This window comes from Phoca vitulina, unplaced genomic scaffold, assembly GCF_004348235.1.
Source record: "Phoca vitulina isolate PV1807 unplaced genomic scaffold, GSC_HSeal_1.0 scaffold143, whole genome shotgun sequence".
Lineage (NCBI taxonomy): Eukaryota > Metazoa > Chordata > Mammalia > Carnivora > Phocidae > Phoca > Phoca vitulina.
Window position 1 is genome coordinate 124781 of NW_022589846.1, and position 71399 is coordinate 196179.

A 71399-nucleotide genomic window follows, 5' to 3' on the forward strand; every position below is an offset into this window, starting at 1 on the left:
AGATTCTACTGATCACTGAACACATGCCCTGTGAACACTAGGGCCCCCTAACATTTCCAGGGCTAGGACCAAGTGTCCAAAGGAAAGCAGGAGGCCTGCTGCTGACCCACTCCTCCCTCCTCTTCCCAGCCTTGTGCTCCAGAGACTGCATCCTTCTGGAAGCCCGTTTAAGGCTTTGGGCTGGGAATTCTGGATTCTGGGAGTGGACTAGAGGGCAGTGGGGTAACTAACACTTCCCAGTTTTAGCACTGGACGCCCTGAGTCCCAAGGCAAACTATGACCCTAGAAAACCTTCTGCTCCATGTGGGTGAGAGCCCCCTGTGTTACTAGGATCCGTTTTATCTAGGTGCAAGACTTTTCTTAGGTTGTTAATTCTTCAGCCAATTTATGTTCAAGTAAATAAATATCCCATGTTGTGAGACACTTCCCATCAGTTCTCTTCTACTTGTCTCTTAATTCAACTGCAACTTCCCAGTGGTCTTATCCGCCTGTAGTCGGCCTAACATGGCTGCAGTACCCCTCACTTGTCTTAAAAGAAAAAAAGTTAAGAAAGAAGGTTTTTATTTTATTTTCAAATTTTTATTTAAATTTGACTTAGATAACATATAGTGAGAAAGAAGCTTTTAAAGTAGAGTCCCCCTCTCCTTTTTCTCATCAGATTTCTAGGTATTTGGTTCCATCCTTTGGTCTCCAGCTTAAGTGCTTGACAAGGGTCCGATGGCTGGAAGACTTACTCTACTTGGAACACTAATGTGATCCCTTTAACCATTTCATGATTTTGCTGAATAGGCAAAGGAAAATTTAACCTCAGCGTTCGAAAAGTCCTCTGTGTGCTGGGGACAAAAATAGGATTCAAAGAACTGGGAAGAGTTATAAAGATCCCGGCTGTAGGGTTGGGGATGTAGCTCAGTGGTAGAGCGCATGCTTCGCATGTATGAGGCCCCGGGTTCGATCCCCGGCATCTCCAGATCGTTTTATCTACACAATCAGAAACTATGTTTTTAAATCGTGGAATCATTAGACTTCGTATCCTCCTCTTCATCAACTTCCTGCGGTGTTCTTGTACCCACTGCATTTAGAATTGTGTATTTAGAGAGGGAAACAGAATAACTCCAAGATACTGGGGGATATCTTTATCTGAAACCAATAAAACTGGAAACGTGGATAAAAACACCCAAGGGAGAGATGGCCGAAGCAGAGCAGCCTGGAAATCAGCCCGGGATCCATTAATGACAGGCTGTTTGTAGTATCTGGCTGCCTTCAAAGGCAGAGATAATCTTGGCCTGAAAATACAGAGAGGGGATTAGGGGGTATTGCTAGCGCCTCGTTGCTGCGTCATGGCACGAAAAAAATAGGACAAGTGTTGGGAAAAGGACGAAGCCTAGCTCGGTGGGGGCAAAGTCAGCAGCTCGGTTACCCCATGCAGCTTGCGGAGCAAAAAGCAACAATAACAAGAATACCTTCTTATCAAGACTTTGGAAACGCCTCTCGCGCAGCTGGCCGGTTAGCTCAGTTGGTTAGAGCGTGGTGCTAATAACGCCAAGGTCGCGGGTTCGATCCCCGTACGGGCCACGTGCTTCGTTTTCCATCCCCTCGCCTTGAGTAATAGCCTCGGCTCTTCTCGGGTGGAAAAGGAGGATCAGCGTCTGAGGTCAGACAGCCCGCCGTGTCCCCACAGGCAACGTTTTGCCACGAGTCCGAACCCTCCGAGGAGAGCTCCGAGAACCCTCTTGGCAAGCCAGCGTGCTCGGCAAGTTTGCGCGGAGCAGCAGCAAAGCCGCAGGACCCCTTAGGGGTGATTAAATTCATTAGAAGGCGTGTCACTTGTTTGTGCGCTGTCCGAACACTGCCCCTCGAAATAGCCCGGAAACAGGTGTGAGAAGAGAAGGCAGGGCTCGTTTGCTGACTGCTCGGCGGAGGGTTCGGGCTCGGGTCCAGCAGCACGCGGGGCAGGGGAGGAATCCGTGCAGACGCCAGCATGTTCGCGGGGAAGGAAGGAACCACCCCTCGCCCGCGGTCCCGACGCCGCAGCGCCGCTGTTCCGGCCGTTTCCTGGGTCAGCCTCATTTTCCACCGAAGCCGGCTCCCGGCTCCCTAACTCTGTGTCCCCGTCTTCCTGGCACAGCTGATTTCCTTTATTCATTCCCGAACCCCCGCTTTCGGTCCCGTTGAGGGGCTCCCACGCGACCGCTCTGGGCGTGGAGAACCCCGGGATCCCGCCGACAGCCCGCCGGGGGTGGCCTGCCTGCGAGCGGCCGGCCTGGCTCGCGCTGCGGGGCTGGGGGGCCGCTCGGGCCTCGCCCCCGCGCGCCGACGCCGGGCAGGGGCGAGGAGCACCGGCTTCTGCCGTTTGGACAGCCGCCGCCGCTGTCTCGGCCTTTGCGGAGCAAGCGAGGCTTCCTACGCCCCTTACGAGGACTGGGTCACGAGAAAAGCCGGGGAAGGGCTGGGAGCCACGTTTTCCCGGTTTTAACAATAGAAAGGACGGAGGGAGAGTCAAAGTAAAGGTCGGTTGTAGTTACATGCACCTAAACATGAATGAAATACAAAAAAGAAATTTACTAAATATTTAATATATTCAGAGAGATAGGCAGTACGTGTGGCTCGTTGGTCTAGGGGTATGATTCTCGCTTAGGGTGCGAGAGGTCCCGGGTTCAAATCCCGGACGAGCCCGCCTTTTGGCGCCCTCCCATCACTTAATTTTTACTAACAGCGTTAAACTCACAACACAAACGCATACAGCTTCCACCCCATTCACCTGCTACACCTTCATGTGGGAATGCGTAGGCTGCACATGCGCTCGATCCCAGTAAGTAACATGGTAACTAACTCCTACTTACAAGAAGCAAGCACTTTTCAATATTACCTTTTATTCCGCGTTCCATCAACTCTAAAGTGATTCTTGCAAAGGTTGGAGTTTCTCGTTCTTCTAGACATTCCAACTCCACGGTTGTGATCGTGTGAAACTATAGGAAGACGCTGGTCACGTCTCAATTCAATGTCATCCACCATTCATGCATCACTTTTTTATGGAAAAATAAAACAGTGAACTGTAGATTTGGAGTTTTGGCAACCCATGTACAAGAGATTTCGGCTTTCCACGTTAGCATAGCGTTGACTATTCCCCCATCTTTCAGGAAATTGGGGTTCTGCTTCCTTACTGGGAAGGGGCGCTTTCTCTCGCCTCCTGCAGATACTCTTGGTACACTCATTAAGCACATATTTGTTTAGCATCTGTTATGAACTTCTGCAGTCAGTGGTAGACAAAACATAAAAAAAATCATTGGATCCTGTATTTCAGGGGTTGTCAAATATTTTATATGAAAATGAATTTGCACCTCCCCTCCCTTTTCTGTGTGTGTAAGCTTTGATGGTGGAGAAGTACAAAAAAATTCAGATGATGCTTATATGTTTTGCCTTTCATGTCATCCTCCTTATAAGACAAAAAAAAAAAAAGAAAAAAAAATTAGACAAAATCTAGAATCCCGCGTTCCTAGCGGGTTCAAGAAGAATTTGTATGTCCTCATAATAAATTGGGGGAAGCCTTTTCCTAACTGCCCGGCTAGCTCAGTCGGTAGAGCATGAGACTCTTAATCTCAGGGTCGTGGGTTCGAGCCCCACGTTGGGCGATGCTTTTTTTTTTTTTTAACTTTCTCTTGCAGTGTTTTTTCTTAACTGAATTTCTGCACACTAAGAAACGACGTCCCAAACCGCCGTCAAACAAGAGGAATTTTGGAGATCAACACTTTTAAGGTATGGAATTTCGGAATCACGGTGAGTGGCTACAGCTCACCGGCTCCGCTGAGCTACTCCGACCTGCTCTCTTAAAATTGCACAGTATAGGCTGGTCGCCCCCTGGCGGGAAGGCATTTTTATGGCCTATTAGAAATTTTAATACAAGTCTGTGGTAGGCCACGGGCTCTGTATATTTAAACTCCTCGGATGATTTGAAGCACTACTCCCACGAAAAAGGGTTTAGGATAGGGGGAGAAGGATGCAGAGATGTTGGAAAAGGTAAAGTCGGAAGGTGGAGAAAACAATTCAAACACAGGGAGCAGTTTCATGGGCAGCAAATGTCCACCAGAGCTTTGAGAATGGCGACTCCACTTTCTGGCCCAAGCAAGTGTCACTTCTTTTCTTTCTTTTTTTTTCTTAATTTTTTTGGGGGTTTCAGAGGTAGAATTTAGTGATTCATCAGTTGCGTGTAACACCCAGTGCTCATTACATCACCCAGTTACCCCATCCTTCCCACCCCCTCTCCCCTCCAGCAACCCTGTTTGTTTCCTAGAGTTAAGAGTCTCTTACGGTTTGTCTCCCTCTCTGATTTCGTCGTATTCTATTGGGAGATGAATTTTCTATTACCACTACCTCACACACCTGTTCGGTTCCTGTTCACCCACACCTAGACAGCAAAACGTGCCTCCTAAGAGATGATGCTGTTTCCAACCTTTCTTCCCTTCATATATGACAAATGGAAGAACCAAACAACCCACAACACATTGCAATTGCCTACAAAATAAAATCTAAAGATTTAGGCTTATTTTTCAAAATCCAAACTGCATTTCTGCCTCCAACTCGTCTGAACTCTCCACCCTCTCGAAAAAACCTGCCCTGTCCAGCCACCGGTGTTCGTTCACTTCGTGCCTACCGTGTACCCTTTTACTCCTACAAATCGGTGCCGGTGTGGACGAGGGCGGCTCAGCTCTGCGCATACGCAGTACTATCCCAGAGAGGCGTGGATTTTGCTATTACTGAGTGGCTTGAAAATCATTCCCATGGTCAAATCGACCAAGACTTTTTTGTGAGATTTCCCTGTCCCTCTGCGAAAATTCCACCATGTATGTCTTCTTTTATCATTCCTTTGAAGCTTTCTGGGTTCACTAGCATTCATTGACAAAAAAACCCATGGCACAATAGAGAAAGCACACACATACATACCTCTTCATTGATTCTACAAGCACAATTAGCCAGATGAGGTCCTCTCTCTTCGCTAACACTGTCCTAATGTTCTCTTCAGGCCTCAGGACAATCCAATGGAAATGCTCTAACTTGAGAACCCAAATCTGGTTCTACAGGTGAATCATCTGGCGAGTTTCAGAAATTTGATTCCTGGGCCCCATCTCAGCCCTCATGAAGCTGAATCTCTGATGGTTTAGAAACCAGTGCTTTTGAGGTGGTTCTTCCTATTCTAACATGATGGATATGGCAAGTTGGCTGCCTCATCAGGCTAGAATTCCATGGGGAGCGAATATCTTACAGGAGACACAATCTAGATGCGTAGCTTTTGGGTTCACAAACTTGACGTTATGGGTTTTTCTGCCTCTCTCTCTCCCTCCCTCTTCCCAGTTCAGATAAACTCTGGAGGGATGAGGTCCTGATGACCCAAATGAAACATACTCAGCCATTTATTCATCCCACACATGTATTGATCACTCCTATGTGTCAGTCATTGTATTGGGTGTTTGGGATTTATCAGTGAACGAACAAAGATCCCTGCCCGTTTCATTCTTTGGAGGGAGGCAGACAACAACAAATAAACATACAAGTCAACTAAACTTGACGTTAGAATGTGGTCAGAGTGCTGGGAACAGGGGAGGCATGTTGCAGTAGCAAACAGGGTTGTCGGGTTAGGCGTCCTAAAGGCAACATCTGAGCACAGAGGAGCCACGAGGTTATTTTCACAAGTTTCTAAATAGAGGAATCAGGCAGAGCTGAAGGCAACTGCATGTCTGCAGTAGTGAGGCTAGGACAGAATGTTCGACGAGAAAGGAGTAGGGGGTGGAGGAAAAAACATGACATGGGAGGCCTCACAGGCTTTGTAAGGACTTTGAACTGGGTGAGACAGGAAGTCTCTGAAGTTTCTGTGCAGAAGAGTAACAGGATCTAATCTACCTTTTATTTTTTATTTTTTTTTTTTTTTTAAAGAGTTTATTTATTTATTTGACAGAGAGAGATAGCGAGAGCAGGAACACAAGCAGGGGGAGTGGGAGAGGGAGAAGCAGGCTTCCCGCCGAGCAGGGAGCCCGATGCAGGGCTTGATCCCAGGATCCCAGGATCCCAGGACCCTAGGATCATGAACTGAGCGGAAGGCAGACGCTTAACGACTGAGCCACCCAGGCGCCCCTAATCTACCTTTTAAAGGGTAACTCTGGCTGTTGAGTTGAGAAAAGATCTTAAGGGGACAGTGGCAGAAACAAGGACACCTGTTAGGAGGCTCCTGGTGACCAAAAGTGTCAAGTCAGACCAGAGTGGTCACAGGGCAGGAGTGGGGAGGTGACCGGATTTCTGGGTATACCTGGAAGGCTGTCCCAGGGCCTGCCTGGTGGCCGTGAAGGACAGTCAAGAATCACTTGAAGTCAGTGCCAGCTTTATAAACTTGGACCAAGAAGCAAACTTAGGTGGCCCAGTGTGTGTGTGTTTTATAATTGCCCTCAAATTTGGGAAGATAATATTCATATGAAAGGTTGGCTAGTGTATAATCAGAGCAAAAGGAATTAGATGCTAACATTATTTATGTTGTTGTGAACACCTGATATTTCTTGCTGTCTGCCCCCCCCTTCCCCCGGCTGCCTCGAACCCTGGAATGTCCACGCCACATGGAGATGCCCACTTCTGGGCACGATGGCGTCACCACAAATTACCACTCTCCATCCTCTCCCAACCAAACATTCCTTTTTTCTTTACCCAGGAGCCTGAATATTGTCATTAGTAGATCACTTGCTCCGTGTGAGGTTATATTTAGTTCTGAAACTCTCCTGTATTTTCCCTGTTTAGAGCAGTCACACCTGTAAGTCAGGCACAGGGAATCACATGGTTTAAACTAGGTGGACTCCCTAGTGTTTGGAGTTATTGTCATTATATACACAATGAAACCAAGAATCACGAGTCAGTATAAAATGCATGAACAAGAAGTAACTTTCCTAGAAGGGTACACTGAACCTTGACTATTTTCCAAGTCTCCTTTAACAAGGCAATGAATCTTTCAAATCAACTGATGAACACAGTTATAGTAAGTGCCTTTCTCGTGTTGGATACTTAAAATGAAAACACACACACAACATGATCCGTGCCTTCAAGAAGGCTGTCTTCCACCTAGTGGGTGAATGTATCTGATTCAATGAGAATTAAATCCTCAGCTGTGTTTTAACTGTCTGGCCCTAGGAAATGAAGGGACTTGGTGTGACTGATTTAAAAATAGGTGATGGTGACAGGATTGGATAGTTAAGAAATCACCAGCGTTTACCAAGTAAAATCAAAGGAACAAAGACCTGATTCATACAGATACTCTACCTACTAGACAGAATGACCATTGAGGATTTCCAGACCACATGTTGTGGATATTAAGAAGCCCCAAGTCTTATTGTAAAGCCTGAAGTCCCTTTCCTCACCCTATAGCCTCTGCTTGATGTTTGGATTTCCGGGGTGCCTAGGCATTCCGGGAACAAAAGACAGTATCATTTTCTGAACAGGAGATAAAGAGGAAAATGTAACGAATGACCTCAGCCATTTTCAGAGATCTTCTGCGCACATGACTGGATTCCAGGGTAGAGCCTCTGGGAAAGAGGCCGCAACTGTCCTGTAACAAAGAACAAGGAAATCAATCCATTCGTGTTGCAGTGTAAAGATTAAATTAACATTCTTTCTTCCGAGCCCGTCACACACCAGTCTCATTAAGGATAAAGCACCGCCCCCATTGCTTAACGCTTCTGTGAATAATCCTAGGATCTGAGTGGAAGAAATAGTATCCAAAAAAGTTCACTATGTCTGGGAAGGTCCCTCCATAGGTACCCTTCTAGGAACATGTGTTCTCATTTGAAATATATCAGCATTCAATGCGGAAATAACAGATTCAAAGGAGGCTTCAGAAAGGGAAAACAGTAAAATAAAAGGAGGTCAGAAAAGGGATACCTCTCCCTAATACCTACAAGAATCCAAGTAGGAGACAAGAAATTGCCTTCCACAGATCTTGGCTAATGACTCAGTAGGTGTTAAAAAAAAGGGGGGGGGGCGCCTGGGTGGCTCAGTCGTTAAGCGTCTGCCTTCGGCTCAGGTCATGATCCCAGGGTCCTGGGATCGAGTCCCACATCGGGCTCCCTGCTCGGCGGGAGGCCTGCTTCTCCCTCTCCCACTCCCCCTGCTTGTGTTCCTGCTCTCACTGTGTCTCTCTCTGTCAAATAAATAAATTTAAAAAAAAAAAAGGGGGGGGTACCTGTTCCAGCTAACAAGCTTGGCCAGGGTCACGGGGCTGCCTTGTGAGGTGGGACCAGGAGTCGGGATAGGCCTGAGGGGAGCCATGTTGTAATAAGGCTTCTTGAGGGAGAAGTCCCGCATTATTTGCGGGGGGGACTGTATGAAAAGCGACGTAGCCAAGAGGACTGGGGACAATCGGATAATGAGTTCTCACATTCAGCTTTCAGTTACCTTTCACCAAACTTGTCTGCAACTCAAAGTCCTCTACCAGTTCTCTACGTTGTACCTTTTTTCCAGAGCAGGCAGCCAGACTCCCCGATTCTCCTTGTGTGTGTAGTTGCTGTGTTCAGCACCAACAGGTGAAGGTATCACGCAGATTGTCTGATGTCAGGATAGACCGTGACTATGTTTCATAGCAATAAACTCTTGGACAACTGACCTCTTTGAGAATATTCCTACCTCATAAAGTGTCACAAGAGCTACCTATGACCATTCTTTTATTCACTAAAATTTCTTTATGAAGCACTAATAACAGCAATGACCACTTATAAAGACCTCATCACACTGAAGGCACTATGCTCTATGCTCGAGAGCCAACTATAAACACATCGGCACAGAGGGTCCCTGACCTCAGTCGGTAAAGGGTATGTGATGCCTAGTACTATCAGGTACTTGGACAGGTGAAATTCTTTTTCCAGATGGTAATCTAATGTCTGGCAAAGTTTTATAGACTTTTCCTTTACTTTTCTTACATTTTCTTACATTCCTAACTCTCAGCTTTTCCCTTCTTCAATCTTATATTTCCAAGTATAGAATACTGCTTCCGGAAATCAGGGAGGAAGAAGTTACAAAAAACAAAAAAAAAACAAAAAAAACCTCAAGGGAAAAAAATGTTAAATTTTACTTTGAGAAACTCCTGGAAATACTTACATCTGTTGGTATTTTAAACATCTTATGACAGTCTTCATGTGAGATATTTGCAGCCAACCTATAGAGCACACCAGAGGCGAAACGACCTACCTTAAGGCAGGGCCTGTGTGGTAAATAGGATTAGTTTAGTTTTGCGTTGGCCAGTCATCTTCGCTACCTGTGTCTCAGCACATCTGTGCGTAATCAACTGGAGTCTAGCGTTCAAAGAATTCTAGGACTTTTTCTAAAAAAAAAAAAGTTTACATTAATAGAACATACTTTTATTTATACTTTTATTAAGTTATTCCATTAACTTAAATGCCACACATTCTGAGTCAAACCTTCAAAGCTACAACCATTAACTCCATGACCTACTCAAACTCATTCTTTGAGCTTTTAAATTTTGAGTTTCTGGGGACAGAGACTGTCTTAGTTATTGCTGTGTGTTCCAGGCACTTAGCACACACAGTACCTGGATAGTCAGTGCCCGATACATGTTTGTGAATATAAAGGTCACTGTTGGGGCGCCTGGGTGGCTTAGTCGTTGAGCGTCTGCCTTCGGCTCGGGTCATGATCCTGGGGTCCTGGGATCGAGCCCCACATCGGGCTCTCTGTTCGGCGGGGAGCCTGCTTCTCCCTCTCCCACTCTCCCTGCTTGTGTTCCCTCTCTCACTGTCTCTCTCTGTCAAATAAATAAAATCTTTAAAAAAAAAAAAGGTCACTGTTGTGTATGTACCGTTGCTCTTCCTTAATGTTAGTCTCAAAACTCCAATAGCTGACTTTCCATTCAATTATGACTACTGAGCCCAGTGTAAAAAAAAATATCAAGTAACTTTAATACCTTGCTCACATATATATGCATGATCCTCAAATCAATGAAAAATGTCTCTACTTTTGTCAAAAGTGTTTTTTATCAATCTCCTCTTCAAAATTCCTGTCTAGAGAATTTCATTCCATCTAGGAGGGCTTCCTTAATTAATCTTACTCAAATCTGATCACTTATGTAGTCTAAGTTCTATGTACCTGTATTTTTTGTGACATTGTTTGGGAACTGTTGTTTTAAGGATTAAACTGTTGCCCTTATGCTTCATATGGTGTATTCTTGAACGTTCCACTCTGAATTACCGAAAGGTGGGGCCCAGATGAAAACCTGTCAAAGCCCCCTGTGAGGGTTCCCCTGCTTGAGCCGGTGGGGGTGGGACTGAGCAGTGCACCCCATACACTTTGCTTTACAAATGCTATTTAATTTCATATTCGCAATAATACCCCTAAGGATCTGTATTATCTTTATTATCATCATCCCCATTTTGCACAGGACCCAAGGAAGTTTGAGAAGTCACACAGCTAGTAAGAGACAGGATTCAGAAGTGGCCTAAGTGTTCTGAACATTAATAATGAAGTAGCAGAAAGAGAAATTAAGAAAATAATTCCATTTACAATTTCACCAAAAAGAATAACATACCTAGAAATAAACTTAGTCAAGGAAGTAAAAGACCCGCACTCTGAAAACTATTAAACACTGATGAAAGAAATTGAAGATGACACAAACAAATGGAAAGATATTCCGTGCTCATCAACTGGAAGAATTAATATTGTTAAAATGTCCATACTACTCAAAGTAATCTACAGATTTAACGCAATCCCTCAAACACCAACAGCATTTTTCACAGAACTAGGACAAAATACACTAAAATGTGTAGAGAACGACAAAAGACCCCAAATAGCCAAAGCCATCTTGAGAAAGAACAAAGCTAGAGGTATCACAACCCCATATATTTCACATTTCAAGATACATCACATATTATAACACATATACTTCAAGATATACTACAGAGCAGTAGTGATCAAAACAATATGATACTGGCACAAAAACAGACACATAGACCAATGGAACAGAGCAAAGAACCCAGAAATAAACCCACATATATATGGCCAATTAATCTATCAGTAAATGGTGCTGGGAGAACTGGACAGCAACATGCAGAAGAATGAAACTGGACCATCTTCTTATACCATACACAGAAATAAACTTAAAATGGATTAAGGACCTAAATGTGAGATAGGAAACCATAAAACTCCTAGAAGAAAATACAGATAGTAATTTCTCTGACATGGGACTGAGCAACATTTTTCTAGATACATCTCCTGAGGCAAAGGAAACAAAAGCAAAATAAACAACTGGGAATACACCAAATCAAAAAGCATTTGCACAGTGAAGGAAACCATCAACAAAATGAAAAGGCAGCCTACTGAATGGGAGAAGATATTTACAAATGCTATATCTGATAAGGGGTTAGTATCCAAAATATATGAAGAACTTACACAACTCAACACCCAAAAAACAAATAATCTGATTAAAAATGGGCAGAGGACCCAAATCGATATTTTTCCAAAGAAGACATACAAATGGCCAACAAACACATGAAAAAATGCCCAACATTACTCATCAGGAAAATGCAAATCAAAAGCACAATGAGATACCACCTCATACCAGTCAGAACAGCTAGAATAAAAACGACAAGAAATAACAAGTGTTGGTGAGGATGTGGAGAAAAAGGGACCTTCATGCATTGTTGGTGGGAATGCAAACTGGTACAACCACTGTGGAAAACAGTGTGGAGTTTCCTCAGAAAATTAAAAATAGAAATACCATGTGACCCAGTAATTTCACTACTGGGTATTAACCGAAAGAAAATGAAAACACTAATCTGAAAAGATATCCACCCCTACACTTATAGCAGCATTATTTACAATAGCCAATACAGGGAAGCAACCCAGTCCATCAACAGAGGAGTGGATATAGATGTGATATATAGGTACACATACACGTGGCCCCGCCCCCCGGCCCCGTGACACCGCCCCCCCGCCCCGTGACACCGCCCTCCCGCCACGTGACTCCGCGCGCCCCGCCCCCCGCTTCCTGGCCGCGGTGTCCTCCCGCCCGCGGGGGAGCAGAGTCCCGCTCACGAGCCCCGGAGCTCCGGCCGAGGGGCGCCCCGGAGCGCTTTCGTTTTCTGGGGGAGTCTGCGAGCCCTCCCACCCGGGGCTCCGGACTCCCGCGGCCCAGGCCCTCCGCTCGCTGCGTGACGCGAGCCGGGCAGAGAGCCGGCGAGCTGGGCTCGAATTCCTCCCCCACCTGCGCCTAAGAATACTTAGGAAGGAGAAGGAGAAAGGGACCCCAACACTTTTCCTGCTGCTTGCCGTTTTCACACTGAGTTATATGTTATTTTGAAAATATACAGAAAAAAATATAATTTAACATAAATATAGTTATATATAAATTATACAATTTTGTCTGATATATATATTTGATAATATATCTGATATAGGTATATATCAGAATTCACCTACCAGAATACAGGTTGTACACGCACCTCAATCCCTCCGATCTCCTGCCTGTACCCTCCCCCTCCCCCTCAAAGCTCCCTTAAGTTCTGTCTTTTTAACCTCTGAATCTCCTCCAATGTGGAGCGGAACAAAATGAGGACAACTTTTTTTTTTTTTTTTACATTTGTATAAGTGTCATACATTTAACTTTTTGAAAGGTGTACTTTGACAAAATGGAGAATATTAACTACATCTACAAAATAACTTATTTAGTCAATCGGGCTTGGGGAGGAGACGAAATTTTATATTTAATTCATTCAACCGACTCCTCTTCAAATAGATGTTTCATAAAGACTTGAGGAGGTTAATGGCCAAATTAAGTGATGAGCAACTTGCTTTTAGTTCCTTCTCAGAAAAGAGAAATTTTTCTTTGTGCCACAGAGGGTCTCAGTGTTCTACTTGCGCCAGGAGGATCGTTTGCCCTGTGTGTATGGCACCATTATAGGACAAGGTAATGATGTTTAATGGAACGTGAAGAATAAAACATGTCGGCTGCCACTTCGGATCGATTTCATTAACAAAGAGCGTAATAGACCTTTTGAGATTCAGACAGTCCTGTCTGAACTAGAAAACTAGACTAAAACCTCACATTTTGCAAAATTAACTAGTATTTGAATGGCATCACATTCTACCTTGTGTTAAGATAATTTAAAAACATTGTTTTAGCTCCCTATCGATAGGTTTTTGCTAAGTGTGATGATTAGTTTATGATTAGTTATGATTAATTTATGATTAGTGTGATGATTAGTTTATCTACAAAGACTAATGTCAATTAAATAAAATTTTAGTATGGTTTTGGAGAGTTTAACCCTATACTCCTTTCTTCCTCCTCCTTCTGTTAATTATCCTGTTAGAATTGCAGATTGAAGTACTTCAAATCCTATTTATAAGTTGAGTCAAAATTGGGTAAATTCGTTCCTCATAATAAAAGATGCTCTTGCTAAGTTCTTATCCGTTCCTATGTTTCCTTATTTTATTTTCCTTTTTGCAAACCAGTGGATGCTCCCGTTTTCTTCTCCGTCCAGGGCAGTGGACCTTTGAATGTCAGTTCCGACGGGGTGCTGGATTATTAAAAAAAAAAAAAAAAAAAAAAAGTGGACGCGGCTGGGACAGACCTATGAGCAACGCGGCCGAATCAAACAACTTAGCGCCCACACACGCCCAACCTCGCGCAGAGATGGCATCCTCTGCGAGGACGCCAAGCAGTGTGGTTCCTTCGATAGCTCAGTTGGTAGAGCGGAGGACTGTAGTGGAAGCTGCTCAGGCATCCTTAGGTCGCTGGTTCGAATCCGGCTCGAAGGAGTTCGCGTTTTGCGTCGTTTTCCTTTTATCCCCACCCCGGAAAGGCGTATCTCAGCTACCTGTATCCTCGATGTGCATCTGCTAAGACTATTCCCGATGTACAACGAATCCAATTTTTAAAATTATTAATTTCTGTAACTGACTAATACGCACGATCAGACTTCCACCCCATACTTTACATACAGTACAGCTGGCGGCCGCCGAGAAATACGGAGCTCTGACGAGGCGGAGCAGAGGCGGCCCCACTGGGCGAGGGGTCTGCAGACGTGTCTCCGCTCCCCACCCCGGATCCTGAATCCCGGGAGGAAGGACGCTACCTGCGTAGGAAGGACACGACCTGCAGGGAATTGGTGGGACAGGCGCGCCCCCTGGTGGACTTAGAGTCCCGAGTCTCTGGAGAGGTGTTTTTCCAGGTGAAGAATGCTGAACCGTCTCAGGGCCGGATGAAATTCAGGGCCACTACTCCCCCTTCCCGGTTTAATTCTGTTAACAGTGGCTTTCAAACCTGGCTGAGAAAAACTGGTGGATATAGAATCACCTGGGCAGATTTTACAAAGCGCCTTTGCTTGGGCCAGTTTGGAGGTGGGGACCTAGGCATTGGTAGTTTGAAAAGCTTCCAGGTGACATTTGCTGTGCTGCAAGGTTTGAGAACCACTGATAAAAGAGAAACAAACATTTTAGAATTAAAAATAATAGACAAGGGGGGGAGGGGGGGTAGGATTTTCTACCCATTTTGGGAATTAGCTCAAAAGATAGAGATTTCTCTTAACAATAGAAAGCATTTGCTAATTTGGGTCCAATCTCATTAGGATATACGAATCCCACTTCTACCCTGTCTCAAAAATGTGATAACAAGCACCTCTGGAAGAGTCGTCAACTACAAAAATGTTAGATCAAAGTAAAAAGAGTTGTGTGAGAATTTTGTCCCTGTCAATTTTTTGATATTTTCCTTCCTATGCCTCAGCACTTTTATTCTTTAATGATTCTCAGACTTTGGTCTATCTCAGAACACAGAAGCCCAGGCTTCTGGAATTGGGGTAGTGGTTTGAGAACCACTCCCTAAAACGTATTGGAAACTACCCCTATTAAGGGCTGAAGGTTGGTCTAACCTGGGAGCTCCTGATTAACTTCTTGCTTTTTGAAAGCAAATTGGGGCAAAAGAGTAAAGAAGAAAAATGGTCCAATTTTATTTTCAAAGATAACATCTGGGCTTTGGATGCAAAGTTTATTAAATAGTCCTGGGCTGAGCTTCTCCCCAAGGCATCACAGAGGTTCTCCGCCCTCCCGTAATTGGCCCATATTCTGCCATAGTCCAGTTTCAGTATCAGCCTTATCACCACCATCTCCAAAGACGCAGCCAGACGACCCCACAAGAGGAAGAGTGCATGTATTAAAAAAACAAATCTCAAACATACCTACACATTATGTGACTCTTCACCATCTCATTAAGAAATGGGAATCATTCGTTCCAGTTTTAAGAACTTGAGGTTGCCCTTCATAGGTTGGACATGTGAGAAATAGATTCCGAGAGTAAACATGTAATATTAATGCATAAATAAGTGGAGTGTAGATTTGTAAATCCACCTGGCAGGGACCGGTATTCAAATGTGCAAAACGTTTGAGAAATCCTAAAGAACTCAGCCATGCCTATCCTGGCACTGTCTGAAGAACAACCGAGAGCGTGGCTTTTGAAGGGAAGGCCTTCCCCGTCAGGAACTGGGCCCTGCTCTCAGCCGGTAATGTTTCACTTAGCTCGGTACTCAGAGCAGGAATGAAGGCCAAGGGTAAGAGGACGTAAAACTGGAGAATGCGGGCATCGATCCCGCTACCTCTCGCATGCTAAGCGAGCGCTCTACCATTTGAGCTAATTCCCCGCCCTGCCGCGCGGCCGCGCCTCTCTTAGTCACTTCGGTGTCCGGCGGTGATTCGGGACGCGTTGCCACCTGTTGTGGTCGGCGTTGACCCCGTGAACGAGCTGCGGGGCCGCAGAGCGCTGGGGATCGCGTCCCTCAGCGCCACCTACCACCTGTCCTACAGTTCTGGATCCCGTCGGCACAAGAGCTCAGAGGGCAGGCGGAGTCCGGGCCAGGGCGGCCTCAGAAACACTCGTCTTAGACACCGGGCAGGAGTTCAACCCCGGAACCCTCTCCGGGGAAACGGGCAACCGGAGGAGACTGCAGGTGCACCCCGGGCAGTGAGGCTCGGCTTTGGCCTTCGCAATAGTTCCCGACAATCCCTGCACCCCTAAATTTTCCACCAGTTGACTCTGCTGGCTCCAGAAACAGATTCTCCAGAGTCCCTACAGATTACCCCTCTTAAGGGGTCCGCCGTCAGGCTTTTTAAAAAAAAATCACCGCCTGTGGACACATGGCCACGAGGGGGCGCGCGTCCCAGTTAATTTCTCCTTCCGGTCTGGCTTCTGCAGTCCCGAGTTTGTTCAAGGGTGTACTAGCTATTTTTTACTTTTCTAAGGTAAACATTACTAGGATGCTGAGATAATTATGACTGCAGGCTTACATCCAGAGTCTTTGCAAAAATGCAAAGGTAGTAGTGGTGTCTTTTTCTTCTGGACCTATTGGGTACTAGGTACCCGGTACTGTGCTAGGTGCTGGGTCGGAGCCGGAAGGCCATCACGTGCAGGAAAGCCGTATGAAGTAACCAACACCTTCAACTGTTTCTTTGCCTAATATCCCGTCCTTGGAGACTTCCTCTCTTTGGTTTCTTGTTATTTTTTACTCTCAATGACACTGAAGCAAGTGATCACAATTCAAAGGCAGGAGAAACATCTCATTTAAGAAAGTGACTCTGTCTCTTTGCAGAGCAGGCCTTTCCAGGATCCTTAAAATACCCTTAACGTTTGCTCTTCTTGTTTGCTTTTTCATTGCAACCAGGGCTGGTAAAAACAGATGAATACCTTTCTGAGGGAAGAACCCTTCCACCTACTTGCCTCCCCACAACTTAGACAAGAGAGTTCACGACTCCGGTATTCCAAGTGGATGTAGAAACCACCATTCATTTCAAAACTTGGCTCCAGGCCAGCCGTACCCTGATTCTCTCTGTCATCTGGGTGTTTCCCCTACTCTTCCCAGGACAGAATTTGCCCAGCTGCAGAAGTTAGCTTGGCCTCCACTCATTTTTTTCCCCTCCCTATTTATTTTCCATGATTCTCCTAGGAGTGTAGGTGTGGAATTTTAGTGACAGAACGGAGCCCAATTCCACAGCTCAGATCCACGGATTGGGCATTGGCATGACTGACTGAACTGGGAGTGACTGGTTTGTTTGGGGGCTTTCAACCATGACCTGGGAGTGCTGGTTTCCAGTAACACTGGATTGGGGATTACATTTTCCAACACTCAGTTTCCGCAGAGACTAAATGAAAATCAAGACGACTATTTTAAAATTCACATGGAAGTTTTACCAGTTGTTAAACTATTGGCTCAACTCTAAGCTCTCTGCTCTGGACTGAATTGTGTCTCCCCGCACCCCCCCCCCCCCAATCCTTATGTTTCAGCTCTAACCCCCAATGTGACTGTATTTGGAATAGGAACGTAATTAAGGTTAATAAGGTCGTAAGGGTGGTAATCCTGATATCTAGGATTAGTGTCTTGATGAGTGGAGACACCAGAGAGCTCACTCTCTGTGTGAAGACACAGGACGCGACCAACTGCAAGCCAAGAAGAGAGCTCTCACCAGGAACCGAATGGCCATCGCCTTGGTCATGGACTTCCAGCCTCCAGCACTATGAGAAAAATTAATTTCTGGTGTTTAAGCCACCCAGTCTGTGGTACTTTGTCACAGCAACCTGAGCAGACTAAGACAACAATCCGTTTTAAATCTGCCGTGTGATAAAGGAGATAATACTCTGTAAACCACATTACTGATGTCCTGCTTGCGCCCATGTTTGCCAGAAGGTAAGTTAGGAGAAGAATGCAAGGCTGGAGGAGGAGGAAAGGTGGGCTTACTCATTCCCGTTTCCCTTCTGGGGACTTCCTGTTCCTCTAAGTGTTGCCCCAGTAATGAATCCAGCACCAGCCTGAAATTTCACCACTTGTTGGCAACTTTGCTATTTTCCACTTGGTATTCAAGACATGGAAAGGACACCTGATAATGTCAAGAGAAACTGTCCACTTCTTAGGATCCTTTTTCTCTAGCTGCAAATTCTCTATTAGGTTAGGAACATTAAAAGAAAAGTTACTAGGCGCTATTCTCTTAGTTTCTCATGGAAAGGGATTTAATTACTGAGTTCAAGAACAACTATGTGATTTCAACATTTCTAATAGGAAGCATTGGTGATTGCCATTTGAAGAAAAATTTGGAATGTTTTCAATAATATAGTTTTGTAGAAATTTTATTTTAATAAGCACAGATATTTTATAGAGAAATTCACTTTTTTCCTTAAATGTATTGGAGGAGAGTTTGCTCCAGATAGTGTAGCATGTTATCCATCTGTGTCTATTTTTTGTAGTAGGTTCAAGGAAACTGATCAATCTCTGTTGAAACTCCATGTTGGATGATTTGCTTTGGAAAAGGAATATTTATATTTCCATTTAAGAATTTTAAGGATTTGTGTTTCATTTTAATTGCTCTACTATAATTAGGCAACATAATATGAACCAGCCAAATCAATTATACAACTAAAAAAAATTTACACACACACATGCACACACAGAACACTTCACATTTTTCATCATTAGAATTATGGATATACACGATTTCCCATTTGACTTTCAGAATGGAGTACTGTAATTTACCAAAATGCAGGGGGCATTGCTCTGCTCACAACCCAGAGATCTTCTTCAACCTAGCTGTCTGTATTTAGGGCAACTATAACATTTATTGAGCAAACTTTGACGTTTTTGAAAGAAGGAGGAGGAAGTAACCAGAGAGGAGGGAAGGAAATTGGGCGTAATCCAAGGCATTACTTTCAGCTGTATTATTCCTAGGGTAAGAGGACATGGGATACCCTTTGGGATTTTGTCTTGAGGTAGACATAAGTAATATCCTAACGTCTTAGACGTACAACGCAATGAATTTTATGTTTTTATAAACCCACGGACCAGGTATCCGGATCACTATATAAAATACATTCGGTGTCCAAGAAGACAGCTTAAAATCGCACTTTTAAAGGTGAACATGAACAGCACCAGCGCAAACCATCTGGACAGAGGTTATTTTAGGAATCCTGTAAGGGCCCTCCCCAGGAGTCCTTCGATAGCTCAGTTGGTAGAGCGGAGGACTGTAGAGGTGACAGTTGGGCATCCTTAGGTCGCTGGTTCGAATCCGGCTCGAAGGACGAGACTTTTGGAAACCCAGGCTCCTCCAGCGAAGCCGCCGTAAAATTTAGATCCTTCCGGAACGTCGGGGAGTAACCCCTTCCCGCGTGTCTCCCGAGGACAGCGTGCACTTTCCGCTGAGACCAGAAGGCGCTGACCTCTCTTATTTGCGGGGCGAGCGGGCGGCCGCGGCGGCTGTGGGGAAGGGCCGCCGGCCCTGCGGAAGACCGTCCCCGCGTGGAGCGCAGCCGTGCGCACGGCCGCCCCGGCTCCCCCGCCCCCGCGCTGCTCCCCGCGCCCCACGCCGGCCCCCGCACCGCGCAGCCGGGAAGAGGGCGCATGCGCGTGGCTGCGAGGCGCGCCCCGCCCCCAGGTCTCCAGACCCCGCCCCTGGGGAGTCGGGTCCCCGCGGCCGCGCGGATCCCCGGCCACCCTGGTAATTCCTGAAGAGGCCTTTTATTGGAGAACCTTCAGACCTACCCCAAAGTGGGAAACAGCATCATGAACTTCACCGGACCCATCGCCCGGATACAGCCACCCTGTTGGCCCCATCTCCCCAGATCCGCACCCCGCCCGCGCCCTGACCTTCCTGCACAAATCCTGGATGCGGACAGGCCCCGCTCGGCCCCTCTGCCCGCTCTGCACACGCCACGGGTGGAGGACAATTCCCGGAGAGCCGTCTCCTTTCAAGTTGGCGCGCGCGGGGTTTCCGGGGAAGACGAGCTCGAGCGCGCACGCGCCCTGCCGTCAGAACCGAGCGGGGACAGGACCGCGACCGGGGTCCCCAGCTCTGGGCCGCGGAGGAAACACGGCGCCCACGGGACATCGTCGTGCACTTGTCATGGAGCAGCATGCTGTCTACGCAGACTCTGATGTAAAACTCAACATTCGAAAATGATCTTGGGTGGTAGTTTTCGGGAGCAGCAAGGAATTAGGAGGGTTTGGACTTGGAGACCCAGGCCCTGATTGTCAGTCTGCTTTGGGGACGCCTGTTCCAAACACCAAACGGCTGGGAGGGGCTACCGAGAACAACGGAAAGCGGCCTGAATTCTGAGGGAAGAGGACAAGGGCAGTCACTAGGCTGACACGGAAAGTGGCACAGGGCCTCTGGCCGCGCACTCACATCAAGTCCTTTTTGCTGCAGCTCCTGCAGTTTCCAGTCTTGAAAAACTGCCACAGTACGTTCAAATCCCAATCCAAGACTTGTATTCACTCCAATAAATCGGCTCTACTTTTAGCTCAACACACTTAGGAATTCCACAAAGAGCCTCAGCCTTTTATTAGAAAGTATCTCAGAACATTTTCCTAGAACCCATTTCTTGGAGTGACTGAAAAAAATTACATCTCTTAGAGTAGCATAAAATGACATGAGGCTGACAGATAGGCTCTTGGCAAAACTTCACCGAACTTTTTCTTCACTCACTGATACAACATGGACATTTGTAAAAAAAAAAAAAAAAAAAAAAAAAATCTGAGTCCTCTTACCATGTATCTTGGCACAGAAGTTCACACATTTTTTGTTGGGTATTTTCCTAGGAGGTGAATAAGCCTTCTTAGTGGATTTAGACTTTCAAATTTCCTGTATGTATCTACCTGAATAGGTTAAGTTACGGTGTAGTAATAAGCATTCCCCCCTCCTGCTGATCATGGTGGCTCATAACCAGATACTCTTATTTCTGTGTCATATAAATCATGGTTTGGCTGGTGGTCCATTCTGGGACCCTGACTTGTAGCTCCTCTGCAACTCAGATCATAAATCATTTTGTCAGGGTAAGGCTGCAGAGGGGTGTGGTGGATTGCTCATTAGCTCTCAGACTTCCAGAAGGGACATCTCATTTCCCAAACGTGGCATTTAGAACAACAACTGTTGGATATAATACTGAAAACATCAGCTTGAAAGAGTTGGAAATTTTAAAATATGGTAAAAACAAATTTGTGTAATGGTATCATATGTTAAAAATAATACATACTATGGGCAAAAGAAAAGTAAACGAGTTAACTGGGAATCTGCTAAGGAGGCTGTGTGTAGGAAGAAATAGACTGCTCAGCAAGACATCAAATTGATATTGAAGTTTTTGTATGGTTAACTAGTTTTGTTTTGTTTTTAATTACCTCTATTGAAATGCAATTTAAACACAGTAAAATTCATTCCTTTTTAAGTATATAGTTTGCTGAGTTTTGAAAATTATATTCAATCATATAACCACAACACTCATGATATAAAACCTTTTCATCTCTCCAGAAAGTTGACTTGTGCCTTCAGAAGCACTGATCTGCTTTCTGTCACTGTACTTATTTATGCCTTTGCCAGATGGTTCTAGGAATAGACTCCTACGGTATGCAGCTTTTTGAGTCTGGCTTCTCCATTTAGCGCAACGCTGTTGAGATTCATCCTTGTCATGTGTGTATCCACAGCTCATTCTTTTTACTGTTCAGTAGTCCATTGTAGGGATGTACTACAATTTGTTTATTCATTCACCAGCTGATGAAATCTCGTTACTGTTTTTATTATTATTAATAAAACTGCTTGTTATGGGCTGAATTACATGCCCCCCCATTCATATGTTAAAGCCCTCATTTCCAGTACCTCAGAATGAGACTGTATTTGGAGATAGGGCCTTGAAAGAAGTTACTACATTCAAATGAGGCCGGTAGGGTGCCTGGACCCAGTCTGACTGGTGTCTTTATAGGAAGAGGAGATTAGGACACAGAGAGAGACAGCAGGGGCAGAAGCGTGCAGAGGAACGACCATGTACAGAGCAACAAGGAGGCACCTTTCTTCAAGCCAAGCAGAGGCCTCAGAAGAAATCAGTCCTGCTGACACCTTGATCTTGGACTTCCAGCCTCTAGAACTGTGAGGAGATAAATTTCTGTTTAATTCACCCAGTCTGTGGTATGTTGTGATGGCGGTCTTGGCAAATTATTGTGTGGCTATAAATATTTTGGATATAAGTGTGGCCATGTGTTTTATTATCAGTAAATACACAGGAGTGGGACTGCTGGATCCTATGGTAGGTGTATATTTAACTTTCAAAGAAACTACCAACTGTTATCCAATGTGGCTGTACCATTTTACATTCTTATTAGCAATGGATGAGAGCTCGTTTCTCTACATCTTAGACAACACTTGGAACAGTCTTTTAAATATTAGCCATTCAAATTTGTACCTAACACAACACATTCACATGTCCTACCCACATTTATGGGGCAGGGATTATTCAGATATTATAAGAGGTGGGTGGGAATCTTGGGGCCGTCTTAGAATTTTGCCTCCTACGATGACTGTGTGGAGGCATCTCATGTGGTTTTAATTCATATTTCCCTCGACTAATGATGTCTACTTTTTCAGGTAGTTGTCATCTGTATATCTTCTTTGGTGGAGTGTCTGTTGAAATCCTTCCCTTTTTAAAAAAAATTGAATTGTTTGCCTCCTTATTGAGTTCTGGAATGCTTTATATATTCTGGATAAAAGTCTTGTCTATCAGGTGTTTGCCCTGCAATATTTTCTCCCAGTCTGTGGTTTGACTTTTCATTTCTTTTTTTTTTTTTTTAAAGATTTTATTTATTTATTTAATTGACAGAGAGAGAGAGAGAGAGAGGGACAGCTAGAGAGGGAACACAAGCAGGGGGAGTGGGAGAGGGAGAAGCAGGCTCTCCACCCAGCAGGGAGCCCGATGCGGGGCTCGATCCCAGGACCCTGGGATCATGACCTGAGCTGAAGGCAGTCGCTTAACCAACTGAGCCACCCAGGTGCCCCTGATTTTTCATTTCTTAGCAGCATCTTTTGAAAAGCAAATATTAAAATTTTGATGAAGCCCAATTTATCATTTTTTTTTTCTTTTGTACCTTGTATTTTTTGTGTTCTTTGGTGTTCTAAGAATTTTTTGCCTAACCAAAGGTCACAGAGATTTTCTTCTGGAAGTTTTATCTTTTACATTTAGGTCTCTGATCAAACTTGAATTAATTATTTTATATCGTATTGATTTATATCATATTGATGGTAAAAGATTTTTTTGTTTTATATATGAATGTCCAGTTGTACCAACATCAGTTACTGAAAGCTTATCCTTTCTCTATAGAATTACTGTGTTGTCTATGTCAAAAATCAATCAACAGTATTTTTAACAAATGGTGGTAGAACTAAATATCCACATGCAAAAAAAAATGAATCACAAAAGTTAACTCAAAATTATCGTACACCTAAATGTAAAATGCAAAACTATAATATCACCAGAGGATAACAAAGGAAAAAATGTAGGTAGCCTTGAGCATGGCGATAACTTTGTGTGTGTGGCGACTTTTTAGATGTAACACCAAAGGCATACTTCATGGAAAAAAAATAATTGGTAAGTTGGACTTCATTAAAATTAAAAACTTCTTCAAAAAGACACTGTCAAAAGAATAAGAAGAGAAGCCACAGACTGGGAGAAAATATGTGCAAAGGACATATCTGATAAAGGACTGCTATCCAAAATATATAAAAAGCTTTTAAAACTCAACAATAAAATAAACAACTTGGGCAAAATATCTGGACAACTCACCAAAGAAGATATACAGGTGGCAAATAAAAGATCCGCCACATCATATGTAATCAGGGAATTGTAAATTGAAAAATCAATGAGAAGCCACTACACACCTGTTAGAACGGCCAAAATACAAAACACAACACCAAATGCTGGTGAGGATGTTAAGCCAACAGGAACTCTCATTCACTGAGGCTTGTAACTTGCATTTCCCTAATGAACAACAATACTGAGGATCCATATCATGGGCTTATTGGCCATCTGTACATTTTGTTTTGTGAACTATCTCTCCAAATCATTTGCCTATAAAAACAATGGCTCACTATTGAGTTGTACAAGTGTGTTATACATTCTGGATCCAAGTCCTTCATCATTTATCACTTAAACACTTACCTGAATGTTTTGCATATATTTTTCCCCAACCTGTCACTTGCCCTTTAATTATCTTAAGTTCTTAAGCATCTTTTGAGATTTTTTCTTTAGTCTTTGATGAAGTCCAATTTATCATTTAAAAAAATTTTTTTTTTAAGATTGTATTTATTTATTTGACACAAAGAGAGCCAGAGAGCAAGCACAAGCAGGGGAAACGGCCGGCAGGGGAGAAGCAGGCTCCCTGCTGAGCAATGAGCCCAACGTGGGGCTCCATCCCAGGACCCTGGGATCATGACGAGAGCCGAAGGCAGACGCTTAACCGACTGAGCCACCCAGATGCCCCCCATTTTTTTCTTTATAGTTTATGCTTTTTGTGCTCTAAGAATTTTTTGCTTAACCTAAAGTTACAAAGATTTTTCTCCTAGTTTTTCTTCTAGAAGTTTGACAGTTTTAATCATTATGTTTAGGTCTTCATCCATTTTGAGTTTTGTCCATTATGCTGTGTAGGGTCTGAGTTCCTTTAGTAGCATGTGAATATCCACTTTTTCCAGCGCCATTTGTTAAGGACTATCTGTTCCTTGGCACCTCTGTCAAAGTCAGCTGATTATGTATATATGCTGCTACATTTTTCTGGACTCTATCTAGCTTTATAGTAAGTCTTGTAACCAGGTAGTGTTAAGTCCTCTAACTTTGTTCTCCTTCACAACTGTTTTGGATATTTTGCATCTTTTGTAGTCTATATAAATTTTAGAATCAGCTTGTCATTTTTACAAAACTGCTCACTGAGATTTTGACTGGGATGGCGTTAAATATATAAGTCAATTTGGAAGACTTTGCATCTGAAAAATGTGGATTTTTCTGTTATAGAATGTGTTGTTTTTATTGTATTTTTTGTTAAATTTATCTCTAAAAATTTCACTTTTTAATCCTTCCGAATGGTATTTATATTTCAAGTTCAATAAACCAGAATACTTATTAATAAGTAGAATTATAATTTATTTTATTTGTGTCCTTCGGCTTTGGTAAACTTATTATTTGCAGTAGATTTACAGTAGATTCTTCAGCATTTTTTCATAATCATCACATCAGGTATGAATAGAGATAGTTTTGCCTTTCCTTTTCAAATCTATGCTTTTCTTTCTTTCTTAACTTGTACTGGCTAGAACCCCCAGGGCAATACTGAATAGAAGTCAAGGTCGGATATCCTTGTTCTAGACCTGATCTTAGTGACAAACCATTCAGTCTTTCACTACTAAATATGCTAATGGTAGGGTTTTTCAATATGTCTTTTATAGGCTGATGAAATTCTCTTATATTACTAGTTGGCAGAAATTTAATCCATGAATGCATCCTAATTTTGTCATGTTTATTCTGCATCTATTGAGATAATCATATAGGTCTTTTTTAATCTGATAATAAGATTTATTGATTTCTAATAATTCTAACCTACACTTTAACTTTTCACCTGGTTTAGTTTTTCGGAAGTTTCTTTTCCCACTTTAAAAATTCAGGCAATATTTACATAAGATGTCCCTTTTTAGTACCATGAGTTCTGACAAATGTATAGTCATATAACCACACCCACAGTGAAGATACGAAATGGTTACATCGCACCCCCAACTTCTCCATGTTCCTTGTGCAGTTAACTCCTCCCCCTCCATTCTAACCTGCTAACTACTGATGGTTTCTATTCCTTTAGTTTTGTGCTCATAAGAATGTCTTAGGTAGCCTTTTGTATCTGCCTTTAGGATAAGGCACAGGAGATTCATCCCTGTTGTTACCTCTATCAATAGTTTGCTTCTTTTTATTGCTGAGTATTCCATTGGAATATTGTCTGTAAGCTTTAGGAGCAGGCAAGTTTGAGTCAGTTCGCTATAGAACCATTTCAGGCTTAAATCAACTCTGCAATACGACATGACTGAGACATGAGGCTCTGGGATCTCAAATGAGTACTTGTACATTACCTAGCACTGGCTGATGAGAAAAATACGGAACCTTTTCTCAGGTCCCATTGTGCCCTTTGTGAAAATCGGGGCTGCAGGGGAGGTGGGTGGGGGATGTGGTAATTGGGTGGTGGGCATTAAGGAGGGCACTGGATGTAATGAGCACTGGGTGTTATAGGTAAGTGATGAATCGCTAAATTCTTTCCCTGAAACTAATAATACACTCTATGTTAACTAACTTGAATTTAAATAAACTCTAAAAAAAAGAGAGAGAGTGGTAGATTGGGTAAGAGGAAAGCTCTGACCTACTGGAAAAGCTAGAGAGTTACACAAGAAAAAAAGGCAGATGCTGAAGATGAGGAGACACTCAGAGAGTCAAAAGCCAATGAGCACTGGCTAAGAGAGGGAGTTTGGAAGTTTATAAATGAGAGAAAAGAGAAAGAAATTTGGATTAGCTGCTGTGTTATGAGGCTTCCGAGATGAGGAGAGACGTCTGAAACGAAGTGTTGTCCTTTGTGATGAATATCGTGTCAATCTGTGTGTTCTAAGATACTTAAGTAAAATGTAAACATTTTTTCCTTTAAAAACAAGAAAGAAAAGCTTTTATTTGAGACACAATGTGAACTTAGAGCCTAGAGTATGACTGCTTTCATGTCTGTCGTGTTCAAGGCTCTGTCAGGACGCTCAGTATGTGAAAGAGATGGTCTCGCACAGAAACCGCTCGTTTCTCTAAGCCTTTTCTACTCTAGCATTCTCACATTTCCCCCAGATTAGGTTAGATTATTGGAAAGAAATGTACCTCATTTCTCATGAGAGGGAACTGAATAACTGAATTAAATATAAATTATGTGTTGCAGATTTCTCATGGAAATCACTGGATAGGACCTTTTGAAGAAAGATTTATTTTTTCAAGACTACAATTTGAAGTACTTTAATTTTTAATAAGCAATACTCTTATAAATTCACCGAAAATCTTTTCTGTAGATACATCATCAAGACAAGTCTGTCCAGACGGCTTCCTGCTTTCTCCATCGGTGTTCAGCCAGGAAGCCCAATGCCGTAATAGGTACTCATTAGCAGTACCTGACAGCATCCCCACAAACACAGCTCTAAATCTCTTTTTTTAAATTTGGAGAGGGGTGTGTTTCATTTATTTGCCCCACTAAATACGAGCCACTCAATTCCTAAACACACACGCACACACACAATGCCTCTTGTTTTGGGTCCAGTACTTTTATGTCTATACATTATTTTCATTGTCCTTCAAAAAGAATTGCAAAGTTGCCAAAATGAACTCAGCAGTATGTCCACTTCAAGACAACAGATTCCTCTTTAACCCAGCTGTCTACATGTAGGGTAAATTATCATTTATCCATCACTTTAATAGAGAGGCCGGAGGCAGAAGGGACAGAGGGACAGCAGGAGAAATAAGGGTGATGGTCCTATCTATATTATGCCTAAGTGAGCAAGACATGGAACATGGGTGGTGGTGTTTTCTTTTTTAAAGACCTAAATCAGAAACTAAAAAGCACAAAACTTAAGTGTTCAAGGGTATTAATTTTTTAATATACCTCTATGATCACCACCCCTATCAGTTTAGAACATTTCTAGCACCCTAGAAAAAAATCATGTTTGCCTGTAATTTAAAAAAAAAAATGGTTAAAACCACTGGGATAAACATTATTCAAGGTATTCTAACAAACCATACCACCAATCCTTCGATAGCTCAGTTGGTAGAGCGGAGGACTGTAGATGTTCAGACATGGTCATCCTTAGGTCGCTGGTTCGAATCCGGCTCGAAGGACTTAACCTTTTGACAGGTTTTCCCTGAGGCCGCTTGCGTGGACCCTTAGCGCAGATAAGAAAACTGGAACAGTTGGGCACCTTGTTGTTTGTGCTCACAGATGAACTTGTACGACTGAAAATAATAATACAAATAAATAAATAAATAAATAAACGATCCGCAGGTACATACACAAGAAGCTGCGCATGTAAGACGGGGTCTCCAGGGAGACTGACTTTTCATGGAGTTTGGGCAAGGATCATGGGGCGCGTGGAGAACGGGAAGGACCTCTTGGCCCAAGGTTTTCATTTTATTTTGGAGGTCCCATGGCCTTTCTGTTATGTTGATGTTTAAGTGAATAAACATTTTATTAATGGGAATTTCAAATACAAAGTAGAGAAAACAGCGTAAAGGACCACCAGAGGCCTGGCACCTGTACACCGGCATCCTCTACCCCCCACAGGCCCCTTCCACCCCCGCCCGCTTGGAGCAATAGCAAGATGCGCTCTCCTCTCACCCATCGTTGCTCCGTGTTTTGGAGACAGGAATTCAATTCCTCTTACCGCCCCCTCCCGCCTCCAAAAAAGGAAGCGGCGGGCAACCGACGGAAAGTCCCCTTCCATAAAACTACCGAAACAGGTGTAAGCACTCGAGGAGGCTGGTTTCTCAGCTCCTTCGCCCTCTCCACGGAAGAGCGCGGCGCCCTGTTCCGGCAGAACTAAACTGGGGCGCCCGCCTGGCAGGAGATGTCACCTCGGGGGGTAGCTGTGGACCCCTGCCCGGTTCCTGTGCGCACCCGCCCGCTCCAGCGGATAGGAAAGCCGGTCCCGCCGCAGCGAGGGCGGGTTTACGCTCTGCTCACACTCGTCCGGGCCCTTCCAGAAAGCCGGCCGCCCGGCGGCTCCGCATCCGCGGCGGCTGGTCTTTGCAGTGGGCCCAGCGGCAGGTGCGCGCGGGAGGAACGGCGGCGCCAAGAGCGCGCGGACGGCGCCCCCTGCCGGGCGGTCCCCGCACTGCGAGGAGGGGCTGCGCCCGGCGCCCGCGGGAGAGGCCTCGGCTGCGGTGCAAGGACCGCCCGCCCCGCCGCGCCGGGGCCCGCAGCGGACGCCGGTCCCGGGAGAGCAGGGCTGGCGCGCCGCCCCGGGGTCGCCGCAGTCCGGGCCGTGTGCACACAGGACAACAGGTGTTTATAATATCAGCATGCATCACGTGTCAACCAACGCAAAGAACGTTTTGAAAACAGGAGAAATAACTGTTGCCCATTAAAATCTCCTGGACATTATTCACAAAACCAAACTGCAAATTAATATTTTAAAGTACACAAAAGGTTTTAAGCTAAATGAGGTGACAACTGAAGTATTCAAAATCTAAGTTTCCAAAACTTGTATTTGCAAAATTAAGCTACATTTTCAAAACTTAAAAACATTCAGAACTCGAAGTTAAATTTTGAAAAATAATTCACATTTCAAAACTCAAGACGACTTTAAAAACTGAAGTCTGAGTCAACCGTAGAGGCGAATCATCCCCCAGCCGGAGTCGCACCCCGGTCCCCTGGGTCAAGTGCTGCTTCGATCTCCCAACTCCGCAAAGCTTTCCCACATTCCAGAAGAGCCCGCCTCCCGCGTTTTCCCATCTCGCCGAGGCGCTCTCTAGGGCGCGTCCACCTGCGGACCTACCCGCTCGGCTCCGGCCGCTGCAGCCCCGAGCGCCGCCAGCTCGGCCACCGCGAGCCTCAGGTCCCGCCTTCCCGCTTCGAACCCCGCGGCTGAGCCGGCCCCACTTCCGCTCTCTGCACCCAGTCTCGTCCTGCCGTTCATCTCCGCCCCGTCGGCCCCGCCCCTCCTGTCGGCCCCGCCCCTCCCGCCGGCCGTCGCACGCGCTGTGCGGCAGACGGCGCGGCGCTTTACGGCTGCCGTGCTTCTCGCTCCGCCGGCATGGAGGCGGAGGAGCTGGAGAGGGAGGCGGAGGAGCAGGAGCCTCGGGAAGGGACAGACCAGAACCCAGAGGCGGCGGAGGAGCCGGAGGAATCCGAAGCGGCGGCTTGTGGCGCCAAGAAGCGGGTGGTGCCGGGCATTGTGTACTTGGGCCACCTCCCGCCCCGCTTTCGGCCTCTGCACGTACGGAACCTTCTCAGCGCGTACGGCGAGGTCGGGCGCGTTTTCTTCCAGCCCGAGGGTAAGAGCGCGGGTCCGGGCTGTGCGGGCGGGCTGCGCGGGTCCGAGGCGCTGTGGGGGCAGGGATCGAGGCCGGCGCCCGGCTCCTTTGGGGGCCGGGGTTGGGTGTGGGTCGCTCAGTGAGCGCAGATGGGTGGTTCTCGGCTGGTTACGTTTGGCCTGTGGCGTCCACTCCGCACACCCCCCGCTCCTGAACCGAATCTGCCGGCTCGTTAGATGAGCGCGCCCTGAGTAAGAGTCTGAGGCTCTTTCACGGAACTGAACCCGTCCCCTCCGTCCCCGTGACCCAGGTCTAGAGGCAGTGTCTGATCCCTGACCCCAGCTGTCCTACAGGCGCTAACCGAGTTGGGAGTCGGGGCGTGTGCATGTGCAGAGCGCATCTGATGCAGGAGTTGACGGCTCAGGAAGGGACTGAGTGAGACGCAGGGAGAGGGTGTAGGGGAGAGGGTGGGCCTTGCAGTTCTCTTCCCCGCAGGGGCCTTGAGGGGGGATCCCGGCCCGCGGGCGAGTGGGAGGTGAAGTCAGTTGGGTGCCACGTCGGCCTCCTAAACCGCTGCTGTGTCTTGGGCCCAGACGGCTTCGTGAGGCGCAAGAAGAAGGCAGCGGCAGCCTCGGCCGCGGGAGGCAAAAAGCGGTCCAAGTACAGCAAGGACTACACCGAGGGCTGGGTGGAGTTCCGGGACAAGCGGGTAGCCAAGCGCGTGGCGGCCAGTCTGCACAACACGCCCATGGGAGCCCGACGGCGCAGCCCCTTCCGTTACGACCTGTGGAACCTCAAGGTGAGGGCCAGGCTTGCCGGCCTCGTCTCATCCTCCCGCCTTCCCGGCCCCAGCCAGCGCCTCATTCCCTTTTGTCGGCCCCCCCTCTCATCTCCTCTCCATCCCTGACGTCCCCTACCCGGATCTTCTCCTGTTTCCTGCCCACAGTACTTGCACCGTTTCACGTGGTCCCACCTCAGCGAACATCTGGCCTTTGAGCGCCAGGTGCGCAGGCAGCGTCTGAGGGCCGAGGTTGCCCAGGCCAAGCGGGAGACTGACTTCTACCTTCGAAGTGTGGAACGGGGACAGCGCTTCCTTGCCGCCGAGGGGGACTCTGCCCGCCCGAAAGGCACCTGGACCTTTGCCCAGCGTCCTACTGAGCAAGAGCTGAGAGCCCGGAAGGCGGCTCGGCCAGGGGGACGTGAACGGGCTCGCCTGGCAAATGCGCAGGACCAGGCTCGCTCCAACCGAGGGCTGCTTGCCAAGATCTTTGGAGCTCCACCACCTTCGGCGAGCATGGAGGAACCCTAACCAGTCAGGGACTCTTGAAGGGTGGACAGACCCCTTCCATCTCTTAGCCCTGCTTCCTGTCTACCTGATAATGATTATATTATCTTTCTAAGACCAGGAGTCTGGTGGGTGCTTAGACGTTGACGTCTTGTGTTCCTCTGGTCCCCCCTCCAACTCCTGTTGCCTGGCTGAGGCCCCTAATTCATACTAGCAAGAGTGGGGCTACTGCAAGATGCCAATTTTGTTTGATTCTTGGCTGTCTGCCTCCTCCCCAGTGAGATCCTCTAAAAATCCCACTTTTGGGACCCAGGAAGAGCCTTTACTTCAAGCTAGAGTGATAGGTCAAGTCCAGGCAGCTATTTCTACCAACTGTAGTTGAAGGGCAGCAGCAACATCTGTTTTATTTAGAAAAGTTTAGGGGCGCCTGGGTGGCTCAGTCGTTAAGCGTCTGCCTTCGGCTCAGGTCATGATCCCGGGGTCCTGGGATCGAGCCCCGCATCGGGCCCCCTGCTCAGCGGGAAAGCCTGCTTCTCCCTCTCCCACTCCCCCTGCTTGTGTTCACTCTCTCGCTGTGTCTCTCTCTGGCAAATAAATAAATAAAATCTTTAAAAAAAAAAAAAAGAAAAGTTTAACAGGGCCAGGGGTTAGTGGGATGGGACTGGGTTGGGAGCCACCTTCCAAATGTATGTGTAGAAAAGAAAAAATTTATGTATTTATATGCCTTTGTAGTTTTTTGGGGAGAGTGGGCATTTTATGAGTTCTAACTTCTATCTTCTCATGTCCTGTTCATTCCCCTTCATCTCCTGGTCTCAGAGCCACCATTCCCCCCCCCCACCCCCAGGTCAGCCTGGACCCTTTTCTATCTATCAAATTAATTTCTTAGCCCATTTTATCAGTTATCTAGTTCAGCATTTACTAAGTCGCTATATGAGGACATAGGGATAGTAGGTAATAACACATGGCCCTTGGTGCTAAGAGTTACCACTAGAAAGAGACATTTAAGAAGTACACATACAGAAGTACTGCAGGCATCCTGGTACATGTATATAAGGGGTAGAGTAGGGGCCATGGGAGGGCATGGTGGACTCTGTCTGGGAAGGGAAGCAGTGCTTAATACGGAGCTGACTCTGGATCACACTCTCCAGAGATAGGGCAGTTTTCACCAGGTTCTCCAGATCAGTCCTGAAAAGTGAACAGAAGTCTGACTGAGCCTGGTGTAGTCCTGTTTTTGGAAACAAAGCTCTGTGGATGTCGTGTTGGGTTCAAACCACTGTAAAGGTGGACAAAGCCTGGGAGGTAGCCAGGCACAAAGGTGCACTTGTGTGAATCAGGGCTTAGGTGAGGGACGGTTCATAAGCGACGTGCAGAGCAGCCCTGGAGGCCACAAAGAATCTAGGTAAGCCCCTAAGAGAAACGAAAACTGGTGTCACAGTAAACTAAACTAAATTATAAAATAAATAAATATATAAATTAAAGCTGGTCAGGGCACGGGGCTGGCTCAGTTGGAACATACAACTCTTGGTCTTGGGGTTGTGAGCTTGAGCCCCATGCTGGGTGTAGAGATGACTTAAAAAATGTTAGAAAAGGGACACTTGGGTGGCTGAGTTGGTTAACCTCTACCTTTGGCACAGGTCATGATCCCAGGATCCTGGGATTGAGCCCCACATCAGGCTCCTTGCTCAGCAGGGAGTCTGCTTCTCCCTCTGCCTCTCCCCCTGCTCATGTTCTCTCTCAAAGTCTTAAAAAAACTGGTCAGTATCTAGTTCATTAAACTTAAAGGAAGTAGTAGAGTGATTATAATAATTTGGGTTTTGCTTGTACTATTTTTTTTTTTACCCACTGTCCTCAATATAATTATTCATTTGTTCTTTGGGTGAAGTGGATTAATCCACTTCTTTGGCTCTAAAATAAAATCTTAGTCATGTTAAGATTTTAATTTGGTAGGTGAACTTTATTTGGGAGAATAAAGACGACCATACAGTAAAAAATAATGGTTACTTGGTGTAACATTTCCCACAATGCCTATACCTCTCATACCCATCAACAGAGACGTGTGTAATGTTACACCCTCAGTCTTAGGAACTTGATACCCTGGTTTCTGTGTTCATTTCTTGTGAGTTTGTTTCATGTGAATTGTTTCCTCAGGTTATGGTGTCTTCCAAGTGAGCCAGAGAAATCCAGTGTCAGAATTTGACAAGCTGTTCATTTAATCAGAATTCTAAGTGCCCATTGCTCCCTTTGCTAGATAAAGAGAATATCAAGATCAAGAAAATTCTTCCCCTTAGGTCGCTAACAACTTATAAAATAAAACACATATAGGGCTTAATTTTTTGAATGAAATAAAGATATCAGTATATTCAAGGTCAGCATCTCAGGCTCCAGTTCAATAGTTCTGCACAAAGAGCTCACACCCAGAGGCTGGTGAACTGGGTAAATCACAGGTGGAGTGAGAAATGAAAATAAGAATGGGTGGAAGAAAATGAATTTCCCAGGAACTGTCAGTTTGATTCCCTGGAGACTAAGCCCTTGGAGGGCAGGAGAACATCTTTTTTACACTTAAATTTTCTCTTTTTTAAATGTTGCCGTGAATGACCCTGACATGGGTCAATTTTAGTTGTACAAATACAGTAATTGTATACATTTCCAGACGTGAACTTGCAGAGTAATTTTGGTAGATAATGTCAAAATACCTTTTATGAAAAGTGTAGGCGACCATTTTTGTGATTCCTCTTATAAGCGAGGAAACAGATGATTTAGAAAAATACCCGTCACTGGAAACCAGATATCCCAGACAGAAGCCTCCAGCACTCTTCGTTCGCAGTGTCTTGGGGATGTCGAAGGCCCTACCCGAGGATCTGACTCAGGGTATTGAACGCATTCGCTGTTTTTAATCACTGAACAAGAGAATATTACCCCCATCCCAAAGACGATCTGGCTAAGCCTGTTAGCTCGATTTTCATTTAATTTGTGAGAATGGTCAGAAACAATATTCTCACACAAAGTTTCGGAAGGAAAACGCAAACTCTACGCGGTGTCCTTAAATGGAAAGGGCCGTCCCTGGGTGGGCTCGAACCACCAACCTTTCGGTTAACAGCCGAACGCGCTAACCGATTGCGCCACAGAGACTGGGGTGGGAAGCGCCGCCTTGTCAGACCTGATCATTTCATTTTTCCAGTCCACACCGTGCGATACACTTTACGAATGACGCTTTCGTTGGGTATATATATTGAAGAACTGTCCCCGCATGATTTTTGTTGTTCCTATGCTTGTTTTCAAAACAAGTTTTGATAATATGGATATTATGCTTAGAGAGGAACTTCGGAATGTTGATTGGGTGGGGAGCAGGGCGCGGGACTGCAATTTACCCGAATAAGTGTGAATATAATCCGAAAAAGGACATCCGGACAGAATTTATTTTCAGTTCAAAAAGAGAGTTTTTGCTGACCCTTCAGGTGATAGAACAGGCCCTGTAAGGATTCTGTATAGATGAAGACATTAAATGGGAAAGATACCAGGAAGAACAACGAAGAAGGGAAAACCTAGAGGCTCATCAACGCATCCTCAAATTATCAGGTAAAAGTGTACTTCCTGGGAAATTGGATGTTCTCATTTACCAAAGTAGGAGCGCAGAGCTATCTTGCTAATTGCAAAGAGAAAATCAAATCTTTACAAAGAAGAGACCTATGTCTCCACTGAAACTAGGGATCAAATTTAACATCAACAGCGGGACAAATTAACATGTGCTTCCTGATGAAGTCACAGAAAGTACACAGCACATGATATTCTGCCTAAAAGGATTAACTTGGATGTAATTAGGTCTGTTAGACAACTTCTAGCCTTGTCGCTACATTTAGCTATTGCTGTGTAACAAGACACTAAAAAATGTCAGTGGTTGTTTGGGTCATGGTTCTTCCAGAGAAGCAGAACATATATGATAAATCTCCTTCTCTCTCATCTCTCTACCTCAGTCCCTCTCAATAGAGATCTCCCCCCTTCTGTATTTATCTATCATCTAATCATCTATCATCTCTCTATTATCTATCTATCTATCATCTATCTATCTATCTATCTATCTATCTATCTATCTATCTATCTATCATCTATCTATCTATCTATATCACTTACCTATCTAATTGGCTTATATGTAGAGCGGGCCAGCAAGCTGGAAACTCAGGCAGGATTTCTATGTCACAGTCTTGAGACAGAATTTCTTCTTCAGGAAGAAAAGGAGTGAAACATTAAGATTTAAAATGTTGGTTGAGTAAAATAAGATCTTGGAGACTTCAAAGTAAAAAAATCCATTTAGGGTTTTCGGCATAAACTTGAGTATTTTGGAATATACGGTACATGGAAAGGTCTGGATGGTAGTGCAAAATGACATTAATATGTCCCTAGACAGAGATCGCACTAACTGGGAGAAAGGGTAGAGACAGGTGATCAGAAATATTATGATGTAATGTATTTTTTCTTTGCTAGGAGAATAAGAAGTAGCCAAATAATGTGCTATTTTGTCTTAGATAAAACTTGGACTTGGAAAGGTTGAGTGACATGCCCAGGGTAACACACTGGTGGATTTCATGATGAATGAACTCCCAAACCTAAGCTCTGAACCATTAAGCTCTAGTATGTTTCCTACTACATCTTGACAGTAAGGAGTCCTTCAAAGGGGGTTTCTGATCTAGGGTGAAGAGGATAGTGTCATGTAAGTTAACATACTGGCTAGTTTCTAGCCGTACTTCAAACTAACAGATCTGGGGAATGGAAAGCTGAAACACCTAGTCTCTTGGCTTAAAATGTGCTTTAGAAATATCTGATTATTCTGACCCCACATCGGAGAGAAGTCAATTAAATTCTTGTGATGTGTCAGCACTATTAACAGTCAAAAAGAGGCAAAGACATTTCAAAGGGGAAAGGAATTTTTGACCAATGAGATCAGATTTCTATAACTCTCCATCATCATATCCCAGTGTAAACCCTCCTGTTCAGAATCCAGTTGAACCTTGGTGAATTCTATAGTCACATCCTCGAATGTCACTGTTTCCTGAAAAACCAAAGAAATCCAGAATCGCCTAACTGAAGGGCTACAAGCCCAGGAAGTCAATGGAATGTAGAACAAAACAAAACAAAGCAAAGCAAGATAAAGTTATGACAGAATAAAATATTCTGAGTCAGGACAAGCCAAGTCTATTCATTCTTGCTTTATATCTAGTACTGTGTTTGAGTCTATGTGAAATACAAAAACAAATAAACAAAGAATACCGGTCCACAAGGGACTGGAAATTTTACATGTGAAATAATTTCAAAACTATATAGCAAATAAAGAAATCGTGAAATTCTTTGGTACAGACAAAAGGTACTGAAGCATTCCAGGAAGGACACCAGGGTCTGCAAAAATAGCAAGGGAAGGAGTTCACTTAACGTTCTCAACTCCGACGAACAATACAAGTAGCTGGAGAGTTTCTAAAGCATAGGGATGTCAAGGCCAACTCGCTGAAATTCTGATTTAAATTGTCGAACAGAGGGCCAAAACATCAGTGTTTTTGGGTTTTTTTTGGAAGTATGCTAGGTAATGCCAATGTGAAGTCAGTGTTGAGAATTCTGCTTTTAAAGAGAAAAGCAGGACTTGAGTTGTACTAGATTCACTGGTGAGCTCATTTACCCAAATTAAATCATAGACCACAGTAGCATAGTGAAAAAAACATCAACCACAGACTCAGATACCAATGCTGATTCTTTGTTCTGTCATTTATTGGCTGTGTGAATTCTCTTTGCAACTCTTTTTTTTAAATTTTATTTATTTATTTGAGAGAGAGCATGAGTGGCGGTGTGGGGGGGGGGAGTGGCAGAGGCAGGAGGAGAAGCAGACTCCCCACTCAGCAGGGAGCCCGACACGGGGCTTGATCCCAGGACCCCAGGATCAGTACCCCAGCCAAAGAAGACAGACAACTGAGCCACCCAGGGGCCCCTGTAACCCTTATGAACAACTCTTTCTGAATGTTCTGCCCTGGGCCTTTGCTTACTTCTCCGTTTTGACTGATGGTATATGGATGAGAACATATTCTTTACATCCATCCCAAGTCAAATCTTCCTCAGGAGTACAGCTATCTTTCAGTTTCCCCAAACAAACGATCTTGGCATTTTCCAGGAACTTCCTTCCTCCTCTATATATCCACTTCTTTCATCGAGTCAAACTTCTTTCTCAGAACCCCTGTTAGGGAACAGGGAATGGGCTTGTTGTTGACGATCCTCCACCCTCTGGCCTCACCCTATGTTTTTAACAGTAACTTCAGTCTCTTTTCTGGCTCTCACCCGTGATACACTCATCCCTATCATCATACTGCTGATCATGTTTCCCACTCTGCCTGTGACGCCCTAAATTTGTACACGTGATTCAAGACCCATGCTCTATGAAGCTTTCCGTGCCTTCTCCAGCCTGCAAGACCCTCTCCCTTCTCAACATTCCTTTAACTCATACCTTGCCCATTTAACCAGACACTTAAATGTACATATAAATATGTATGTATAAGTGCATGTGGATGTGTGTGTATACACAGAAACCCTAACAGTTCTGTAATGATTGTGCAAGGGGACAAGGGCCTGATCCAGTGCACACTTTCTATTACCAGCAGGGCCAAGCACAGAGCTGTGCGTGTGACTAGTCCAGAAGATGGACAGCCGCATGCATGAAAGACAGATGTAGAGAAGGACAGTGAGGGGAAGACACCAGAAGAGTGGTTAACGTTCCTTTCAGATAACGCCTCTACCACAAAGTATTATATCTAGTTGTCTACCCAAAAATAGAGCTCAAGTTCCAGTGCAGAAACTTGACTAGTCATTGGTTAATTGGTTAGTTATTGGTTAGTCAGTAGAGTACCAGAATCAAGGAAGAATACCAGTGTTCAGGAATTGAAATAATAAATAAACCAAGGAACAGATAAATCTACTTATCCCAACTTAGCTGGGTCCTGGCTATCATAACAGTGCACATTGCTTCTTCAAAAGTTAGAGCAATTCTGAGACATTAGTGTCCTGGTAAGACAGGGCTAAGGGAAGAAGAAAGGCATGAAATAGCCTTGCTCTGATAAAACTTCCAGCCTTCAAGTCAGAAATGCACTCACTTGCTTAATACATATTTATTGAGTGTCTTCACATGTCCTAGGCTCAGGAGATACCATGACGCATGGGCACTTTTTCAGACTTCAAGGAGCTTATGGTCTGGTAGAAAAACTACAAGAGCCAAATAAGTACACAAATGTATACAAATCTATGCTCTGTGATAAATGTTATAAAGAGTAAAATGTTGGATTAGAATATATCCAGCCTCTAACATAGGAGAAGGAACATCTGAGCTGAGAGTGAAGGATAAAGAGAAATGAACTTACAAATAAAAAAGGAGAAGAAAGGAAGTCTGGGCAGAGGGAAGGGGATTTGGAAGGGCCCTGAGGTAGGAGGCAACATAAAACCTACCAGGATATGAAGGATGAGTGTGACTAACACTGAAAGAGACATCTCTGGGAACAAGGGGAGCCTGGAGAAGCAAGGAAAGACCAGATGATGTGGGCCTCGTAGCTAATATTAAGAGTTTGTATCTTTACCCAAAGGGTTTTAAACAGGGACATGGCGTGCGTAGATCTGTATTTTTAAGACATCTATCTGCCTGTAGTATAAAGAGAAGCCTAAAGAGAGGCAAAAATGGGTGTGGGAGACCAGTTAGGAGGTTATTATAATCCAGGCAAGAGATGCCAGTGCTTTAGCCTAGAGTGAGAGTGGCAGAGACAGAAAGAATGAGGCAGATACAAGAAATACTCATGGGGTCAAATCATCAGGCTTTTCTCCATATGCCCAATGGCAAAGATCAACCAAAAGGTAGAGTTTTTAAAAGAATAAAAAGACTGGGAGGAAAATTTACCAAAAAACCCATAAATGATAAATGACTGGTATCCAAAACATACAAAGGTCTCTTAAAATACAACAGTAAGAAAATCAATTAATTTAAAAATGAGCAAAAGATCTGAATAGACACCTCATCAGAAAAGATCTACAATGGCAAATAAGCACATGACAAGATGCTCCCCAGCCTATGTCATTAGGGAATTACAAATTAAAATAACAATGAGATATCACGCCACACCTATTAAAATTCAAAACACTGATAACACCATGCTGGTGAGAATATGGACCAACAGGGGTTCATGTTCCTTTGTGGTGGGAATGCATAATGGTACAGCCGCTTTGGAAGAATGTTTGACAGTTTCTTACAAAGCTGAACATCGCCTGCCCACGCAATCTAGCAACTGGACTTCTTGATATTTACCCAGGTAAGTTGCTATATCAACACAAAAACCTGCACACAATGTTTCTTGCAGCTTTATTCATATTTGCCAAAACTTGGAAGCCACCAAGATGTTCCTCAACAGGTGAACGTATGAACGGTGGTGCACCTGGACAGTGGAATATTATTCAGCGCTAGAAAGAAATGAGCTGTCAAGTCATGAAAAAACATGGAAGAATCTTAAATGCATAAGGCTACATACTATAGGATTCCAACTATATGCCATTTGCAAAAGGTCAAACTATGGAGACTGTAAAAAGATCAGTGGTTGCTAGAGGTTCAGAGTGGGAGCGAGGGATGAAAAGGTGGGGCGCAGGAGATTTTTAGGGCAAAGTATTCTGTCTGAGGCAGTCAGGGCAGACACACATCATCATGCATCGTCAAAACTCAAAGAATGTTCTAATGTAAACTATGGACTTAGGTTAATAATAATGAATTAATATTTGCTTACCAATTGTAATAAATGTACTACTGATACAAGGTGTAAATCACAGGAGGAATTGTGTGCAGAGGGAGATTCAGTATGTGAGAACTCTGTACTTTTTTTTCTTTTTTTGACCTGTCTGTATTTCTTTTTATTTTTTTAAGATTTTATTTATTTATTTGAGAGAGAGCACAAGCAGGTAGAGCTGCAGACAGAGGCAGAGGGAGAAGCAGACTCCCCACTGAGCAGGGAGCCCGATGCGGGGCTCGATTCCAGGATCCTGGGATCATGACCTGAGCCGAAGGCAGACGCTTAACCGATTGAGCCACCCAGGTGCCCTTGAACTGTCTGTATTTCTGATTAATTTTTCTATAAACCTACAAGTGCTCTAAACAAGCCTTTTAATTTAAATCAATCAAATCAATTAATCCTATAAAAAAGGAGAAGAGTTGCTGAGCAGCCTCAAAACAGGATCAAAGAGAAAGTTCATGAGCACCATTGCCTGTCCCTGTACTCAAATTAGGATCCAGGAAACAGCTCCCCAAATTCTCCCAAAATGCCTTTTGCTCTGCCAAGTAGAATTCAATCTGACCTTAGTTTTAGTCTACCTTTTCATTCAGTGACACATTTTTAATATTCCCCTCCTGCTTTAGAGGGTTATAGAAATCAATCCATTAAGTTCCATAGAAGGACATAATGACCTCAAACAAGCATGTTTCTTGTTCTGTTATTCCCTGCAGAATTCACGTCTGGGTCAATACATTTATTGGACTGTTCAGTTTCCTCAGGGATTTAATGGGAACATGACGCCTGCCCAATTTCTAGAGTCCTTGTAAAATGAACACCTAGTAATCAGTGTTTCACCAATTCTCAGTGGTACTGATTTATTTTACAGATTAAGAAAAAAAAAGGAGGGTTGAAAGGAAGGATGTCCAAGAGCAGAGGGTCTTTTTGCCCCCAGATTTGGAGCCAATAATGGTGAATATTTCCTTCTCCTTGGTTTTTGACCCAAAGATTTGCCACATAGTAGGGCGAGGAAAGAGCTGGGGTTGATGTAATACATGAGATTCACATACACATAATGGGAGTGGGGACTGATTTTTTTTTTTTTTAACTAAGCCATAAACAGGATCGGTAAAGTTTGGTGAATATGGAATTGGCTCAAGGCTGCTGATCCTACCGCACACCTCATGACTTTCCCTCTCCCGCAGCTCACGCCTTCATCCGGAGGTCTTTGGAGGCTGTCTTCTCATGGTCCTTTGTGCACTATTGCTTCTGCTTTTTTCCCAGAAGGATGGATCCCAAAGTTCTCTAACTCGGGCAGCTCCAGGATCTGTTTCTGCTTGTGCATTTCTGGTTTCTTTCCTGAATCCATATCCATCTGGTGCGAACAGCTAAGTCTGTCCAGGACCGTAGCAATAGCATTCAACTAACCGATGGATGTGGTAACTGTGAGACGTTCTGTTTCAGAATATTCCCGCAAGACGGACGGTCTGCAGAGTGGTGGGCAGTGGGTGTGGGGGCTGAGTTGACGCTGTAAACTTCGGTAAAATTAGAAGTGAAGAAATCACAGAATGTGAGGGATAATGTATGTTAGTGACCAACTGATTTAATGCCATTAATTTTACTGAAGAAGATAGGGACCAAAAATGTCTTCCTATGAGGCTTCTAAGTAGAAGAGCAGATATTACCTACCTGACTTCCTGATTCGATTTCCGTGTTCTTTTCACAACACACCACGTTTCACAGCGTTGTCCCCTGAATTCAGGCTACGTGACTATTAGGACTGTTTGCTTTTGTGTTTACCCCAACCTCCCATCATAATGTAACTTTTGTTAAGTGCATGAACTGTTCACTGATATTTCTGCAGCATCTAGAATAATGTCCGGCACTCAGTAAATATTTGTGAAATGGAAGAAAAAGTTCTATAACTGTGATAGGCCACATTCAATCTGGTTAAAGCCTGCACTTCAGGCAACCCCCTGATAAGATACTTGTAGGTAGGCCAAACCACCGCATGCTCCTTTTTTCAAATGGGTTGTTGAGTCATTTCAGATGGTACTCTACTACCAGATTTTAATGTTCTTTGAAAGAAATAATCGTACTTCATAATAATAAGTGCTTAACAAATGTTACTTCCTTTGCACCTCTCTTCTCTCTAGGGGAGGCTTCTTTCCCAGTAGCTGTTTAATTTCTAATTAACTTTACTAATACTTTAATATGTTACTTTAATACTTTAACTCCTAAATACTTTACTCCTAATACTTTAACTCTTAAAGTATCTAGTAGGATAGTGGATGACCTATTAAGAAAATTTCCACATGAAAACAGCACAAGAGATTATAAGAGAAACTATCCACTTCAAGCTGTAAGTTCAACTGCTTGGAGCAGAGAGGCTGAGACGCTCTGGCCTCCAGTGGGAACTCCGACCAGAGATTCTGACTCTGAGAGGGGGGGCTTCCAGGATGGATTTTCCTAACCAGGGGTTCAGTTGGGTGATGTCTCCTTCCTCTGAGTTCTGCCTGGACAAAGTTTGTATCACAGTTAAGTTCTTTATTGGTATCTTATTTTAAAAGCATTTCATGTATAAGTTTTATCTCACCAATAAAAGTAAACTGTATAAATCTTGAGCATTGAAGAAAAATAAGAGAGAAAAATACGAGAACTTGAGAGACAGAACACCAGAGAATCCTCTCAGGGACATTTACTAACATAACAGGCCATTTTTTTTTTCTTTAAAAGGACAATCTAGGGACGCCTGGCTGACTCAGCAGGTAGAGCATGCTTGGGATTGTGAGTTTGAGCCCCAGGGTGGGTGTAGAGATCACTAAAAATAAAGTGTTAAAAAAATAAGAAAAAATAAAAAAGGAGAATCTAGTTATCAGCTTAATTTTGTAGGCAAAAACATAAGAACTTCACAAGGCCCTAGAAGCTACATGAAGAACTGTTTTTAAAATAATGGATTAAAAGGTGAAAACAACACAAATATCCATCAACAGATGAGTGGATAAACAAAATGTGGTATATTCATACAACGAATATTATTCATCCTTAGAACAAAATTCTGATATGTGCTGCACAGGGATGAACCTTGAAGACATTATGCTGAGTGAAATAAGCCAGACACAAAAGGACAAATATTGTATGATTCTACTTATATGAGGTACCTACACTAGGCAAACTCATAGAGACAGAAAGGGAGATAAAGGTTTCCAGGGACTGGGGGAAGAGGGAATGAGAAATTACCGTTGAATGGGTTCAGAGTTTCTGTTTGGGATGATGAAAAAGTTCTGGAACTTGATAGTGGTGATGGTCGTACAACATGGGGAATGTACTTAATGCTATTGATACACTTACAAATGGTTAAAACGGTAAATTTTATGTTATATTTTACCATAATTTAAAAAAATGGATCTTGCATTTTCAATTTCAAAATTATGTTCATTATTAGATATTTGGGAAATAAACCTATAAACCAACAGAGATAATCGCTGTTTCCATTTTAATATATATATTCCCAGTGTTTTTCCTATAGATGTCCGTATATATTAAAATGGAGTCCTATAGTACACATCGTATGACCTGCCCTTCGGTTTTCTCAAGGTATCATGTAGACCCCTTAGCGTTAGACACGTACATTTTATGAGTAACTATGATAAGCACCCTTGTCTGTGTATTTTGTCACACTGTTGATTGCTTCCTAATGGTAAATTTCTTAAAATGATTTAAGATCAAATCAAGAGGATTAGAGGGTTGAGGAAAACTAAGGGAGAAATTTCTTGGACACCCAGAGTAGATAAAACTCTAGAATAGACAGAGAGAAGAAAAATGATGAACAACTAAGAAAAGACATTGGGTTTTAAATACCACCATCTACCATGTAAACAATTGCCCATGGTTTATGGGATAGCTAGTTGCCCAACTCCAGTAAAATAGTTGTATTCTTAATGTTCTGTTCAGACTCTTTTTTTTCTGAATTTTAACATTTAAATAATGAAATGATACGAAATACATAAATCAGAAAATGCAAGTGTTCTCTATTTGTAACATTCATAAAAATACTACTACAGAATACAACATTATTTTTCTTTGCATTTACAAACATACCATTTTTTACAATAATGTACACACTACTTCGTTACTCTTTACACAAATATATTTTGGGCATTTCATCAAATTGATTCACATTAATTTATTTAAATAGTTTATTTAATTAGCATTTAAATTATTTCCAATTTTTTGCCATATCATAAGCTGGCTACAATAAATATCCATATAGAGACACAGATTTTTATCAGTATATTTATGGAAACATTACTGGGTTAAAGAATATATACATTAAATATGAAAGCTACTGTTCTCCTAGTTTCCAACCATTTCAGGCATAAAGTTCATTACTCCAATAAGATTATATATAAGTACATAAATATTCCATATTTATACTCATACTAGTAATGTATAAGAGTGTCAGTTTGTTCATAGACTGGGCAGCTTATAAACAGCAGAAATTTATTTCTTACAATCTGGAGTCTTGGAAGTCCAAGATCAGGGTGCCAAAATGGTAGAATTCTGGTGAAGGCCTTCTTCCTGGTTCTGTTCCAAATGGCAGTCTTCTTGCTGTGTTCTCACATGGCCGAAGGGGCAAGAAGGATCTCTAGGGTCTCTTATATAAGGACACTAATCCCATTCGTGAGGGTTTCACCCTCATGACCTAATCACCTCCCAAAGGCCCCACCTCCAAATGCCATCACATTGGGGATCGGGTTTGAAACCAGAAGAATTTTGGGGAGGTGCAAACATTCAATCTACAGCAGAGTGTCTATTTTTCTTAACTGCCACCAATGTGGCTGTTACAGTTTTTTAAATCTTTGCTAATATGAAACATTACCAAAAGAGTTGGATAATTCAAAATAATCAAGGTATTTTATATTACTTTGACTATTAATGTGAGCCTCTTTTCAAGTGTATATTGGCCAGCTAGATTCCCTCGGTGAACTCCCTGTTCACATCTTTTCCCATTTTCTTTTAGTTGTTGATTTGTAGATGCTCTTTTATAGCATGAGTAGGAACCCTTGTCTATGACATATGGTAAGTATACTTCCTTATCTGACTGATGGTGTAATTAGGTAACGTAAGTTTTTAGTTTTTATAACGTCAAGCCTGATAACTCTTTCATAATTTCTGACACTGACAGGTCTATGAAGAAAGGCCCTCACAACAAAGGATTATTATTTTTTAAATTACCTTAAACTTTATTTTGGCACAACCATGATCTTATATTTTACATTAAGAAAATTATTTAATTTTTCCAATTAAACCTCTCCAGCCTGTTTTTAGATTTGGTGTGGTAGGAATTTAGTGCTATTTTCCCCAACCCTTAATGTTCAAAGAATATTTTTAAATAAATTATCCTTTCTCTATGATTTAAATACCAGTTTGAAGATAAATCACGTCCTATATGAATCACTGATCTGTTTCTGGACTTGCTGGTCTGTAGCTTTTGGAGGAAAAAGAACCCTTGCTTTCTTGTGAGTATGGCAGTAAAATTTTCTGACAGAGAAGCAAGTTAGGAAACCTATGAGGAGCAGTTCTGGATGCTTGTTTCTTTAGCCACATAGGTCTCTTTCAAGATTTGTTTTTGTTGCTCTGGGATTTATGCTTCTTTATGTCTTCTCTTTAGTTTCTGTAGAAGCTGGAGGTTCAGACCTAAAGAAGCAAGCTCCCTTCAGCTTTATCTCTAACTGAGGCTTACCTGTACCTCTCAGACGGGAGACAAACAACAGGTCAAAAGAAGGGACCTCCTTCCCCAATACAGACACACCCCCACTAGCACCCAGACACGGTCCTGGTGTGATCTCTGAAGATCACAGATAGTCAAATAAACTCTAATAGAAACATCAAGTTCCACATATGCCTCAGATCGAAACATGCCAGAATCCAACCTTGGAGCACAGCAGAGAAGGGACTTGCTCTAGTCCTGATTCCATCATATGAACCTTGGAACTGTCTTTAATAAGGCTTAGTTTCCTTGCCGTCTGCGAAATGGGGATAATTATTGTGATCCTGCCTTAAGTCATAGAGTTCCTGGGAGAGTTAAATGAGACAATATACCATAAAATAGCTGTAGAAGATGTAATTTACTATACAAATACAAGGAATCACTGTAAAATACTAACAATAGGCTTTTAAAGCTTGAGATGGCCTTAAATATCATACAGCAGTACCGTTCCATAGAAATATAATGCAAGCCTCTGCGGCACCTGGCTGGCTCAGTTAGTTGAGTGTCCCACTCTTGATTTCAGCTCAGGTCTTGATCTCACGGTCCTGACTTCAGGCCCCATGTTGGGTTTCATGCTGCGCACGGAGCCAACTTAAAAAAAAAAAAGAAAGAAATATAATGCAAGCCTCATATGCAGTTTTAAATTTTTTAGTAGCCATGTGAAAAGAAAAATGAGACAGGTGAAATTTGAGTAATATATTTTATTTAACACAATATATCCAAAATATCATTTTAACATGCAATTGATATAAATTATTAAGAAGATACTTTACATTCTTTTTTTGGTACGAAGTCTTCCAAATCCAGTGCGTATCTTACAGGTATATGTCAATTTAGACTAAAATTTTAAGTATTCAATAGCCACGTGTGGCTAGCTACCTTAATAGCGCAAATATATGGTTGAAATGCTTATTTTATAGAGTGGAAAACTGAGGTTCAGAGGTATTAAGGGATTTTCTTCAAGGTCATCTGATTTTATTATGGTAGAGTTTGGTTTAGAATTCCAATCTTTTAGCCTACCTGTACTTTATTTTTGCACTTAGTGTGGTAGGGATGTAATTTTTTTCTCCCAAGCTTTTATCTAATCTAATACCATTTCCTGAGTGAATGAATCATCCTTTCTGCACTAATTTATAACAACACTTTATAAATATAGTAAATCCCTGTATAAAGTGCAGATCTGTTTTCGGACTTTGCATTTCGTTCTATCTACCATCTCTGGAGGAAAAGGAACTCGAGCTCTCGGGTGTATGTGGTGAGTACCTGCAGTGGTTTTCCATCTAATTTACAACAACGACAAAACATGCACAACACTGCACAACATTTTAAAGTCTACGTGTGAGCCCAGGACCCGGTCAAAGCACACTTCGCACGTGCGGTCGTCAGCACGAGCCCGCAGCCTCCACTCACGGGGGCACGGGTGCAGACACACTCAGGAGCCCACGCACACACAACTCGGCCCAAGACTCAGATTCGGGGAACAGGCGTGGAGGTGCGGAGCAAGGCGAGCGCGAAAGAAAGAAACCCGAACCCCAAGTCCTGGACCGAGGCCACAGCCGGGAGCCTCCGCCTCCACCGCCGCAGAATCAACGGCGGGGGCGGGGCGTAGAGGGCGGACGGCACGCGTGAGGGCGTAGGGCGTGGCTGGAGGCGCGGGGCGTGGCTGGAGGGCGCAGGGCGTGGCTAGAGGGCGCAGGGCGTGGCTAGAGGGCGCGGAGCCTGGCTGGAGGGCGGGGGCCGCGGCTAGAGGGCGTAGGCGTGGCCGTAGGGCGCGGGGCGTGGCCAGGGCACAGAGGGCGGCTGAGGGGCGCGGGGCGTGGCTTGAGGGCGCGGGGGCGGGGCTTGGGCGGGGACGGGGACGGGGGCGGAGCGCGAGGAAAACAAACGTCCGGAAGATGGTGAGAAAGCCGACTCTGCTGGGTTGCTGAGGACGACAGAAGAGGCAGGCAGCTGGGCTGCAAAGTGCACATCTTCTTTGGTTCAAAGATCAGTGATCTTTGCGAGCAGCTAAGTAGAAAATTGAGAGAAGGCTGACTGTAGCATGATAGGAAATGAACACTTAGAAATGGAAGCAGTATAGATTTTAAGCCGGTAAATTCTGGAAGGGGCGAAAGAAGAGAAAAACTAGCAAGTTAAGGGCAACCTAAACTCTTTTTATACAGGGAACGAAAGGATATCTATACATATTTGAACACATGAGGAAAAATCTCAGTGAAGGAAATGAATTTAAAGTTCTCCAGAAAAGACAAATGTTAGAAGTTTCCAGAAGTTGTTGTAGAATGTGCTTGGCATGTTAAAGGAATCAGGACATGTACTTCTCTGGGAGAAGAAAGGCAGGGTAGATAAAAAGATTTGTTTGGGAGTGGTCAGGAGGGCTCTGACTGCCAGAAATTTTTTTCGGGTAGGTGATCCTGTGGGGGCGCTGAGGGCTGAAGAATGAGAGCTGAGAGTGTGGTTTTAGAACATCAGTAGACATGACAAGCAGCGACTGTTTCCTCCAACTCCCTTATCAGTCCCCTGCCCAGTCAGAAACAACTAGTCAGGTTTAAACTGCCCAGGGTAGACCATAAGGCTCCGCTGCCCACCCTCCGCTGACTGCCCCCAGGTCTCCCGAAGCAGCTCCAACTTCCTCCGCCTGCAAGACTGAGGCTCCCCATTTAGAAGAGGAGCTGGATTCAGTGAGAAAGGTCCACAAGAATTTCACACAAAAGGCTTCTCCTTGTTTTCAGATATATTAACGCAACCGAGTCAGGCATTAAGGAATAGGAGGGTTGCAGAGATTTTGAAAATGCGCACAAAAGATAACCAACAGGAGCTACTCCTGGAGTCCTCCCTTTTCCGCAATAGACTCTAAGCTCGTGTTACCGGTCACTACCGAGAGCGGAGCCCCTACGGCTGGGGCTGTTCGCTCTGCCAGATGGAAGGATTTCCTCTGCAAGGGTGAACTACCTTCAGCTTCTCTCACCCCTTTCTGAAGTCCAGATCTCTGCTTGGGCAAAGTGATGACACAAGCTAATGTTTGGCGGATGAAACAATCAAGCTTCAATTTCATTACAAGCTTTGTTTTCTGTTTTGCTCAAGGAGCAACGTAAAGAACTTTCAGGAAACACTGGTGGCGTATGTGTGTGCTGGGATGCACTTGTGCTTTTCTACTTCCCCAGAGACACCACTTCTCTTCCAATATGTGTAAGGCCTGTGGCTGTTTTCCCCAGAAATGTCTCACCACAGCCCCCCCAAACGTGGGGATGGAGCGTCAGTGGGGGGAGAGAAGCATGCAGGTTGCAGGCCCTGTTCCAGGCACACCACTCTACACGAAGGTCAGAAGGAAAACAAAACCAAGTTGTGCCATTTTCCCTTCCCCTTTTCATCCACCCGGCGGTCATTCCTCCCCCTCTGATTCTTTTCTCACAATAAAAAAAAGCTGAGAGTGTGGTTTTAGAACATCACAATAGGTCTCCAGCTATATCCAAAGCTGAGAGTGTGGTTTTAGAACATCACATCCCGGAGACCTATTCTGGTTGGCTGAACAAACATGAGCAGAAGTAAACTTGATAATGGGAGGAAAAGCGGCGCCACCATTCTGACCCCACATCCCGTGCCCCGACTCCAACAGATGAGGTGGGAAGAGGCAGACCCGCTGCCCTATGGGGCTTCTACGGAGAACTGCGAATTCAAAATTTTTCTTGATTTTGAGGATGAAGGTTACTCACACAAACAAAAGATGTTTTTGTTGTTACTGAATTTTAACCCCAAATATGGGCAGTTTAGGCTTTTCCTCTCTCCTGTGCTATTTAGGTGATGCAGTGGGGAGGCTCCAAGAAGATCCAATACCCACAGCAGAGCGCGGACGGTATTCCTTCCAGGTTTCCATTCACTTCTCTGCATTAGCATCAAAAACTCCTGGAATTCTAGAGACCTTCTAAGGGCTACCACCTCTACTAGGCCTACGTGGGTGTCCTTTATTCTTTCGTTTTGTTTCATTGAGGTATAACTGACAAGACTGGAAGGCAAAGTGTACAGCTAATGGTTTATGTACGTACTGTGAAAGGGGTCCTGAATACCTGCTTCATTCTCACGCAAGTGCAGGGGAAATGTTGTTCGTAGTAGAGTGGAGACAAAAATGGGAGTTTTTCAGAATAAATGTTTATTTAAGAATTAAGGGAAAACAAAAACATTAAAGCATAGGAATACATTGACTGAATACAAGTGTCTCGTTTGGTCTGAAATCTTGAAAAAGTTACTCTAACTACTTACCTGAGGTAGATTTAGGTTGGCACTGTCTCAAGAGAACCTCCATCCATCCCAGAAGTTACCTCCTAGTTTTGGTTACAGGCTCCCAAGTGGTCCTCTCCAACCTCAGGTTATGCTCTATGAATAACACCAACACCTTTTTTCCCCACGGTTAAAAGCCCTCACACTCAGACCTGTCTCAGACCCCAACTGTTCTCCATTTGAGGGATGGTCCATCCTTAATTTACTTAAAAACTAGAGAGAATTACCAGTAAGATTAGTTGAAAGAAGGGGCAAGTCATTGCCCTGCCAACGATATAAACTCTGTCCCCTTCTCCAAGTTCTAATGACTAACAAGTAGCCATAAGGACTAACTTTCATCACCACCATGCCATACACCCAATACTATTTTAAGTATTACAACCGTCAAACATATACTTGTTATAGGCATGATCTGCACCAAAGAGAAACAAATACATCTTGTGTGTTTTATCACACTGGGCAACTTTTCATGGTATAAGAGCTATTTATGAAAATTACTAAAACACAACAGATCAAATAAACTTCCAGCATTTGTTTTCTAAAAAAAAAAAAAAGACCAAGAAAACCCCACCCTAGAACCAGATTCCTTATCATCACTAGAAGCTATATCCACTGACCCTACGATTATCAGGCTCATCAACCAGCCATTAGGACCAAGCTGAGAGCCACATACCAGGTCGCAGCTGGCCACCTCCGTAAGTCTGAATGCCAACACTCTCCAGAGTTCAGGGATTTGTTAAATAAACCAGAGAACCCAGAGTAGCAACAAAATATTTACTCACCAGTCTATAGTCCCAAATGCTGTAGGAATCTTAAGTACTTATATTAAGTGTCTTTTAATCTGAGGGAAGAAAAAAACCCTCAGAATTGTCCATTTATAATCCCTGGATTAATTATAGTATTTCTAGAGAATGTTAGAGATGATCGTTAATTATCCTGTTAAGTTGGAGGTAAGTGCTTATCCTTAAATCTCTGATGAAGCTGCCAACTACTCTTCCCTTCTAGCATTTTCCGAACCCTACATTCCAAGCCACACCGATACCTTATGTTGTGGTGACTGCAATCCTTTCCCTGGGAATAAAAAGTATTCTCTTTCCTTGGCAGAACTGAAATAAATGAAAGGCATATCATTATGGGGCTTGATTTGCTATGAACAGCAGGATAATGGAGTGAAAAGAACACCAGCTTTGGAGTCTGGGATACTCAAAATCACAAAGTTTTAGCTCCATTAATGATGCATCAAATAAGTGTTTTACTCTGTGCCCACTCAGGCTGAAACCTTTCTTTTGGTTTCCCTTTAATCGTTTGGCAAGGAGCTGAAGAGCATTTTATCAATGAAAGAGACGACTTAAAGTCATAAAAATACAAATGCTAGAGACATCATGCCATGACTATTATACTGAAATTTGCATTTGAGTTTAAAAGAAATAAATCTCTAAAGCTGAAATTTCAAAAGCCATTGATCATCTCAAAGATGTTTGAAGGAAAGGAAACTTTTGAGGGGAATGCCTTAATTCATGCTAAGTAAAAAAGCTGAGTATTCTCCCTCTTTATGAGGCTGGCCCTCCAAAGGGAGAACTTTTGGGAGAGTTTTGATCCAGGGGAACTACTCCCTAGCTGTTCAGTTCTTTTCACTATCAGCAAAAGGTTCCCAGGCTACTGTCAACACATTAGTCCCCATTCTAGCCAAGAATAAAAAAATCAACAGAGGCCAAGTCAACATAATCCTTTCCCCCACAGGGAACACATGCCACACCTTCTATCACAAGGTTACAGTCCTTTCCTTTATTGGATTTCCAAATTTTAAAAAGCGAAAAGTAAAGCAATCATTAAGTGGTTCAGATAAAAGAAAAGCATCTTTACCTGAGTTACCCATCAGGCCCACTGTGACCTGCTCTGGCTCCTCCCAGAACAAGCTTCCGGGTATCTAAACAACTGTTTACATACTGAGTCCATTAAAAGTCATCTCTACCGTATGGGTCAACTACTACCTATTATATGTACACAGTCCACAATTAGATCTCTCTGTGGCCAAAATTCCCCGGAGAGTACGTTCTTTGGGACCCAGGAAGGTAGGAGTTTCTAGCAAGGCTTTTTTCAGACTCAAGGGGGGTTTTTCACTAATGTGAGTTCCCTGGTGTACCATGAGAGCTGATCATTGACAGAAGTTTTTCTCACTCAGAGACTTTGTAAGGTCTTTCCTCAGATTGGGTTTCTTTGGTGCAAACCCAAGAAGGCTCTCCAACTCATGTTTTTGCCACATTCAAGACAAATATACACATTTTCACCAGTATGGCTTCTCTGAAGAGTAAGAAAGTCATAGTTCTGTTAGAAGCTTTTTACACACTTGCTGGGGTTTCTCCCCATTGTGGGCTTTCTGACGTCCAATGTGACGTGCATACTGTCTGAAGCTCTGTTCACTGAGGGCATTTAAAAAGTCCTCTGGTGTGAATTCTCTTGGGATGAGGAGGGGTGAGCACTGCTAGAAAGCTCTCTCACACTCACTGCACTTGTAAGGTTTCCTACCTGTAGGAATCCCCTTGTGGGTGATCAGATATGAGCGTGGACTAAAGGTTTTCCCCAAACTCAGGGCATTTGTAAGGTTTCTCATTGGAGTGACTGATAAAAGTGTTCTGTTAGGGTAGCTCTCTGGGCAAACCATTTTTCAACTTCCCACAGCTGCATTCTCTGGTCCCCACTGAAGTCTGAGCTCTGAGGAAAGTCTGAGATTTGCCTAGAGTTCTTTACTGAGTTCTCTGACATATAAATACATTTTTTTTATGGTATTGTAACTTCTTGTCGGATCAAGACATTTGTGAGGCTTCTGCTGCTTGGGGAGGACTGAGCTCAAGACCTTTCTCGCCCATATTACAGATATATGGTTTCTCACCGATGTGGATTGTCTGATGTTCAAGTAGGGCTGAGCTCTGGTGGAAGCTTTTATCACATACACTGTATTTATAATGCAGCTCCTCGGTCTGCGTTCTCATTTTCTGTTGGGCAACGAAGTCCATGCCCAGGAGGAAGCCGCTCTCGCATGTAGACCACTGATGTGGTTTCTCTTCCATGTGAATTCTTTGATGCACAATGAGGTCTGAGCTACAGCTGAAACTTTTCTCATATTCAAGGCATTTAAAAGTGTGAGTGTGAGTTGCCTGATGCCTGATTAGGTTGGCACTCCGAGTAAAACTTCTCATGCATTCCAAGCACTTATACGGCTTCTCCCCTGTATGGACTCTCTGGTGTACAATAAGGTCGGATTTCTGGCCAAAGCATTTCTCACAGGCACCACACTTATAGGGCTTCTCCCCAGTATGAACTCTTTTATGAACAATGAAGGCAGAACGGTGTCGGTAACTTTTCTCACACTTATTACATTTGTAGGGCCTTTCACCAGTATGAGTTCTCTGGTGGCTAATAAGATCTGATTTCCCACTAAAAGCTTTTTCACACTCCAGACACTTAAATGGTTTCTCACCTGTGTGAGTTCTTCGGTGCCTTATGAGGTTTGTGCTTCGACTGAAGCATTTATCACACTCACTACACAGATACGGTTTCTCGCCTGTATGGCTTCGCTGGTGGACAAGCAGATCAGAGCTCTGACCGAAATTCTTGCCGCAAATATCGCATGTATAGAATTTTTTACCTGCATGTGTTCTCTGGTGTCCCGAAAGGGCCAGGTGGTGCCAAAAGCTCTTCTCACATTTGCTACATTTATAAGGTTTCTCGTAATTGTGGATCCTCTGGTGTGAAATAAGATCTGAGCTTTGGATGAAGGTTTTCTCACACATATCACATCTATAAGGTTTCTCCCCAGGATGGGATCTCTCACACATAATAAGAGCTAAGTTTTCACAGAAGTTTTGCTCACATTCAAGGCGCTGGTGTATCTGCTCATCTATCTGAGTAATCTCATGCACATGAATAAAAATCTTTTTACCCTTCTGAGGGCATACATGATAGATTTTCCTTTTCTGAGTTCTCTGATTATATCTCTCTTCCGAAGTGTACATTTTCTATGGCTCTCTCCTAGGGAGTTTTCCATTGGTCTTCTTGACCCATCATGTTCTTCATAGTCATTTTCTTGGTAAGAACTTGAAAGATACATCTGTCGTAGGCCTTTCAGTCATGAGCAGCTCGTCTCTACACGTTTCCAGCATCATATACACTAATTCCTTACTTGGTATTTCCAACCCTGTAAGACAAAGAAGAAATATTATTTATATTCCTGTAACTAAGAAAAGAATGCTCAAAGTTAAAATTACTGCAGGAAAGACAGAAATTCTCCATCAGAGTCCATAAGTGCTCTAGTTTTTACAGGGGTTGAAACCAGTTAGTTTTCCCCTTTTCTAATACAAAACTAGTCAGCAGGAAAAGATCAGGAAGAGTTCTTTTATGAGCCCAGGTGATCTCAAAACCAGGGTTCTTCCCCTTTCCCTGGCTTCAACTGAGTAATCAAGACAGGCCTCATAGTTGGTACGCTTGCTCAAGAGGAAAACAACCCCAAAAGGACTGAACATCTATGCAGTCCTCTCCATCGGAAGGTTTGGAAAGACATGGTAATGATCATGAGAATTCCCAAGGCTCTGGGAAAGAGAAGGGTTTCTGTGGCTCCATCATCCTAGCTGTGTGATGTTGGGCAAGTTATTTAACAACTCTTCCACACCTAGTTTGCTCCTCTGTAAAATGGGACTTAGAACAGAAATTATTCCACATTGTTGAATCGAACAATAAGTTAATCCCTCCGCATCTCGCGGTAATAAGCATTCCATGTTAGCTCTTATGCTATTATTACGATAAAGATTCTGCTTTGTTACGATCACATGAGCACAAACCCTCCTCAAAAAGAAAAGTCCTGACTGACTACAGATGAAAGCTTGGCTTCAAACCTGCTTTTATGCCAGGCTTTTCTTTATACAGTGAAGAGATGTGGAAGAATTTCTCTCCTGTTGGAGGCATGTGCAAGTATTAAAGCACCTGGAGTTGAGCATCTTAAGGAAATAAGTCCTTCTACAAAGGAAGATCACAATGACATAATTCTCCTTTCTAATGTAACTGAAAACGGCCCTTTGTTCAGGCTGCCAATGCTCCACTCCTCCCCGGTAAGAGATGCAGATCACCTTCAAATGAGTAAGAGATTAAAAAGGAGAGGGAGAGGAGAGAGATACGGAGGTCTTTCAACTGAGGACCTATTTTCCATGAAGCTACACCGGTAGGTGAATTAAAGATGTCATGGCCAACAGGAATATGGAAAGACAGATTAATGCTATACATTGGGTTGATTCAGGAGAGCAGCACAGGGGGTAGTGAACTGGTCATTTCATTTAGCAACCACTCACAATATACCAAAGAAACACATGAGAAACAAAAGGGGAAAAAACATCATCTTCTTTGTCCTTCACACTTACTCTTTTCAAAGATCATTTCCATGTTTGACCCTCGTCATACCTTCAAAGCCCGTCTCGGCATCTAAGGAGTAAAAGCTGATGACTGTGCTTCCTATTTTACTGAGAAAATTTAAGCAAACCAAAAAAACAACACAACACACATACTCAAAACAAAAACACAAAAAACCATTTCTCCGTGCTCCCACCCCATCAACCAGCTTCTTGCCAGTGTGGTCATGCACTCCACCTTTCCTTCCATCATTGTGGATGAGACTGCCTCCGCTCAGTCTAAGGACAACCCTTCCATCCGTGTACTGGATCCCATCCCTTTCCTCCACAAGGACATCACTCCAGCAATTCTATCCTCCCCGTCCTGCACCTGTTCTTTTCTTCTGGATCACACCAATCAGCAAACTGGCTGTTTCCGCTCCCCTAAAACAGAAGCACAACCAACATGAAAACTTCTCTTTACCACCTCACCCTCAAGCTATTATCCCACCTCTCTGTTCCTTTTTACAGGGGGCGCCTGGGTGGCTCAGTCATTAAGCATCTGCCTTCGGCTCAGGTCATGGTCCCAGGGTCCTGGGATCGAGCCCCACATCAGGCTCCCTGCTCTGTGGAAAGCCTGCTTCTCCCTCTTCCACTCGCCCTGCTTGTGTTCCTGCTCTCACAATCTTTCTCTGTCAAATAAATAAAACCTTAAAAAAAAAAAATCTATTCTCTGTTCCTTTTTACAGCAAAATTCCTCAAAAGAAATAAATGTGTTCATTGTCTCCAACTCTTGTCTTCCAAGGTTTCTGGAACATCCTCCAACCTAATATTCGTCCTCATCACTCTGCCAAAACTGCTCCTGTTGGAAACCCACAAGCCCCTAAGCAATCTGCCTCCTGGTTTCCACTCTGACTCCTCTCCTGGCTCTTCTACTGAGCACGTACCAGTCATCTTGGCCTCGCTGCTGCTTTTCAAACCAGCCAGGTCACCCCCACTTCAGGATCTTTGTACTTGCGGTCTCTCCTGGCTAAAGTGCTATCCCCTCTAGATTTTCAAGGCTCCCGCCCTCCCTTCCTCAAATCTTCGGCCATCCTACTTTACACGGTAACACACGTGTATCCCACCTGACCCGCACCTACAACCGTCCTGTCCTTTCCTGTTTTACTTTTCTCCATAGAATGTCAGCCCCTAAAGGACCAGGATTTTTGTTTACTTCATTTGCTGTTTCCCTAGCACCTGGCACACAGTAGGTGCTCAAAGCTAGACCGGATGTCCTTATTTGGCATCTGTGGACTCCTAAATAACCTATGAAAACTGTGAAATTTGATTACAAATGTTATTTGGTATGTGTACATTCTTCCAGGGACAGAGTCCACCGTTCATCAACTGTGATGTGCGGGCCCAGAGTCTGTGTGTACGTTAGAGGAAACAATGTGAGAGCAGACTGAACATCACCCTAGTAAGTGCGATGGACCAGAACTCAGAACAAAGCAGCTATACAAGCAGAATAAGCAACGGTCACCTGAATTCAGAGGAAACAATGAGGTGAAAGGATCCAGAAGATGGATGACTTTCTGTTTCATCAATTTTCTGATTGGTTTTCCAATTTCCATTCAGCAATTTGTAAACTCTCCATGTGCAAGGTACAGAGACAGTTGTTATAATAATAAAAAAAAGTTATTTATAAATATAAAAAGAAATACCAAGGCTCCAGATGTCAACTCAAACATGTTCTCATGTTTAGTTCTAGGGGATAAGAGAAAACTGAATGGGGTGGGAGTAGTTTCTTAAGTCAAGGCATAGACTGTCCACAGGAAATGTAATGTTAAAACCACTAAAGAGGGACAGAATGAGAGAAAAATGGGATGTATGGCTGAAAGAGTAAAGTTCACAGCTCTGAGAAGGGGAAGCAGGTGAGCAAAAAAAAGACACACGTTTATGTTAAATACAGTCGCTCTATATCCGTCTGTGTGATGTTGGGCCAGTTATTTAACAACCATAAAGACTGGTGTCTTCATAAGAAGAGATAAGGACACAGAGATCAGGGATGCGCATGCAGGGGGAAGACCATATGAGGACGGAGAAGATGGCCGTCTGCAAGCCAAGGAGAGATCTCTGAAGAAACCAGACCTGGCACTTTGATCTTGGACTTCTAGCCTCCAGAACCGTGAGGAAATAAATTTGCTGTTTAGAGCACTCAGCCTGTGGCATTTTATCATGGCAGTCCCAGCACCTCAGGCCAACCTCCAATCACCACCCTCCTTACACTCAAACCCTCAACCCCCAGCCAGTGAACTCCTGTTAAAACAAGCGAAGCGGTCCTTCTCTGCTCCATTCAGGGGCTCCCCTCCCCCGCCCTTCTGCCCCTGCCCTCCCCTCCTCAGTCCTCACGATGGCCCAAGAGGCCTCACAAGGGCTGCTGTCACCCCCACCACTGCTGCTCTACTCTGCTCTTCCCTGTTCTCTCCACATGGTGCGAGGCACCCGCAGTGGCCTTCCAGCTGTCCTCACCCACACATTCCCCTTAGGGCCTTTGCCCTTCCTTTCTTGGGTCTCCAGCTTTCTTCCTCCAGGGATGTGTACAGCTCTCTCTTAACTCCCTCAACTATTTCTTCAAAGGTCACTTCTCAAGGACGCCTCTCCGCACCACCGTATTTAGGACTGAGAACTGCCCCCCATGCCCCAGCGTTCCCTATCCCGCTTTTCTGCTTGGCTTTTCTCCACAGCATTTACCACCTTCTGATACACGGTGTAATTGGTTTGTTTATGGTCTAAAATATGGCAAGGATATTTACCTGTCTTGTGTGTCACTCTTTCTTTAGTACACAGAGCAGTGCCAGGCAGAGTCAGGGCTTACTAAGCATCTGCCGAGTGCACGAGTAAATCCTTACTGTAATTCTACTTGTGTCCCTATGGTGAAGGAAAAGGGCCGAATGCCAGAATTCACAGGAGCTACTCTGACGGGGCACAGTCTAGGAGAGAGAAGGCACACTTCTAGAGAAACTGGAGCTTACCTAGAAGCTAACTGGAAGGAAAGCAGCATTTACTTCCTGCTCCTGAGAATTTGATTTCTCAAGGAAGAGAGCGTTCTGTAAAACACAAGGATAAGAAAAGGATAAATAGTTATAAATGAGCAGACTTAGCACTGGATCATTTCACTCGAAGAACCTGAAAATGGGTAAACTAGGTTCCTTAAAAGAACAGTTGGGTTTTCTTATACAATCCCTTAAATTCAGTTCTGAGGAGGTTAATCATAGTCCTAAACCATCCCATATAACTCTACAGAAAGGGGCCAACAAAGAATCTGAAAACCATCCGCACAATCTACAGCTTCCTTGGGACTGTAACAACCTCGAAGGCAGGGCCCCAGCCCTAACTCTCAGCGGCAGATGGCGCATGCTCCGGGTCATCCTCCCTGCGGGAGCTCAGGGGGCCTTCACCTACAGGGCAGTCGGGACCACAAAAGCCTCTTGCGCTCTAACAAAACCACTACTTGACCATCGGCACCCTTCCTTCCCTGGAGGGCAGGCAATCATCACATTTCTGGTTATTCGAAATTTACCACGGCCTAAGGGGATTTCTATTTCAGCCAGAAACAACTCGGGAGGGGTCAATTAGGGGCATAAGAGAAGTTCGAGAGCTCAGACTTGACCACCGATTCCTTCCCTCAGCAGCTTTAACCTGCCTGTTCCAGGTGGCTGAGGCTTCAGTTCCCTCAAGAACCTTTCTGCTACTGAGGATCAGAAGCAAAAAAGGAACTGCTCAGCCCCCGACAACACATGGGGACATTTAGCTGAGGCTCTCTAGGACAGTCCCTCACAGCTGCCAGTAGAAAGAGGACATGTTTCACGGTTCTGGTTCCGGGTTCAGAGGGAGTAAACACAGGCCATTCTTGGTCTCCCTCACAATGCACTTATGACATCTGGACGGAACGTATGGGCCAGCTACTTGAGGACTCTGAAAAGTAAACAGCACGCAGGTCAAGGAAGACCAAAATTTAAAGCCCAACCCAACCAGCAGCGAGGGGACTCTGCGTTGCCGTCCTTCCCTTGAGTAACCCCCGGCCCGAACGCGATACAGCCTGAAACAAACAAGTCAGGGAAACCAGATCGTAATTCAACTGGGATTTTTCAGAGAACCTATGAGCTTCCATGACAATGATTTAAAACTGACTTCAATGGATAGAAAACGGACTTAAATATGGGTGAAGAAAGAACAAAATACCTCTGGAAGAACTACACAGGACATGGTAAGAAAACAGTTAGGAAGGGGGTAATGGTGTCTGCAGAAATCCCAATCTCCCAGCACATCCTTTAACAGCTGTAAGAACAAGAGAAAAGCACAACCCAAACCCACACCCTCACTAACCCCTGGCTTTCATACGCAAGCTCTGCAGGCGACCAATGAGAGCAGGAGCAACCTGAAGATGTGGGGTAGAGAGGAGGGCTCGTGGTGCACAAAATCAACCGAGTTTCCTGCCAGAAAGAGAAAACCCGTTCTAAGTACAAAAAAAAAAATTTAAAGTTCTGATCAGAACGGGATATTAGGAAGGGACTCACACACCAGACTTAGAGGCAGTCCTGGAGCCGCAATTCTTCAGGAAAGAGAGTAAAAAGGAAGGGAGAGGAACCCTTTGGACTGCACAGTGAAGGAGAAAAGGAGCAGAGAGAAATTTAAGGTCCTTCAAGATGAAGGGAAATTTTTTTTAGAAAAGAGGAAAATAAAAAAGGCACAATTCATGTCCTCACTATTTTCAAAGAAATGCCTTCTACTTAAAAAAATAAAAAAGATAAAAAATCCACAAAACTTGACCAAGTGTCACTGAATTAGCAGTCTTGTTAAACACATCATGTTCTAATAAAATAGACATAATCCAACTAAACACTGGAAGGAGAAGAGATAACAAACTGAAATAACCTCACTGGTCACTGCATTAATTGCAGACAGGGGTTAAGGGATACTACTAAAAACTGAAAAACCAGACAATTAAAGGCTAAATCAGAACATGGGACTAAGGCATTACAAAAGATCTATGTTCAAAGGTAGTCATGATAACAAAAATCAAACATTCTAAAAAAGTTTTTAATGAAAGAGCAATGAAAACACAACAAGTAGCTGAAAAAAACAGGACAAATATAAATAACATGATTGTGCTGAGATGAAACATATCAATCATATCAATACATGAGAATGAGTTTGGCTCACCTATTCAAATTTTTTTACCATGGCTCACAAAACAAGACCCAACTATATGCTAAATACAAGAGACACTTAAAACAAAGATTCAGAAAGGCTCAAACTAAAGGGACAGAAAAAGTAATACAGGCAAATAGAAACAGTAAAAGAAAGCCTTATATTCAAGATATCATGAAGAGGAAAATTCAGGCTGAAAAACATTAAACATGATAAAGGACACTTTTTAATGTTGAAAGCCCTAATCATAATATAGCTTGTAATAGTTATGATTTTGAACCAAATCATACAGCAGTCACCCTTACAAAGCAAAAACTACAATAGATAACAAGAAATATAGCAAAAACATTAATAATAAGACAACATACCACTATCAGTAGAAAGACATACAAAGTAGAACAAAAAAAGTAATGATGCAGAAAATCTAGAGAATCTAATTAGTAAGTTTTATGATAGCTACTGAAACTTAACCCTAATAATAGGAAGTAAACTTTGTTCTCAAGCACACATGAATCAGTCACAGAATTCTGTCTTATATTAGGTCATAGAGACAGCATCAGTAAGTTCCATAAAAAGACACGAAACTAAAAATTTATTGAAATACCAAATTTAAAAAACCCCACCCAAATGGGGAAAATAACACAACTCTTCAGCAAATGGGGAGATGAAACAAAATTTCTAAATATTGATAATTAAAACTATTACAGATTACAATCTATGGATAAATTTAAAGCATTGATCAAGGAATATTCATAGTCTTTTTTTTTTTTAATTTTTTTTAAAGATTTTATTTATGTATTTGACAGAGAGAGAGAGAGAACAAGTAGGCAGAGAGGCAGGCAGAGGCAGAGGGAGAAGCAGGCTCCCCGCTGAGCAGGGAGCCCGATGTGGGGCTTGATCCCAGGACCCTGGGATCATGACCTGAGCCGAAGGCAGACGCTTAATGACTGAGCCACCCAGGCGCCCCGGAATATTCATAGTCTTAAATACTTTCATGTCAATATAACGAATTAAATGAAACCAGTGAACTAAAGAGAAAAACAACCTAATTATAAATCAAAATCCTACTTATTTGGAAAAACTTAAAGAAATGATACACTACTAGCTAACTTAGTGAAGAAAAAGAGAAAGTCCATATTTATAAAAAAGGAAAAGATAAAGAATAAATAAAACAAAAAGCCCCACATACACATAACAGATCACTTTGCAGACTTCTACACAAATAAATGTGATAACCTATGAGGCAGACTGTGTTTTTTACCAAACTCACCCCTATCCAAGACAGAAAGTTTTAAAACACCAATATGCACAGAATAAACACAAAGTTGTTAAGGAATCAGCCCACAAAAAAGCACTGGATCTAGATCATTTCATAAGGGTATTCTAACAAACTTACAAAGACCAAATAAACTCAATGCTTCAAAAATGTTTTCCAGGGGCGCCTGGGTGGCTCAGTCGTTAAGTGTCTGCCTTCAGCTCAGGTCATGATCCCAGGGTCCTGGGATCGAGCCCCGCATCGGGCTCCCTGCTCGGCGGGAAGCCTGCTTCTCCCTCTCCCACTCCCCCTGCTTGTGCTCTCTCTCTCGCTGTGTCTCTCTCTGTCAGATAAATAAATAAAATCTTAAAAAAAAAAAAAATGTTTTCCAGAGCACTAAAAATGAAGAAAAACTTCTAGTCTTTTGTGAAAATAGTTTAACACTGACAACTGAACCTGATGAAGAATATAAAAATGTTTATAGCCCAGTATTAGTGTGAAAAATACTAATAAAAATCTAAAACCACATAAAGTAAAGTACCATGACAAAGTAGGAGTTATTCAGGGAACACAAGATTTATTCAATATTAGGAAATCCATTAATATAATATCACATATTAACAGGCCTATAGAGAAAAATCATGATTATCTTCATAGATGCTGAAGGAACTCACAACAGAATCAACATCCAGTCCTGATGAAAATACTCAAGAAAGTAGGAATTAATGAATACTTCCTTTTAAATGATAAAATATACATTCTTTAGTCTAACAGCCAGTACCTAAGTGAGAAAAACTAGTCATTTCCGATAAGATCAGGAACAAGTCAAGAATGACCCCTATCTCTTCTGTTATTAAACTCTGAACTGGAAGTATTAGCCAGTGCAATTAGAAAATAAAAATCAATTAGCGGTATACGAATAGAAAAGAAATCAAATTATATGTTTGGAGACAGAACGGTATAATTAGAAAACCCTAGAGAGAATCAACATTAAAAGTGACTCAAAGGAATTCAGTAAGGCAGCAGGATATAAAACTCACACATAGAAATGAATAGCCCTTTTCTGTACAAAAATAACAACCAACTAGAGTATAGATAGAGAATACTCCTTGTACAACAAAAAAATATGAAATACTTAAAGATAAATTAAACAATAATTATGTAAATTACATACATAATTATGTAAAATGAAGAAGAGGAAAACTTTCAGACACTACTGAAAGACCCAAAAGTAGACCCGAACAAATGGAAAGACATCTTTTGTTCTTGGATAGAATGATTCAATATAATGAAGATGTTAGTTCCTCCTAAAAAGATTTATGGATTGGGCGCCTGGGTGGCTCAGTGGTTAAGCGACTGCCTTCGGCTCAGGTCATGATCCTGGAGTCCCTGGATCGAGTCCCGCATCGGGCTCCCTGCTTGGCAGGGAGCTTGCTTCTCCCTCTGACCCTCCCCCCTCTCATGTGCTTGCTCTCTCTCATTCTCTCTGTCTCAAATAAATAAATCTTTAAAAAAAAATAAAAAAAATAAAAAGATTTATGGATTAATACAATTGCAACAAAAATAATAAACTTCTTCATGGAACTAGACCAAAGGTGCACAAATTATGGCCCACAGGTCAATTCTGGCCTGCAGCTTGTTTTTATAAAGTTTTACTGAAACAAGGTAATATTTATTCATGAATGTACTGCTCACGGCTTCTTTCTCATATGGCAGAGTTAAATAGTTGAACAGAGACCATCTGTCCCCCAAAGCCTAAAGTATATACTTTCTGACCCTTTACAGAAAAATCAACAATGCTTGAGCTATAGTTATTACTCAAATTCACTTGGAAAAACCAACATGCAAGAAAAGCCAGGAAACAATGAAAAGAAAGATTGGCGGGTGACTAATAAACCTGTAAGATATTAAAATATGCTATAAAGCCTCTAATATTAAAAAAATATGGTTCTGGCACACGAATACATAAAAAGATAAGTGGAATAGAAATCCAGAAACAGATACAAACATATACAGAAATTTAGTATACAATAAGAGTGATGTCTCAAATCACCAGGGAAAAAAATGAACTTTTTAATAAATGATGTTAGAACATCAGGACAGTCACATGAAAAGTGATACAATTGGATCTATACCGCACACCATATACTAAAAGCAATTCCACATCAATCAAAGAGCTGAATTTACAAACTGAAACCATATGGTACTGAATATATAGGTAATATCAGTCTACAGAAAGGTTTTTTGGCTTATGACACAAAATTGGCCATTTGACTAAAATAAAAACATTTTGTGTGTAAAAAGAAAAGAACAAAGTCAAAACTCAATGGACAGAGAAAAATTTGTAACATATATTTGAGATAAATAATCTATTATATAAAGATCTCTTAAAGATTGAGAGAAAACACCAAAAACCTGAGAAAAATAGGCAAAAGGCAACACACAAAAAGATAAAAAAATGTTCCTTAAACATATGAAACGAAGTTCAATCTCACCCATATTTAGAGAAATTCAAATTTAAAGTACATGAAATAACTAGGAAGAGAGGAACTTCATCAACTTGATAAAGAATACAAGAAAACTACAGCAAATATTATACTTAATGGTGAGAAACTAGAAGCTTTCTAGCTAAGATGAGGAACAAGGTCAGGAGTTCCTTCCTACCACTCCTTCTCAACATCATATTGGAAGTCTTAGATAATACCATAAGAGGAGGAAATAAAAATTACACAGAATGGGAGAAAAAAATAAACTGTCTTTGCTTACAGATCACATGATTGTCAGTGTAGAAAATATAAAAGTATCAACAACAACAACAAAAATGGAACTAATTAAGCAGTTACAGCAAGCATGCAGCAGGATACAAGGTTAATATATAAAAGGCAATCACTTTCTTCCATACCAGCAATAAAGGATTGGAATTTCAAGTTAAAAACACAATACCATTAGCACGTCTGCAAAATGAAAATGAAATACTTACATATAAATCTAGCAAGATCTACATGAAGAAAACAAAAAAACTGATGAAAAAATAAAAAAGAATTAAATAAATGAACAGATAGTCCGTGTTCACGGACAGGAAGACTCTATATTGTCAAGATGACAATTCTTCCTATCTTGGATCTATTGACTGAACTCAATTCCAATCAAAACCCCAGCAGGTTATTTTATTGATATTAAGACACTGACTCTAAAGTTTATATGGAGAGCAAAGGACCCAGAATAGCCAGCACAATATTGAAAGAGAACAAAACTGGGAGGACTGACACTACTCAACTTCAAGACTTACTACAATGCTACTGTAACCCAGTGCGGTGTTGGTAAAAGAATAAACAGATCGGTGGAAAAGAGTCCAGAAACAGACTCACATAAATACAGTCACCTGATCTTTGACAAAGGGGCAAAGGCAATACCATGCAGAAAGACAGTCTTTTCAACAAATGGTATTGGAACAACTGGATAGCCACATGCAAAAATATGAAATAGACGAAGACTTTATACCTTTCACAAAAATTAACTCAATATAGATCATAGACTTAAATATAAAACACAAAACTATAAAACTCCTAGAAGATAACATGGGGGAAAATAAAGACAATGATGACTTCTTAGATTTAATACCAAAGGAAGGCATGATCTATAAAAGAAGTAACAATCTGGGTTTTATTAAAATTAAAAACTTCTATTTTGCAAAAGACACAAGACTGGGAGAAAATATTTGCAAAAGACATCTGATAAAGGACTGTTACCCAAAATATACAATATATTTATATACTCTTAAAACACAAGGAACAACCTGATTAAAAAATGGCAAAAGACCTAAACAGACACCTCACCAAAGAAGATATACAGATGGAAAATAAGCATATGAAAAGATGCTCAACACTGTATGTCATTAAGGAATTGATAGTTAAAACAATGAGCTACTACTATAAATTACAATGACCAAAATCCTACAAGCCCTGAGTCGGGCTCCCAGCTCAGCAGGGAGTCTGCTTTTTCCTCTCCCTCTGCCTACCCCACCCCCCATTTGTGTGCAAGCTCTCTCTCAAAAAAAAAAAAAAAAAAAAAACCAAACAAACCAAAAAACATAACGACCAAAATCCAATACACTGACAATACTAAATTCTAATAAGGATATGAAGCAATGGGAATGCTTATCCATTGCTGGTGGGAATGCAAAATGGTACAGCCACATTGGAAAGCAGTTTGGTGGTTTCTCACAAAACCATATAATCCCGCAACTGTGGTCCTTGGTACTTACCCAAAGGAGCTGAAAATGTATATCCACACAAAAACCTGCACAAGGATGTTTATAGCAGCTCTATTCATAATTGCCAGAACTTGAAAGCAACTAACATGTCCTTCAGTCCATGAAAGGATAAATAAACTGGGCTACATCCAGGCAGTGCAGTCCTGCTCAGTGCTGCTGAAATGGAAGTGTGCTATCTAGTCATGGAAAGACATGGAGAAACTTTATATGCATATTGCTAAGTAAAAGAAACCAGTCTGAAAAGGCCACAAACTGTCCAATTCCAAGTACATGACATTCTAGAAGAGGCAACTACATCATCAGTGAAAAAGATCAGTGGTTGTCAGGGGTTGGTGGGGGGGGGGAGGATGAATAAATGAAGCACAGAGGATTTTCAGGGCAGTGAAACTCCCCTGTATGACACTATAAATGGTGATAGATGTCATTATACATTTGTCAAACCCCACAGAATGTACAACACAAAGAATGAACACTAAAGAAAACCACGGCCTTTGGCTGGCAATGATATCTCAATGCAGATTCACCGCCTGTAATAAATGTACCACTCTGGGCCAAGATGTTGACAGCTGGGGAGGCTGGGGTGGGCAGGTGGGGGGTGGCAGAGGACATATAGCAACAATATGTACTCTCTACTCAATTTTGCTGTGAACCTAAAAGTACTCTAAAAAAAGTCTATGATAAAAAAATGAAATAACTGAAAAGGGCATGTGAAATACCATTTCTCACCAATCAAGTTGGCATACGTTGAAAAGTACGACAACACATTTTGTTGTCAAAACTGTGGGGAAACAGACACTCTCATATGTTGCTAGAAGGAAAGCCAATTGGTACAAGTCTCTGGAGGGGAATTTGACAACATCTAATATAACTAGATATGCATTTACATCTAACTCAGAATCCCATTTCTAGAAATTGATTCTGAAGATACACCTCCAACGACATAAAAATATACAAGTATAAAGTTATTCACTGTAGCAATGTTTATAATTTGAAAATATTTAAAACTTAAAGGCCCATATATAAGGTGGTTGAACAAATTTGGTATATGCACATATAATGGAGTACTATGAAGCTGTAAAAGAATGAAGAAAACCTTCATGAATTGATGTGGAGTGATTTTCAGGACATACCGTAAAATTTTAAAAACAATGGTATAAAAAAGTATGCTATATTTTGTTCAAGAATGAAGTAGAAATAAAAAACTACACATGTATCTGTGGGAGCCTGGGTGGCATGACTCTTGGTTTTGGCTCAGGTCATGATCTCAGGGTCATGGGACTGAGCCTCGTATCGGGCTTCGTGCCGAGTGTGGACTCTGCTTGGGGTTCTCTCTCTCCTTCTGCCCCCTCCCCCCCCACTAGTGCTCTCTCTCTCTAAAATAAATCAATAGATAAAATCTTTAAAAAACAAACACACATTTATACATGTATCTATTCATTTGGCCAAAAAGAAATTTGGAAAAGGTAAAAGAAATTAATGAATGTGGTTATCATCACAAGGTAGGTGAAATGCGATTAAAAGGACAGGAAAATGGAACTGGTGTAAATAGGTGGAGGGAGGGAGAGTCACCCATCTAGGACTATACATTTTTATAACACACACAACATTTTTACTTTTAGAACTGTTACATTTCACATATTCAGTAAATAAATAGACAAGATACTAGAGAGAAATGTTAAAATGTAATACAAACAAAAACAAATGAGTCTGTGTTTCAAATGAGTAACACAACACCCAGAAGGGAAAAAAATAACTCAAATAGTACTTTAATACAGTATTAGGACTATACAAACTCAAGCTAAAGATAAAAAGAACTATAAACAATTACTGAATTCTCATTAGTAGGGTTTTTTCCTCCCCATGGTGGTAAAGATACACTACTTAATGCATACCCTAGGACTGAACAAATAAGTAAATATACTATGGGTAAAATGGCACACAGACTCCTCACTGTCAGAGAAGGGAGTTATAAATAGAGAAAACGGAAAGGCAAGAATGAACTCTGTAACTGGAATAAGAAGTATCAGTATGAGGCCAAGGTTTTACACTATACACAGAAAAAATAGAAATGCGTGTATGTGTCAAAGTGTGTGTTTATTCTACTTTATTTTTCTAGTAATGTCTGCTGAAGGGTCATAAAAAGAATGAAATCCTAGTAGTAATGAGCATAACACACACTCAGGTCTTGGTTTCTAAACGCCATTCTCCATTGAAAGCTATCAGGGCTCCCAGGAGAAATGGCTGATTCCAGGGTTTAGAAAGTACAAGATGAACCCAGAACATCTTGTGCCAGAGGATAAGGAAGTGCTCAAAAAGTGGTGACAATGTGCCATAAGGACCCAGAAGCCAGGCCAAAGGGGCTGCTATGGTACAAATCTGGAACAAACAGAACATCAAGATAAATAGTAACTGTAGTAAGTAACACAATAAGAATCCATGAATCCATACAGATTAAAAAAAAAGTGAATAAAGATGGAGAAAGGAGTTTTTCTTTTTTTTTTTTTAAAGATTTTATTTATTTATTTGACAGAAAGAGAGACAGCACGAGAGGGAACACAAGCAGGGGTAGTGGGAGAGGGAGAAGCAGGCTTCCCGCCGAGCCCGGAGCCTGATGCGGGGCTCGATCCCAGAACCCTGGGACCATGACCTGAGCTGAAGGCGGATGCTTAATGACTGAGCCACCCAGGCGCCCCGGGAGTTTTTAAAAAAGCCAAGGGGCGCCTGGGTGGCTCAGTCCTTGAGCATCTGCCTTCGGCTCAGGTCATGGTCCCAGGGTCCTGGGATCGGGCCCCACATCAGCTCCGGGCTCAGCGGGAAGCCTGCTTCTCCCTCCCCCACTCCCCCTGCTTGTGTTCCCTCTCTAACTGTGTCTCTCTTTGCAAAAAAAAAAAAAAAAATTTTAAAAAAAAAAAAAGCCAACAATTAAATGTAGAAGAAATGATGGAATTTTAAAAATCACCATGTCCAATCAAAAGAAGAGTGTTTAATTGTTTCAGGTAAAAATCCAGTGGGTGAAAAGTTTATGAGATCAGGATATTTACACAATCTGAAAATATCTCCCTACTAGATATTTAATAATTACAGAAACAAGAAGAGTAACTTCACAGTACAGAAACCTGGAAGTCACCACCTTAACCAAGTGATCAAAGTTACCATTACTAGTAACATGATGTCCAATGTGCCAAATAGAATGTAAAGAACAGAACATCACCTCTGTGCTATCTTGCCGAAAATGTATAACCTGAACCTAATTATGAGGAAGCATCAGGCAAACCTAAATTGAGGGAAATTCTACTAAATACATGGCCTAACCTCTTAAAGAAAAAAAAAAAGTCAATGGGGAGCCTGGGTGGCTTAGTCAGTTAAGTGTCTGTCTTCGGCTCAGGTCATGGTCCCACATGGGCTCCCTGCTCAGTGGGGAGTCTGCTTCTCTTTCCCTCTGCCCCTCCCCGCTTGTGCCCTCTCTCTAATAAATACAATCTCAAAAAAAAAAAAAAGTCAAGGTTGTGAAAGACAAAGTCTGAGGATATATATTTCACGATAAAGAAGACAAGACATTTAAATGAAATGGGGAATGATGGATTGATCTTGGCTGACAAAAACCGGTTTTTTCCTTTTCCTGAAAAGGACACTAGTGTAAGAACTGGCTCAATTTGAATAAGATAATAGTATTATGAGTGTTAATTTCCTGACTTTGATAGCTATAACGGTAAGAGAAGAGCCTTGTTTTTAGGAAATAAACTGTTTGTATTTTAAGGCAGGCATTCTTAACTGGGGTTCTAGGAAAGAATGAAGCCCTACAGAAAATGATTTGAGTAACTATTTTTTCAGTTCTTCCAAGAATGGCATGTAGCTAGGAGCACCATACATGCATAGGAGAGAAGTTAATTCATTACATACCTTAGGACTTTAGGGCTTAATTCTCTTAAGACTTCAGGGCTTAGCATGTCATAAGACTTTGAGGGCTTAATACTCTCATAGTTTGAGAAGAATCATTATGTCTATAACCTACTCTCAAAAGGTTCAGAGAAAAATGTGTATATGTATGTGTATACAGAGACACACAGAATCATAAAGCGAATATAGTAAAATGTTAACATTTAGGACCATGGGCAAAGGGCATATGAATATTCTTTGTACTGTTTTGTAACTTTTTCATAAGTGTAAAATTATTTCAAAATTAAAAGATATTTTAGTTTGTTTTTTAAAGAACATGGTAGCTAAGAGTCGATACATTATACTAATTAAAACTGAATGTTCAAGTTCTAGAATCAGATTTTGGTTCAAATTCCCACGGTCCTCTGCAGCTGCAAGAACTTGGGTCTATTACTTAACTTCCTTCAGCTTCAATTTCTCCTTTGATAAAACAGCTAAGATACTCTTACATGCCTCATGGAGCTGCCACGAGAACTTAGATGTCACCACCAAAGGACTCAGCGCTCAGTGCCTGTGTCTCAACAGATACTCAATAAATGACAGGTTCTATTATTTTCTGAATTCCATCTTCACACACACAAAAACCCTATTTATCAAGTCCATCCTCTGCACCTGCCTCTTTTGTAAAGCCTTGTTCAAAATCCATATAAAATAATTATCTAAATCATAAACAATAAAATAACTCAGCCAGTTAATGATGAATATGGATTATACAAAAACTAGAAACAGATTTATGGAGAAATACTAGGATGAAAAGGAAAAATTCAGAATCACAACTAAGTAAAGATATGCAGGCATATAGACAAATAGCTAATATAAAATGGTAGGTTTATGGAAGCTCTGTCTTTTAAAATGTGTATTATTGTTCAGGTCAAAAGGAGAGCAGAGTGGAAATAAAGGATTCTGAGCTTGGTCATAGCCTGGCAAATGAAATCAGAGTATTCCCTAAAGTTACCAGCCCAGGGTATCATATTTGCCCTAAGGAGCCAATAAATTGTGGGGCACCAAGAAGAAAAAAAAAATTTAAAAATAAGGAAATCATTTTCTTATTCTTATCTAAGTCTTTTAGATGTCAGCACCTAGAAAATAAAATACAGTCTGGTTGTCAAACTTAAAGTAGACCATGACACTTCCCTAGTTCAAGATATTATAACTGTTTCCTATCAGACTCAGAATAAAACCCAGTTCTCACTGTTCCTTATAATGTGGCACCTCCACCTATCTTTAGCCTCACAAGCCACCTCAGAACCTTTGCACTTGTTCCTTCTGCCTGGAATGTTCTTCCCGCCAGGTAGCTTGCTTCTTTATTTGATCCAGGTCTCTGCCTGAAAATTAATTCCTCAAAAGGAGGCACACCTTGACTACTTTATATAAAATAACTCTGTCCTCTTATCCTGTTTTATTTCTCTTCATAGCACTTCTCATCCTCCAAC

The 71399-nt window shown here is 42.7% G+C and overlaps 2 protein-coding genes and 9 non-coding genes across 15 annotated transcripts in view; 8 read left to right on the top strand and 3 right to left on the bottom strand.

Moving 5' to 3' along the window:
• Window positions 1-895: 895 nt before the first annotated feature.
• Window positions 896-967, top strand: TRNAA-CGC. Its single transcript has one exon. It is a non-coding gene; the product is annotated as a tRNA-Ala (tRNA).
• Window positions 968-1498: 531 nt separating this feature from the next.
• Window positions 1499-1572, top strand: TRNAI-AAU. Its single transcript has one exon. It is a non-coding gene; the product is annotated as a tRNA-Ile (tRNA).
• A 1029-nt stretch (window positions 1573-2601) lies between these two features.
• TRNAP-AGG lies at window positions 2602-2673 on the top strand. Its single transcript has one exon. It is a non-coding gene; the product is annotated as a tRNA-Pro (tRNA).
• Window positions 2674-3556: 883 nt separating this feature from the next.
• Window positions 3557-3629, top strand: TRNAK-CUU. Its single transcript has one exon. It is a non-coding gene; the product is annotated as a tRNA-Lys (tRNA).
• Window positions 3630-13699: 10070 nt separating this feature from the next.
• TRNAY-GUA lies at window positions 13700-13788 on the top strand. The gene is given in 2 exon segments: window positions 13700-13736; window positions 13753-13788. It is a non-coding gene; the product is annotated as a tRNA-Tyr (tRNA).
• A 1801-nt stretch (window positions 13789-15589) lies between these two features.
• On the bottom strand, window positions 15590-15662 carry TRNAA-AGC. The gene has a single exon. It is a non-coding gene; the product is annotated as a tRNA-Ala (tRNA).
• Window positions 15663-18993: 3331 nt separating this feature from the next.
• On the top strand, window positions 18994-19081 carry TRNAY-GUA. Its single transcript is given in 2 exon segments — window positions 18994-19030; window positions 19046-19081. It is a non-coding gene; the product is annotated as a tRNA-Tyr (tRNA).
• An 8533-nt stretch (window positions 19082-27614) lies between these two features.
• TRNAY-GUA lies at window positions 27615-27703 on the top strand. Its single transcript is given in 2 exon segments — window positions 27615-27651; window positions 27668-27703. It is a non-coding gene; the product is annotated as a tRNA-Tyr (tRNA).
• Window positions 27704-29547: 1844 nt separating this feature from the next.
• Window positions 29548-31595, top strand: ABT1 (activator of basal transcription 1). The gene is made up of 3 exons (XM_032399230.1): window positions 29548-29857; window positions 30430-30635; window positions 30783-31595. Exons 1-3 carry the CDS (start codon window positions 29617-29619, stop codon window positions 31143-31145), a joined length of 810 nt encoding a protein of 269 aa, XP_032255121.1. The 5' UTR covers window positions 29548-29616; the 3' UTR covers window positions 31146-31595.
• Window positions 31596-34176: 2581 nt separating this feature from the next.
• Window positions 34177-34250, bottom strand: TRNAN-GUU. The gene has a single exon. It is a non-coding gene; the product is annotated as a tRNA-Asn (tRNA).
• Window positions 34251-49786: 15536 nt separating this feature from the next.
• Window positions 49787-71399, bottom strand: part of ZNF322 (zinc finger protein 322) — a 23819-nt gene continuing 2206 nt past the window's right edge. For 2 of the 5 annotated variants that reach the window (XM_032399234.1, XM_032399235.1), the window contains exons 3-4: window positions 58324-58398; window positions 49787-54126 (exon numbers count right to left, since the gene is read on the bottom strand). In XM_032399234.1, coding sequence (XP_032255125.1) covers window positions 52736-53944 — 1209 coding nt within the window. In that variant the 5' untranslated portion in view covers window positions 53945-54126; window positions 58324-58398 and the 3' untranslated portion in view covers window positions 49787-52735. Of the gene's footprint in view, window positions 54127-55565; window positions 55751-58323; window positions 58399-71399 lie in introns of all 5 variants that reach the window. The other 3 variants (XM_032399237.1, XM_032399238.1, XM_032399236.1) reach the window with 2 other exon arrangements.

Bases quoted from the DNA above. Each gene is read 5' to 3' on its own strand.
- ABT1 (XM_032399230.1), top strand. From the start codon at position 29,617: ATGGAGGCGGAGGAGCTGGAGAGGGAGGCGGAGGAGCAGGAGCCTCGG. The intron at 29,858-30,429 runs GTAAGAGCGCGG...TCTTGGGCCCAG, and splicing joins CGTTTTCTTCCAGCCCGAGG to ACGGCTTCGTGAGGCGCAAG. The intron at 30,636-30,782 runs GTGAGGGCCAGG...TCCTGCCCACAG, and splicing joins ACGACCTGTGGAACCTCAAG to TACTTGCACCGTTTCACGTG.